Source organism: Hypomesus nipponensis, chromosome 14 (genome assembly GCF_054491055.1).
Source record: "Hypomesus nipponensis isolate SF chromosome 14, ASM5449105v1, whole genome shotgun sequence".
Taxonomy (NCBI): domain Eukaryota; kingdom Metazoa; phylum Chordata; class Actinopteri; order Osmeriformes; family Osmeridae; genus Hypomesus; species Hypomesus nipponensis.
This window is the reverse complement of record NC_140374.1, coordinates 9,003,703-9,075,791: the sequence shown is the minus strand read 5'-3', so window position 1 is coordinate 9,075,791 and position 72,089 is coordinate 9,003,703. Positions and strand designations below refer to the sequence as shown.

General features: G+C 38.1%; 6 long non-coding RNA genes across 6 annotated transcripts; all 6 read right to left on the bottom strand.

The window, feature by feature from the left end:
- Positions 1-1,941: 1,941 nt before the first annotated feature.
- On the bottom strand, positions 1,942-2,712 carry LOC146258511 (uncharacterized). Its single transcript, XR_014729651.1, has 3 exons — positions 2,637-2,712; positions 2,359-2,440; positions 1,942-2,264 (listed from the first exon to the last, which is right to left on the bottom strand). It is a non-coding gene; the product is annotated as an uncharacterized LOC146258511 (long non-coding RNA).
- A 9,644-nt stretch (positions 2,713-12,356) lies between these two features.
- Positions 12,357-15,483, bottom strand: LOC146258510 (uncharacterized). Its single transcript, XR_014729733.1, has 2 exons — positions 13,941-15,483; positions 12,357-13,035 (listed from the first exon to the last, which is right to left on the bottom strand). It is a non-coding gene; the product is annotated as an uncharacterized LOC146258510 (long non-coding RNA).
- A 6,630-nt stretch (positions 15,484-22,113) lies between these two features.
- Positions 22,114-22,884, bottom strand: LOC146258509 (uncharacterized). Its single transcript, XR_014729652.1, has 3 exons — positions 22,809-22,884; positions 22,531-22,612; positions 22,114-22,436 (listed from the first exon to the last, which is right to left on the bottom strand). It is a non-coding gene; the product is annotated as an uncharacterized LOC146258509 (long non-coding RNA).
- Positions 22,885-32,528: 9,644 nt separating this feature from the next.
- Positions 32,529-35,655, bottom strand: LOC146258508 (uncharacterized). The gene is made up of 2 exons (XR_014729732.1): positions 34,113-35,655; positions 32,529-33,207 (listed from the first exon to the last, which is right to left on the bottom strand). It is a non-coding gene; the product is annotated as an uncharacterized LOC146258508 (long non-coding RNA).
- Positions 35,656-42,448: 6,793 nt separating this feature from the next.
- On the bottom strand, positions 42,449-43,056 carry LOC146258507 (uncharacterized). Its single transcript, XR_014729656.1, has 3 exons — positions 42,981-43,056; positions 42,703-42,784; positions 42,449-42,608 (listed from the first exon to the last, which is right to left on the bottom strand). It is a non-coding gene; the product is annotated as an uncharacterized LOC146258507 (long non-coding RNA).
- Positions 43,057-52,700: 9,644 nt separating this feature from the next.
- LOC146258506 (uncharacterized) lies at positions 52,701-55,827 on the bottom strand. The gene is made up of 2 exons (XR_014729734.1): positions 54,285-55,827; positions 52,701-53,379 (listed from the first exon to the last, which is right to left on the bottom strand). It is a non-coding gene; the product is annotated as an uncharacterized LOC146258506 (long non-coding RNA).
- Between the last annotated feature and the right edge of the window lie 16,262 nt (positions 55,828-72,089).

Genomic DNA, 72,089 nt, shown 5'->3' with positions numbered 1-72,089 from the left:
GCAGAAAAGCAGCCAAACAGGAAGTGAAGCCATATCTCAGCAGTTCTTTGAAGCAGTGACACCAAAGTTGGTACGCCTACTCGGAACTTTATTCTAAGGATGTCCTCCAAAAATTGTGTCATGTGACTAAAAGGGGGCGTGGCCGGAAGCATAAACGTGTTTTGGCTAATAACTGTTGAAGTGTTTACCTTAATAAAGTAATTTCTTTGTCTCTTGATGTCTTGTGAGATATCTAACCTGGCCATTGATAACTTTTCATAATAACCGAATTGACGCGGCCGCCATTTTGGATTTCATGGAAAATATCAATATTCATCATATTTTTTACATGGTTTTTTGTCTCAAATCCTCTCAATCCTCTTAAACTTCAAATCCTTCTTCTTCCTCAATCTTTCAGCTACAGCCACCATTTAAACTTTAAAATGTTGACAAAACCCTAAACTATTTTTTCTGTAATTCAGCCTTTTGATATCTTTTCAACTTTTTTTAATATCACTGATAATGTTTCATTCGTTTTTCAAACCGTTTCTGAGATTTACATGGGTGTCTATGTGAGAGTCTAGAGTGCTGACTGAAACGCTTAGAGTGGAGGGGAGCTTCGAAATCAGTTTCAAAAATTATTTCTAGTTTGCCAGCATTGCCACAATTTTCACTCTTCATGCTCCATTTTTGGATCAATAGATAGCTAATTATGTGTTGGTCGTAGACAGTTGTCTGTGGAATCCAACAGACTTACACATTTTTTCAGAGCCCCACGAAAGCGAGACAAAGTCCAACTCTCGCCCCATAGAGACCAATGCAAATCTAGTGACACATTTCTCAGACAAAGCACAAGGACTACGATTTCTAAACTGCCAGTAGAGTCGTATTTCTGTCCGCACAGACATATAAAGGACATCTCTGGTTTCGGCAGAGTCTTGGGTCTCGGAAAATATCCTCATTTTTTTGATTGGACTTATAGTTTTGCGTCTAGGTTAACTTGTTTGAGGTGTGGATGCTAGGTAAACGTATATTATTCTCTCTGCCAAGCTTGTTAGCAATCATAGCTGCACCATCACCGTGGCAACCAAACAAACACGTTAGAGACCAATGTAAAATCTAGGGACACATTTCTCAGAAAAAGCACAAGGAAGACGATTTCTAAACTGCCAGTAGAGTCGTATTTCTGACCACACAGACATATAAAGGATATCTCTGGTTTCGGCAGAGTCTTGGGTCTCGGAAAATATCCTCATTTTTTTTATACGACTTATAGTTTTGCGTCTAGGTTAACTTGTTTGAGGTGTGGATGCTAGGTAAATGTAGGCTATATTATTCTCTCTGCCCAGCTTGTTAGCAATCATAGCTGCACCATCACCATGGCAACCAAACAAACACGTTTTTGAAACTGCTGGTAGAGTCATATTTCTGACCGCACAGACTTATAAAGGACATCTATGGTTTCGGCAGAGTCTTGGGTCTATAATTTCAGCTACTAAAACGAATATTCTACTTCTACCACTACAGTTTAACAGTTCAGCTTTCAGAGCCGATCAAAGGCGGCGGCAAAGCCGCCAAACAAGACGTGAGAGCATATCTCAGTAACCATTTGTCTGATTGTCACCAAATATGGGTTCCCACGAGGAGCAGAGGAGGCCTGCGGTGTTATACCAGTGTTATACTGCCAAAATAAGCTGTTGAACTGCAGCCCATATAGACCATTCATATCCTTCAGACCTTTATACTTAAAAGGCCTATAAAGTTAATACAATCAAACATTAATTTGACTACTAATTTGAATATCCTTTCATTATGTATTTATAGTGATATGACTGGTTTTATGACTGCTGGATGAAATAATTTCAGCTGAGTTCATTTTCTTTGAACATCATGAAATTGCAATTACCCATGCCCATGAGGTAAAGAGACATAGACCACTCTATAATCTGTAAAATCCATTTATAGTCTGATATACAGTTTTTTATACTATTCGTAACACACATCTTAACTATAAATACATTGATGATCATAATATTAATAATAGATTTATTTATATGACACAAACAAAACTATATAACATTAACATTCCAAAAAATCTTGAAAAACGATGATAATAATTGTTCTCTAGTCTGTAGATATGTACATTGCAGCAGCTGATATTGTCTGTTTCTGTGAACTGCGCTGCTTCCAGGTCTTCAGTAGGATTGTCAACAAAAAGATTTTTCACAGCTGTATAGTTGCACTCTGCACTCTCTCATCTTTAGCTGGGGCTGTTATGAGGTTTTCTGTTAAGAAATTAAGCAACAAATTATTATACACATTCTTGTTGAAGTTTGAAATTACCAAAGTAAATTTACTGTAAGAAAGCTTACTGTATACTTCAGTGTGTCTTTAACCATCTTTGCAGCGTTTCTTCCAAAACGGGTCAATTCTATGATAATATATTGTAGTATATAAAAAGCTGTGGGTTATAAAATAGAATAATCAATCTTACAGCAGTATTTTACGCTGTGATCTGGGTATTCTTGGCATGTGGCATATCATTTTCTGTTTATGTTGACAATCAGGCACACGTTTCATAGCTGGTCTTAGATGTTGGTGTTCATGTTCTTCATAATGACAACAATACAACTAAGTTGCACAAAGTTCATACTTACACTTGATAAGATGAGAGACAGTATTTTACGTTGTGATTACTGCAATCTTGGCATGTGGCATATTCACAATGTATTCTCTGATTGACGTTCATCTTCTCTTACTGTTGACAATAAGGCACACATTTCATAGCTGCTGTTAGATGTTGGTGTTCATGTTCTTCATAATATATAAGTGAATGTCTCATAGGTGGTTTTAATTTTGGAGACTGCTGCAGATTGTCCTATAGAATTGTGTCTAGTTTCATGTGTTTTTGACCCCCCTAGAATAGTGAGATCATTAGAATAAGTACATGTGTTTACATAATTATTTTGCAAATCACATAGTGTACTTATACTTACTTGTTTCTTTAGGATGTTATGAATGTATGGCTAATTTCAGAAGACCACGATTGATAAGGTTGTTGTTCACAAACAAAATCTGAAAGACAAAAGTAAAATGATTAGAAAAAATAACTTATAGTTAATGTATAAGTTATATACTCATAACTTGATTGTAGTTAATGACAACAATACAACTAAGTTGTACAAAGTTAATACTTACACTTGATAAGATGAGAGAATTGGTCCTGTGATGTTGGGATGCTGGCTGTTGTTATGCTCAAACAAAAATACATAAAAAAAAGTGTCTGGATGATTCGCAATGTATTGTCCTTTATCCAAGAGTACTTAAAATGGCAAAAGCACAACAATAAGAAAAATTGTAATAAAACAACGGTCCGTATGAGTGCTTTCAGTCTCATGATGGAACAGAAAGCAATTGTTGGATTAGTGTAGACAACTTTTCACAGGAAAAATCTAATTTGAGTTTGAGTTAAGTTTGTCAATCCAAAACATATATGACATCAAACAACTAATTAAAATCAAATTAAAATCTCTCATTAACAACTTAAGTAACACATGTTATTAACATACATCCTTAATAAAAGACTTACATATGAATAAATACACAAAAGGAAATAATTGTACAAATAAATACATGAAGTATAAATATGAAGATAAAAAAATAAATAGATACATACATATTGATCTTGCCAGCAATATCAACATTGCTAAAACACATTATTAAAATAAATGCTTAATCAAACAGTGGGACTACCTCTTACATATAGATAAAAACTAAATAGTTTAGATTTCATTGAAAAAACTGCCTTGTGCCAGTTGCCATAATAATTGCTCAAATAATGCTACATTCACAGCAGTTAAAATTGTGAAAGAGACAAACAGCTTTTTTATGGCTTCTACATATTCACAAGTCCAGAACAATTGATGATATAATTTTAAATACACTTTTGTGTGAATAAACAAACAAATTGTGGAATTACACCATTGTTAACTTCTATCAACAAAAAAAAACTCATGGTTGCAAGATGGTAAACCACAATAAAGCAATAAAGCAATAAATCAATAAAGCAATAAAGCAATAAATCAATAAAGCAATAAATTAATAGATCAATAAATTAATAAATAAATACATTAATTAATGGATCAATAAATTAATAAACGAATACATTAATAAATTAATTTGTGAATAAATTAGTAAATCAATCAATACATTAATAAACTAATGAATTAATAAATTAATACGTTATTACATTAATTAATTAATACATTAATACATTAATAAATACATATATTGCACTTGGCTACAGGTTTACACTCAATATATGCATAAATACTCACTTTGAATAAAATCTGACAAATTGATAATACAAATACATGAAGATCAACAAATAAATAGATAAATACATATCCCCAAGCCAGCAATCTCAACATAGGTAACACATTATTGAAATACAAATTTAATCAAACACTTCGAATTCATAGATTACAACAAAATAGTTTACATTTCATTGAGAAAACAGGCTTGTGTTGCCATACTAATTCCTGCTGCCAAAGCAAATGTAAACAAGGTTACATGATTTCACAGGACAGTTATAAATGTGACATTTAGAGACAGATTGCTTTGTTTTATGGCATTGACATATTCAGTATTGCACCATTGTAAACTGATATAAATAAATACAATACTCAAATGCAAAGCTATACACTCATACGCATGAATAAATAAGTAAACAGATTAATGGATAACATCATTTAGTTATTCAAAATCTATATTTATGAATTAATTGATCAATTCATGAAGATAAAGAATAACGGCTATTTACAAATACATAAATAATGTATTTTGTTACCTATGTTGAGATTGCTGGCTACCCGCAGAGAGCCGTCCAGTTATATGCTTCCTCCCTGCTTCCCCCACCCCCCACATTATAGGACGAGCATTACATATATCCATGTCAATATCATAGCTGAATGAGCAAATTTAGTTGATCGTAATAACGATGGCATCATGAAAGCTGTAGTATGTCTGCACCACTTCAACACTGATATCATCTCCATCTTTTACATACACATGATCAATTAATGTACCTTTCTCAGTTGTGGCTTTTTGTACACGCTGGCTGTAGCCATGTTGTCCCATTAAATTTACGATGGTAGACGATGTAAAAATGTCCTCATTGAAGTCTCCCATAACAACCTTTGTGCCACAATGTATCTCTAAATTAGAAATTATATTCAAGAGCTGCTGTCGAAATATATCAATGGTGTAAGAATTTGGTCTGTACAAAACAGCAGCAGTACAACCAATATGTGGTACAGCAAAGTATAAACACTCTAAATTACAAGTCTCTGGAACCAAAACATCTGCCATGCTTTTTTCAGAATAATATATTCCAACACCACCTCTTGTCTGTTGTTTTAATTTGGCAAAAATGGGCTGACTGTTATCATAACAATTACGTCTTGGATTGTTCTTAAACAAAAAACCTGGCAACTGTGGTGAATTGTCTGTATTTTCAGAACTTAACCATGTTTCTGTTAAACAAATGCAATCAACACTCATTAATCGCTTATGTGCTTGAAGATCCAGAAAGTGAGCATTTAAACTTTGAACATTGTGAAGTGCGAAAGTGAATTTAGACGGCTTTGTGACTCTGTCCTTTTCCAAAATAAATGCAGGCATGGTCTTAATCGCTTCTACAATTTTTTCATTGGAAAATATGGTAGACTCCTTGAAATCCTCAATAATTAGTCCGCTGATGCTTCTTACCCGACTCAATGCAACATATGCTTGTCCTGCAGCAAAGATTTTGGCAAGTGAAACAACAGCTTTGTCCACGGTCAGCCCTTGTACTTTGTGAACTGTGCAAGCCCATGCCAATCTAAGTGGAAACTGACGTCTAATGCCACCATCATTTGTCACATGATCTTCCTGCAGTTCTATTATTGTAGTATTTTGGGACAATGTCTGTTGTGTTTTTGAGCGTTGACATTTTCCAACCCTTGGATCATCAAACACCACATGAATAGCAGAGGGGAAGCCATCAGCACTATCTGAGCTAGTTGGTATCTGTGAAACCGTTCCAAATGCTCCATTAACAAGACCATCAGAGACATCAATATTCTTCTTAAGCATTACTCTAGCACCAATACCTAGTGAAATAGATTTGGACAAACATGAATTGTAAACCTTTTTATGATGTCCAACTTTCCTTTCCATCCTTCCAGTTTTGGGATTTCTGTTATAATCTTGAGCGTCTATAGTGATTGCTTCAGGGCAACACTCATGTAGTCTCTCAATATTGTATTGATCAACCTCATTGTTGGTAGCAAATATGTGAATTGAACTGGATATCTCTCCTGTTTCACACTGTTTGAGTATTTGAATATCGCTGGGAATTAGAGCCTCATTCTTTTTACGTACTCTTAAGCGGTTCAACATCTCAGCAAAGACTGCATCATTTTGTTGTCTGACAACTTTAGTCAACAATGCAATTTCAAACTGGGTATCCCACAAGTTAACTGTTTTCACATCAGAATACAGAGCGGTTCCTTTCACAGGTGGCAACTGATAAAAATCTCCAACTGCAATGATGCTGACTTTTCCAAACAGAGAATAGTCTCCAGTCTGTTTAATTTGACGTAATCTCCCATGAATATAGGCTAAAAGGCGATGGTCAACCATGGAGATTTCATCAATGATTAATATTTGTAAATTTCCCAATTTAGCTCGCAGAGAGTTAATTTTCTCATCACCAAGAGGTTGGTATGGCAGTCTTGTATTTGCACCGATTGAAAATGTGTTGTGAATGGTTGCAGCATTAATGTTATATGCAGCCACACCTGTTGGAGCTGTTAAAACCACTGTGATATCATCAGGATTTCCTGACACTTGAGACAAAAGTTTGGTTGATTCATATTGTATTGCTTTAATTAAATGACTTTTCCCTGTACCTGCTCCTCCAGTAACAAAAACTCTAAATGGTTCAGGGTTTTTACCACAAGTTCTGGCCAGACACCACTCACGAATCTTATAGAAAATGTTAGACTGCTCCTCATTTAGTGAACGCAATAATTGCAATGCATCTTCTCTTGAGATTGTTGTATTATTAGTTTCAATAGTACAAGCAGTTTCAGGTTTTCCTGTGAGATCAGGGATATTTTCAGCAGGATCGTGTTCATCAATGTCCACCTCATCTCTTAGCGCAAGACACTCAAGACGTTCTCTTTCTGACTCAGGACATATCTGAGCCCATGCATCATCCAGTTCACCAATTTCAGCCAACTGTTGTTGAGCTTCGTCTATTTTCTCACTTTCTTTTTCAAAAATGGCTTTGTTAGCTTTAACAATGGATTCTACTGTTTGTAAATCTCCACCACATGCTACAGCACCACGTCTGTAAAAGTCCTCAAACGACTGAAAGTGATGAGGTTTTAACTGACAGTCATCATAGTATGGCAAGAAAAGTTGTAAAAGGGAGTGAAAGTATTTCTCTGGATCTTTTTGGGGTGAAAAACGTGGATATCTGACCACCGCAGGTTGTGTTCGTGTCCTTTGTTTAACAAATCCAAAATTATTTCTCAGTTGAATTATTCCACTTTCTTTTGATGCTTTGTTTGTAGAGATCTCTGATTTGCATAATACTCTGTATTCTGAACCAAAGCTTGCCAGACATATGTTTACAAATTCATTTGTACACGGTCTGTTTTTATATCTGTCCACTAGACTTATCATCCACAAATGTGTGTCATTATCAGACTGATATTGAGCTTTCTTTTGGAGAATATTCAAAGGCAAACTCATTTTAATTGGATTAAGTCCAACAGGAATAAATTGTACCTTGCGAGAGCATTCCTTCAAGTGCATGTTTGTTAACCGATACACAGCCTCTTGTGCACAGATTTCTCTGTTGTGTAGATAAACACTCCCGAGCTGTTTCATTGCCTGTTTAGCATCCATGTTACCATTACAACTCTCTTTCTGAGCACGTTCAAGCAACAGTCCCATTTCTTTTTCTGCTTTCGTAATGTAACTTAGAATGTACACAACACAACTGAAAGCATCAGTAACAAACTGAATATCCATGTTTGCATTCCATGTGCGCAACAAGTGTGGATTATATTGATTGAGCCAAACGTCATTTGGATCCCTTTTAAGAACAACACTTTTTTTTTTTGTACATGTCTTGTATGCAAATTCAAATAATGTCTGGGTTATTCCAATTGCAGCAAATAGTTCATCTGTTGAATTGAAATTGATGTCACCATTTAAAACTGTTTGTTTAACTTTTTCCAGAATTTGGGTTGCAAGTTGGATGGAACTTTCATCTTTCACTTCTTCTGTATCTACTGATCTAGTTATAAATGTTTGAGAAGAAATTGGACGTGGAAAATTGAATCTGCACACAGTTTTCTTCTTTCTGCATGTCTTTGAATGTCTTGTACTGTGCTTTTGTACACTATCGACAATCTCAAAAAGTTCTGCATCATCTTGTGACGGTTTCACACATGTGATGTAGCGATCAATGAATTCAATAACCTCTTCATCTGTATTTTTATCAATCTGAGGAGCATCCTCAATCCAAAAGAGACAATGAACATGTGGAGACCCTCGCTGTTGAAATTCAACACGATAGAAGTAATCTTTTATTTTACCAATTGGTGCTGCTGGAGACATGATGACATCTTTCAAAAAGCAATGCCATCTGTGGTCAAACATTCTTGCTGCGGTGACAGGGTTTCGCTGCAAAAGTCCACATTTTTCTGACCAGTCAAGGTCTTCCACATTTATGTGCTTCCCCTCTTGTCGGATAATTGAATTGAGCATTTCTGGCCATCGCAAATCCGCAGATGAAAAACTACAGAAAAATGTTGGTATTGATAATTGTCGTATCATGGCAAAAAGATCTTTCTGAGCACATTGCCAAAATGGTGGTGTACCACGAATAGGTTTTAAAAACTTATATCCTTCATCAAAGTTTAATATGTTTCTTAAGGATGCTGGGTCTGTTAACATGTTAGGTGTCACATTTTGAGTCCTTTTGTTATCTGATCCTTTTCTCAGTGCTATCGAAACATTAGACACAATTTGATTAAGTTCTGATATATACTGTGCATAAAATATAAAATCTGTATTTTTGGCAAATCGTCCATCGGCATTAAGTATCCGTGCGTTCAAATATCGAGACAGTGATATTTTTTCCTTTCGATCATCATGAAATGTTGGACCTCCGTTAGGATACAAAACTGGAAAACACTTTGCTTCATTTGTTTTGTCCATTAACAATCTCACAGGACTATTACCTTCACCAGGAGCAAGACACATAATGCTATCAAAATGCTGATCCAACACTTCAGAGGCAATGTCAACAGGCTGTAATGATGTGTCTGAAAAGAGGCCACCTTGGTCTTTAATGTATGTCAAATCATCCTCTGTTTCTTGCTCTTCGTCAATATCATAAGTTTCATTCTGCTGTGTTAAATCATGCTCGGTCATGGCATCTGAATCATCTCCTGCATCTGTCTGATTCAAAGGATTTTCCCAGTCCTCATTAAATTGCACATCTTTGTACCACTTATTAAACTTAAGGAGGTACGTAAGAGCGTTTCTAATATGGTCTGTTTCAACATATTGGTACTCATAATGACCCTTGTATGTGAGTTTACGTTTCAGTTTAATTTTCATCATCTTGTCATCACACTGATTTCTTGGAAGAACATTTGTGACATCATTGGTATGTACTGGTACACATACAACAGGTCCATGACAACCGTTTTGTTTCCCACGAGGAAGGCAGAGCAGTTTCATGAAAGGAATATGTCTAGCAATGAGGTGATGCTCTAGAGAATTCAAACATTTTAGCTCAGGAGGTACAACATCTAGATGTAAGTTGTTCACAGTAGCTTCCTCTGGCATTCTACCTGCAAGCATTTTACGATGACATGTAAAACAAATCCACAGTGTTGATTTTGGACAATTAGTTCCACACTGGGCAACACAAGTGTGCAAATAGGAAAATGTAATGCACTGTTCAGCCAAATGAGCAGGGTAGTCACCTTTTTTCATATAACAATCTGTCTTACATTCTATGACTTGCTTTCTGAACAGAAGCCGATGACACACTGCACATACATATTCAGGGCCAAGACGGGTTTCATCATTGAAAGCATTAATAACACAATCAATCTGTTGCTGTTGAATTTTCCTTTCTGCATACGTTTTACATGATCTGTGCTTTACATCTGCTTGAAATAATTCGTTTTCATGATATTTCCTCTTAGAATATTCAGTCACAGATTTCTGAAACTCAGGATCAGTCTCATATTTCCTCTTAGAATATTCAGTCACAGATTTCTGAAACTCAGGATCAGTCTCATATTTCCTCTTAGAATATTCACGCACAGATTGCTGAAATTCAGGATCAGTCTCATATTTCCTCTTAGAATATTCAGTCACAGATTTCTGAAACTCAGGATCAGTCTCATATTTCCTCTTAGAATATTCACGCACAGATTGCTGAAATTCAGGATCAGTCTCATATTTCCTCTTAGAATATTCAGTCACAGATTTCTGAAACTCAGGATCAGTCTCATATTTTAACTTGGAGTATTCACGCACAGACTGTTGAAACTCGGGCTTTGTCTTATATTTTACCTTAGAGTATTCCTTTACAGCTTTCTGAAAACACTGGTTTGTGTCATATTTCTTTTTGCTTGCATTGCGTATATAACTCCTATAGTTTTCATCAAAATTGTATTTAAACCTTTCAGTCTCAACCTTTGTTTGTTGAAAAGTCTTGTCAGTATGATATTTTGTACTGGCAGCTTGCTTCATCATATTTTGAAATGTGACATCTGTCTTGTAGTTTTCTCTCTGTTTATCAGCTTTGACTGTTTTATATTTTTTTGTGCCTTCATTTACCTTTTGTTTTTGACGTAAATGCATTGAGCTATTCTGTTGTTTCTTGTCATTTTCACATATTTCTGCACAAACACGTACATCATATCTGCCCTTCACACATGTGACAACTTCGTAATGGTTTCCATTGCAGTGGTTCAAGTAAATGGCATTACAAGTTTGTACAAATGTCCCAATGTCACCAGGGATATGATAACTAGGATATGCATTCCATCTGTCACCATTGAAAGTCATGATGGTTGTCTGTAAAAAGTCCGCTGCAGCAAAAATGTCAATTTCTGTGGCCCAAGATCCTGAGTAATGCATACGTGATGTTGATAAGTACTGCTCTACTGATAGGTAGCCATCTCTCAAGTACTTGTCAAACCTTGTAGTATTTTGCTTTAGGTGTTCAACTACAAAACGTCGCATTTTCAAATGCTTATTTTCATTACCACATACTACATTTGCCAATGACCTGAAAAAGCAGTTTCCATCTGCTTGAATAGTTTTAGTCTTACAAGGACATCCCATGGCGCCAAATGCTATGGTTTCATTAAATTCCTCTGTGTTTTCATTGGTTAATTTCAAATGTGTACACAATGTAAGCTTGTCTGTTGTTGTAAGAGGATTAAAACATAAACCTGGATTTTTGGTGTCACCAATTATGATATCATCTGTATTCACTTCTTGTGTTCCAGTAGATGACATGTTCTGGTTCAGTTGAGGCGTGTCACAGGACACAGATTGACTAGATGAAGCACCAATAACCTCTGGAATACTTGCTTTAGGTTTACCTTTGGGTACCGAGCAGTACAGTTGAGGCGTCTCACAAAATACAGATTGACTAGATGAAGCACCAACAACCTCTGGAATACTTGCCTTACGTTTACCTTTCAGTATCGAGCTGAAGAGTTGAGGCGGGTCACATGGTACAGATTGATTAGATGAAGCACCAATAACCTCTGGAATACTTGCTTTAGGTTTACCTTTCAGTATCGAGCTGTACAGTTGAGGCGTCTCACAAAATACAGATTGACTAGATGAAGCACCAACAACCTCTGGAATACTTGCTTTACGTTTACCTTTAAGTACCGAGCTGTAGAGTAGAGGCGTGTCACTGGTTGATTTCCTAGATGAAGCACTACTTGTCAAAGTTACCTTAACACCAGTGACCTCAAATTGCGTTCTTCCAGCATTTAATGACGCAGCAAGGTTGATAACATGTGTGTACACCATTTGAAGGTCGTCATAGTAAGCCACAATACTTGTTCCTGTACCAAATTCCCACACGCCATGACCATTGCGCGAATGAGAGTCCACAACTGCAAACCAGGCACCTTGTCTTATAACGGCACAGATGTTTTCCTTCATATTAAGCAAACATGCATCACACTGGAGAAGCGCTCTCTGGAATGCTTCATCAAGAGACATGGAAACATTTTGCAGGGCCTGATCATACACCTCAATTCCAACATAACCACTGTATGACTCACCATACTTTATTGAAAAGTCTTTGTTACAGAATGTGTGCACTCTGGGTAATTCGGAAACAGCAATGTAGCCTCGGCCAGTTGGATCGTTGATCTTTCCATGACGTCTCATTGTGGTATACAGCTGATCTCCATGTAACAGTACAGCATCCAGATCGTCTGCTTTCCATGCTAATACATTCTTTAACTCACTCATCATTACTGCAGTTAAACTATTCACTCCACACTGCCTGTTTTTATTGTAACCAAAGCGCCTGTCACCCTGATGAAAGGAACCTCTTATGACCTGTGGAAAGTCAGATACATGAACAGAATTATTAACATCAATGTCAGAAATGTTGCCAGCACATTTGCCAGGGTTCAGATCAGGTTCAATGCCAGTTTCAATGCCAGTTTCAAATCCAAGTTTAAATCCAAGTTTAAATCCAAGTTGGCCACCAGAGTTTTTCATCTTTTTTTTCAGAGGAGAAACAACCTCGTCAGTCACGTCAATTAACACCTTTTGTTTAAGGGGAGGTTTAACCCCGTCACAGGGAGCCTTTGTTTCACGAGGAGGCATAACCTCAGTCAAGTCAGGAGAAGTCGGCGCAGTCAAGTCAGGAGAAGTTGGAGCAGCAATGGCCTTGCGCTTCTTCGCTGCCTGAGACCTTTTGCTACACCGAGGCATCTGCAACACACAGAGGAAAAACACATCTGAAACAGTTTCGTCTAGAACATCACAACTGCTTAACTATTTCCTTCATTATATACATTTCATATTAAAAGATTTTCTTTGGAAATAGTAGCAAACATCATTAACTAAATCCGAAAGACTAAAACAATTTAAATGACTTAGACATACAATATTTCACTTCATTCTTTACCACATCCTTTCCCTCTGCCCAATAAATTACATTATTGACCCATCATTGTCAACAAAATGCTCATAAAGCTAGCAAGCTTTTCAGTTACCTGTAAAATGCCTGGTTTACAATCAACCTATTAACACAAGCTGTATGCGCCACGCTGATAACTGATATCGACGACAAGCGTTAACATTCAAGTTACGTCCACCCCTTGAAAATTAAAAAAGTTAGGCTAAACTTGGCTTAGTGTCTTCGAGTTCCCATTATTAGGTTACAGTTAAATTGATGCAACAACAAATAACGTAACTTATACTCTCCGATATGTACTCTAGTGCTATCAACCTTAGTTTGTAGGTATACCAAATCAAAACCTCTTAATTTAATATTGGAATGTATTAATAAGATCGATTTCCAACTGTCAATACATTATAAATAGCTACAGCTTTGTCTTTTGCAGCGTCACTTTATAGTAAACTACATTCGTCTCTACCATGCTGATGTTAGCTAGCTAGCTAGCTAACTAGCATAGCCTAACTTGTGTGCTACTTCTACTGTACCTTCCCTATGGTACCTTCCTACACTGTTGCTAACATTGACCATCTTAGGCTAGCTTAATAAGAAGAAGTCATGTTTAGCGGACTTTAACATGTTATCATACACTATTCTACATATAACTACTTAGACTACCTCGTCAATTTTATTTTGTTGATATCAAAGCATTCCTTACCCTGTTCTCGAACTATTTAACTTCAGATTTACTGCAACCGTGTTTCTGTGTGGCTCGTTAACCGTTGTGTAATCCCGAAAAGAACCTCGCGCGTCAAGACGTGACGTTAACACTGGGAAATTTGACAAAATGGCTTCCACTTATTTATTTTTTTCTTCAATTTGACAAAATGGCTTCCATGCCGTTACTGCTACATTAGTTAAATTGTCTGAAGCTTATATTCTATCTAAAGCACTCTTTTGTCTACTAGACTTCAAGCTATCTTCTACAAGAAATTTTACGTTAATGTACCATAATTAGACTTTCCTGTGTAAATTTCCTGTATGATCAAAATAATACTGACATGCTTAACTGTTTCAGCCTTTATTGTATAGACCCCAAAGAGATATTAAATCATTTATAAAGTAAAAATAGAGAAATAAAACATACATGTAACCTTTCCCAAATAGAACATAGTTATGTCTTTAATATTGAATTACACATTTATGCAAAACAGTATATCTGTCACACATTATCATTTCCCTTTTTTTCCTAATCGGCAGAAAATTGAAGTCTGCATCATTAAACATTTAAACAATTTAAAAACATATTATCTAATTTATCAAAAAAAGGCTGATACCTTATGAAAATAAAACATTAATAATCAAATACATCACTTTTTTCTTCCAATTAACATTGTAAATTATACAGCATTTTTTATATACTTTTATATTATTATTTTACCATTACACAAGACAATTAAACATTTAAAAGTTTATCTAATTGAGGTACAGCTAACTATAATCATCATCATTATATATTATCCCCCCTAGCTAACCTACTTACTCAGAAGCATCAAATAAACTAAGCTTCAGCAAGTCACCATCTGACACCTCACTCACTGAAACACCCTGCACAGCCCTCTTTAAACTAGTTATGACATTTGCTCTGTTGTGCACAACTTCAAAAACGTCTCCAGTTATCAGATGCTGCTCAATGTCCTGGACATCTAACATGTCTCTGAGACACCCTTCGCTCTCTAAATAACACCTTAAAACTGAATTTGGAATGCTTAAGCTGAGCTCCCCCTTCTCACTGGCAAAAACAATCTCCCCACTCAGCTTCGAAACATAACTCCCCCCCCTGCGCAACATTTTGCATCTCTCACAGCGGTGGAAAGGGAGTTTACTATCAAAACTCAGCTGCTGAGTATGGCACTTAGGGCACTGGCGTTTCGCTTCAATGTGAGCCCCTTCAACTGTACTACAAAATGTAGTCATGGTCTCTGCTGCACTACCCTCTCCATCTACCTTGGCTGCAACTCCACTGATATCAGATATTAATTGAATTTCAGTAGACCTTGTGGTGGTCAGCAAAATGCTTCCCATGTACTCTCTAGTTGCCAAATTGGTGAATTTGTAAGACAAGCCCTCCTCAATGGAAACAATTTGATTGTCCCATACTTTTAAATGAATGCTGCCGGTGGCATCTCCCACTTCACACTCCTTCACCTCACTTTGGGCGTTGCGCACGGAGATCATTTCAGTGCCCATCTTCAAGAAGACCACCTAAGTTTTGAAATTTGGCACACTCATTGGGGACAGTCCCCTGGTCCAATTCACAAAGTTTCATGTCCCATGCTTCGGCACTCTAGCGCCACCAACGGGTCAAAGTTGGAGTTGTGTTTACACACGCAACTTTTGAACCGTATGTCCCATTTTCAAAAATGAGGTACCATTGGATTCCCTGGATCAAGCCGAGTGCAATGCACACCATGGCGTCAATTTCCGGTTATATAGATTTTCCTCTATTTCCGGTTTTATCAAAAACCTTTAAAAGCCTACTCCTCCTACAAATTTTGTCAAATCTTCTTCAAAATTCCCAGACATGATCTTCAGACCAAGCTTCACAAAAGTTATCGAAGGATATTTAATTTTCAAAACCGTTTGTCCGGTACAGCCAATCAAATTCTGCAGAAAAGCCGCCAAACAGGAAGTGAAGCCATATCTCAGCAGTTCTTTGAGGCAGTGACACCAAAGTTGGTAGGCCTACTCAGAACTTTATTCTAAGGATGTCCTCCAAAAATGGTGTCATGTGACTAAAAGTGGGCGTGGCCGGAAGCATAAACGTGTTTTGGCTAATAACTGTTGAAGTGTTTACCTTAATAAAGTAATTTATTTGTCTGTTGATGTTTTGTGAGATATCAAGCTTGACCATCGATAATATTTCATAACAACCGAATTGACGCGGCCGCCATTTTGGATTTCATGGAAAAGTGTAAAAACCTTTTACACGCCCCAAATTTTGTCCAATGTTTACTAAATTTGGCACAGATGATCTTCAGACCAAGCTTCACAAAGGTGTCTGATGGATTTTCCATTTTCGAAACCGTTTGTTCGGTAGAGCCGATCAAAGGCGGCGGCGAAGCCACAAAAGACACGTTAGAGCGTAACTCAGCAACCATTTTAGCGATTGTCACCGAACTTGGGTTCCATCGTTCCCAAGAGGAGCAGAGGAGGCCTGTGGTGATATACCAGAAAAAAACACTTTAAACACTCAGTACTTTGGAACGCAAACAGATATTTCAACCAAACTTGGTGTGTTGCATGAGTGCAACAGGTTGTTGTGACTTAATTGTTGCGCAAGTGCTATGGAGGCCATGTCCTGCTCTGGACTGCTTGGCCCCTCCATTGCTGCTTGCAGCTATATTTAGGGGCCAAGCAGCGAAGCTGCGAGGCACCTATTGTAATTGGTAGTATTATTAGGATTCCTCCGTAAGGAGGAAACCTATTGTTATTGGTGGTTTTATTATTTGTAATTCTTGTACCATGGGAGTCAATGGCAGCCCCTAGACCCCATCGACAACTTTTTGTGAAATTTGGCACACTCATTAAGGACAGTTTCTTCTATACCTACACCAAGTTTCATGTCTCCCATTAGACCACTCTAGCGCCACCAATGGGTCAAAGTTGGACTTGTGTTTACACACGCAACTTTTGAACCGTATGACTCATTTTCAAAAATGAGGTACCATTGGATTCCCTGGATCAAGCCGAGTTCAACGCACACCATGGCGTTAATTTCCGGTTATATAGATCTCCCGCCATTTCCGGTTTTATCAAAAACCTTTGAAAGCCTACTCCTCCTACAATTTTTGTCATATCTTCTTCAAAATCACCAGAGATGATCTTCAGACCAAGCCTCACAAAAGTTATCGAAGGAATTTTGATCCTCATAACCGTCTGTCCGGTACAGCCAATCAAATTCATCAGAAAAGCCGCCAAACAGGATGTGAAGTCATGTCTCAGCAAATCTTTGAGATATCAACACTAAACTTGGTAGATCGGAGGAAGACACTACAACATGTTACCATGTGCAAAGGCAAATTCATATCTCAAAAAATGATTGATATAAAGCAAATTGAACTTATCGCTAACGCTAAAATTATGCTTTACACATCAGCCATTCAAAAACTGATACTCTGATTCAATCACAAGTTCATATGAAAACTCTTGAGAATGTTCATAACACAAATCTGTGAAAAAGTTGACTGTAAGATGAAAGGTCGATTTTTGGTGAATATTTGAAACATGCTTGCTTGGCTAATTTCTAGGCAAATTTCCAATGAATGTCTCCCTTGCTCCTCCCCGCGCGTGCTCCAAAATCTCACACACACTCAGCCTTCCCTTGACACACGCGCGGCCAAGACGCACACGCAACATTTCAGGAGAGTGTGGGCTGACCAAGCCCCCACTCATTCCTTGGTCTTTAGCAAAGGCCCATGTGGCTCTTGATGGTATTGCATTTCCGATTTTGTATGCAATGGTAAAAAGGTCTCAAATCCTGAAACATTGATAGTGTAGGCCGAGAAACACTTTAACAAAAGCCCATGTGGATCTTGTTGGTATTGCATTTCCGATTTTGTATGCAATGGTAAAAAGTTATAAAAATCCTGAAACATTGATAGTATAGACCAAGAGTAACTACCACACCACAAATGGCCCACCATTACCCATAGGTGGCGCTACAGGCCACGCCAAAAAGCACAAATATACAAGGCTTTCTGGAATGGATAGGCTCACCAAGCCCCCTCCCTTCACTTATTGGCTTGAAAAAAAGGCCCATGTGGCTCTTGATGGTATTGCATTTCCGATTTTGTATGCAATGGTAAAAAGGTCTCAAAATCCTGAAACATAGATAGTATAGGCAAAGAAACAGTTTAACAAAAAGCCCATGTGGATCTTGTTGGTATTGCTTTTCCGATTTTGTATACAATGGTAAAAAGTTATAAAAATCCTGAAACATTGATAGTATAGACCAAGAGTAACTACCACACCACAAATGGCCCACTATTACCCATAGGTCTTCCCTTGACACACGCGCGGGCTTGGCAAGACGCACACGCAACATTTCAGGAGAGTGTTCCTTGGTCTTTTGCAAAGGCCATGTGGATCTTGATGGTATTGCATTTCAGATTTTGTTTGCCATGGTAAAAAGTTCTCCAAATCCTGAAACATTGATAGTAAAGGCCAAGAGTAACAACAACACTTTAACAAAAGCCCATGTGGATCTTGTTGGTATTGCATTTCCGATTTTGTATGCAATGGTAAAAAGTTAAAAACATCCTGAAACATTGATAGTATAGGCCAAGAGTAACTACCACACCACAAATGGCCCACCATTACCAATAGGTGTCGCTACAGGCCACGCCCTAAAGCACAAAGCACTTCACTTCTTGTGAAGATTAAAGCGCTTCACTTCTTGGCTTGAAATAAAGGCCCTTGTGGATGTTGATGTTATTGCATTTCAGATTTGGTATCCCATTGGAAATTCTGCAGCATTGATTTTTCTATACAGTTACAATTTGTCAAGAATATACATTTTTCAATGGTTCGCAATGCTTTACACGTAAGCCAGTCAAACAAGTTCATATGAAGACTCTTGAGAATGTTTAGTACACAAATCTGAGAAAAAGTTGACTCTAAGATGAAAGGTCGATTTTTGGTGAATCTTTGAAACATGCATGCTTGGCTAATTTCTAGGGAAATTTACAATGAAATGTGTCCCCTGCTCCTCCCCGCGCATGCTCCAAATTCTCAGACACTCATTCTTCCCTTGACGTGTGTGTCTTGCGGGCTTGGCAAGACACACACGCAACATATCAGGACTGTGTGGGCTGACCAAGCCCCCACTCATTCCTTGAATATCAGCATAGGCCCTTGAGGACCTTGGTGTCATTGCATTTCCTACTTTGTATGCAATAGTAAAAAGGTCTCCAAATCCTGACACATTGACAGTACAGGCCAAGAGTAACTACCACACTTTACCCAAAGCCCATGTGGATCCTGTTGGTATTGCATTTCCGATTTTATATGCAATGGTAAAACGTTTTTAAAATCCTGAAACATTAATAGTATAGGCCAAGAGTAACTACCACACCACAAATGGCCCACCATTACCCATAGGTGGCGCTACAGGCCACGCCTTAATGCATAAAGATACAAGGCTTTCTGGAATGGATAAGCTCACCAAGCCCCCTTCCTTCACTTACTGGCTTGAAATAAAGGCCCTTGTGGATCTTGATGGTATTGCATTTCAGATTTGGTATGCCATTGGTAATTCTGCAGCATACATTTTTCTATACAGTTACAATTTGTCAAAAATAAACATTTTTCAATGGTTCGCAGTGTTTGGAGGAATCCGCCATTACTGCTTGCAGTTATATTTAGGGGCCAAGCAGCGAAGCTGCGAGGCACCTATTGTAATTGGTAGTATTATTATTATTATTATTATTATTATTATTATTCTTAAGACTGGGTGTCTATGGCAGGCCCTAGAAGCGCTTGGTCGAAAGTTGTGAAATTTGGCACACTCATTAGGGACAGTCCCCCGGTCCAAGTCACAAAGTTTCATGTCCCATACTTTGGCACTCTAGCGCCACCAACGGGTCAAAGTTGGAGTTGTGTTTACACACGCAACTTTTGAACCGTATGTCCCATTTTCAAAAATGAGGTACCATTGGATTCCCTGGATCAAGCCGAGTGCAATGCACACCATGGCGTCAATTTCCGGTTATATAGATTTTCCGCTATTTCCGGTTTTATCAAAAACCTTTAAAAGCCTACTCCTCCTACAAATGTTGTCAAATCTTCTTCACAATTACCAGATATGATCTTCAGACCAAGCCTCACAAAAGTTATCGAAGGATATTTGATTTTCAAAACCGTTTGTCCGGTACAGCCAATCATATTCTGCAGAAAAGCAGCCAAACAGGAAGTGAAGCCATATCTCAGCAGTTCTTTGAAGCAGTGACACCAAAGTTGGTACGCCTACTCGGAACTTTATTCTAAGGATGTCCTCCAAAAATTGTGTCATGTGACTAAAAGGGGGCGTGGCCGGAAGCATAAACGTGTTTTGGCTAATAACTGTTGAAGTGTTTACCTTAATAAAGTAATTTCTTTGTCTCTTGATGTCTTGTGAGATATCTAACCTGGCCATTGATAACTTTTCATAATAACCGAATTGACGCGGCCGCCATTTTGGATTTCATGGAAAATATCAATATTCATCATATTTTTTACATGGTTTTTTGTCTCAAATCCTCTCAATCCTCTTAAACTTCAAATCCTTCTTCTTCCTCAATCTTTCAGCTACAGCCACCATTTAAACTTTAAAATGTTGACAAAACCCTAAACTATTTTTTCTGTAATTCAGCCTTTTGATATCTTTTCAACTTTTTTTAATATCACTGATAATGTTTCATTCGTTTTTCAAACCGTTTCTGAGATTTACATGGGTGTCTATGTGAGAGTCTAGAGTGCTGACTGAAACGCTTAGAGTGGAGGGGAGCTTCGAAATCAGTTTCAAAAATTATTTCTAGTTTGCCAGCATTGCCACAATTTTCACTCTTCATGCTCCATTTTTGGATCAATAGATAGCTAATTATGTGTTGGTCGTAGACAGTTGTCTGTGGAATCCAACAGACTTACACATTTTTTCAGAGCCCCACGAAAGCGAGACAAAGTCCAACTCTCGCCCCATAGAGACCAATGCAAATCTAGTGACACATTTCTCAGACAAAGCACAAGGACTACGATTTCTAAACTGCCAGTAGAGTCGTATTTCTGTCCGCACAGACATATAAAGGACATCTCTGGTTTCGGCAGAGTCTTGGGTCTCGGAAAATATCCTCATTTTTTTGATTGGACTTATAGTTTTGCGTCTAGGTTAACTTGTTTGAGGTGTGGATGCTAGGTAAACGTATATTATTCTCTCTGCCAAGCTTGTTAGCAATCATAGCTGCACCATCACCGTGGCAACCAAACAAACACGTTAGAGACCAATGTAAAATCTAGGGACACATTTCTCAGAAAAAGCACAAGGAAGACGATTTCTAAACTGCCAGTAGAGTCGTATTTCTGACCACACAGACATATAAAGGATATCTCTGGTTTCGGCAGAGTCTTGGGTCTCGGAAAATATCCTCATTTTTTTTATACGACTTATAGTTTTGCGTCTAGGTTAACTTGTTTGAGGTGTGGATGCTAGGTAAATGTAGGCTATATTATTCTCTCTGCCCAGCTTGTTAGCAATCATAGCTGCACCATCACCATGGCAACCAAACAAACACGTTTTTGAAACTGCTGGTAGAGTCATATTTCTGACCGCACAGACTTATAAAGGACATCTATGGTTTCGGCAGAGTCTTGGGTCTATAATTTCAGCTACTAAAACGAATATTCTACTTCTACCACTACAGTTTAACAGTTCAGCTTTCAGAGCCGATCAAAGGCGGCGGCAAAGCCGCCAAACAAGACGTGAGAGCATATCTCAGTAACCATTTGTCTGATTGTCACCAAATATGGGTTCCCACGAGGAGCAGAGGAGGCCTGCGGTGTTATACCAGTGTTATACTGCCAAAATAAGCTGTTGAACTGCAGCCCATATAGACCATTCATATCCTTCAGACCTTTATACTTAAAAGGCCTATAAAGTTAATACAATCAAACATTAATTTGACTACTAATTTGAATATCCTTTCATTATGTATTTATAGTGATATGACTGGTTTTATGACTGCTGGATGAAATAATTTCAGCTGAGTTCATTTTCTTTGAACATCATGAAATTGCAATTACCCATGCCCATGAGGTAAAGAGACATAGACCACTCTATAATCTGTAAAATCCATTTATAGTCTGATATACAGTTTTTTATACTATTCGTAACACACATCTTAACTATAAATACATTGATGATCATAATATTAATAATAGATTTATTTATATGACACAAACAAAACTATATAACATTAACATTCCAAAAAATCTTGAAAAACGATGATAATAATTGTTCTCTAGTCTGTAGATATGTACATTGCAGCAGCTGATATTGTCTGTTTCTGTGAACTGCGCTGCTTCCAGGTCTTCAGTAGGATTGTCAACAAAAAGATTTTTCACAGCTGTATAGTTGCACTCTGCACTCTCTCATCTTTAGCTGGGGCTGTTATGAGGTTTTCTGTTAAGAAATTAAGCAACAAATTATTATACACATTCTTGTTGAAGTTTGAAATTACCAAAGTAAATTTACTGTAAGAAAGCTTACTGTATACTTCAGTGTGTCTTTAACCATCTTTGCAGCGTTTCTTCCAAAACGGGTCAATTCTATGATAATATATTGTAGTATATAAAAAGCTGTGGGTTATAAAATAGAATAATCAATCTTACAGCAGTATTTTACGCTGTGATCTGGGTATTCTTGGCATGTGGCATATCATTTTCTGTTTATGTTGACAATCAGGCACACGTTTCATAGCTGGTCTTAGATGTTGGTGTTCATGTTCTTCATAATGACAACAATACAACTAAGTTGCACAAAGTTCATACTTACACTTGATAAGATGAGAGACAGTATTTTACGTTGTGATTACTGCAATCTTGGCATGTGGCATATTCACAATGTATTCTCTGATTGACGTTCATCTTCTCTTACTGTTGACAATAAGGCACACATTTCATAGCTGCTGTTAGATGTTGGTGTTCATGTTCTTCATAATATATAAGTGAATGTCTCATAGGTGGTTTTAATTTTGGAGACTGCTGCAGATTGTCCTATAGAATTGTGTCTAGTTTCATGTGTTTTTGACCCCCCTAGAATAGTGAGATCATTAGAATAAGTACATGTGTTTACATAATTATTTTGCAAATCACATAGTGTACTTATACTTACTTGTTTCTTTAGGATGTTATGAATGTATGGCTAATTTCAGAAGACCACGATTGATAAGGTTGTTGTTCACAAACAAAATCTGAAAGACAAAAGTAAAATGATTAGAAAAAATAACTTATAGTTAATGTATAAGTTATATACTCATAACTTGATTGTAGTTAATGACAACAATACAACTAAGTTGTACAAAGTTAATACTTACACTTGATAAGATGAGAGAATTGGTCCTGTGATGTTGGGATGCTGGCTGTTGTTATGCTCAAACAAAAATACATAAAAAAAAGTGTCTGGATGATTCGCAATGTATTGTCCTTTATCCAAGAGTACTTAAAATGGCAAAAGCACAACAATAAGAAAAATTGTAATAAAACAACGGTCCGTATGAGTGCTTTCAGTCTCATGATGGAACAGAAAGCAATTGTTGGATTAGTGTAGACAACTTTTCACAGGAAAAATCTAATTTGAGTTTGAGTTAAGTTTGTCAATCCAAAACATATATGACATCAAACAACTAATTAAAATCAAATTAAAATCTCTCATTAACAACTTAAGTAACACATGTTATTAACATACATCCTTAATAAAAGACTTACATATGAATAAATACACAAAAGGAAATAATTGTACAAATAAATACATGAAGTATAAATATGAAGATAAAAAAATAAATAGATACATACATATTGATCTTGCCAGCAATATCAACATTGCTAAAACACATTATTAAAATAAATGCTTAATCAAACAGTGGGACTACCTCTTACATATAGATAAAAACTAAATAGTTTAGATTTCATTGAAAAAACTGCCTTGTGCCAGTTGCCATAATAATTGCTCAAATAATGCTACATTCACAGCAGTTAAAATTGTGAAAGAGACAAACAGCTTTTTTATGGCTTCTACATATTCACAAGTCCAGAACAATTGATGATATAATTTTAAATACACTTTTGTGTGAATAAACAAACAAATTGTGGAATTACACCATTGTTAACTTCTATCAACAAAAAAAAACTCATGGTTGCAAGATGGTAAACCACAATAAAGCAATAAAGCAATAAATCAATAAAGCAATAAAGCAATAAATCAATAAAGCAATAAATTAATAGATCAATAAATTAATAAATAAATACATTAATTAATGGATCAATAAATTAATAAACGAATACATTAATAAATTAATTTGTGAATAAATTAGTAAATCAATCAATACATTAATAAACTAATGAATTAATAAATTAATACGTTATTACATTAATTAATTAATACATTAATACATTAATAAATACATATATTGCACTTGGCTACAGGTTTACACTCAATATATGCATAAATACTCACTTTGAATAAAATCTGACAAATTGATAATACAAATACATGAAGATCAACAAATAAATAGATAAATACATATCCCCAAGCCAGCAATCTCAACATAGGTAACACATTATTGAAATACAAATTTAATCAAACACTTCGAATTCATAGATTACAACAAAATAGTTTACATTTCATTGAGAAAACAGGCTTGTGTTGCCATACTAATTCCTGCTGCCAAAGCAAATGTAAACAAGGTTACATGATTTCACAGGACAGTTATAAATGTGACATTTAGAGACAGATTGCTTTGTTTTATGGCATTGACATATTCAGTATTGCACCATTGTAAACTGATATAAATAAATACAATACTCAAATGCAAAGCTATACACTCATACGCATGAATAAATAAGTAAACAGATTAATGGATAACATCATTTAGTTATTCAAAATCTATATTTATGAATTAATTGATCAATTCATGAAGATAAAGAATAACGGCTATTTACAAATACATAAATAATGTATTTTGTTACCTATGTTGAGATTGCTGGCTACCCGCAGAGAGCCGTCCAGTTATATGCTTCCTCCCTGCTTCCCCCACCCCCCACATTATAGGACGAGCATTACATATATCCATGTCAATATCATAGCTGAATGAGCAAATTTAGTTGATCGTAATAACGATGGCATCATGAAAGCTGTAGTATGTCTGCACCACTTCAACACTGATATCATCTCCATCTTTTACATACACATGATCAATTAATGTACCTTTCTCAGTTGTGGCTTTTTGTACACGCTGGCTGTAGCCATGTTGTCCCATTAAATTTACGATGGTAGACGATGTAAAAATGTCCTCATTGAAGTCTCCCATAACAACCTTTGTGCCACAATGTATCTCTAAATTAGAAATTATATTCAAGAGCTGCTGTCGAAATATATCAATGGTGTAAGAATTTGGTCTGTACAAAACAGCAGCAGTACAACCAATATGTGGTACAGCAAAGTATAAACACTCTAAATTACAAGTCTCTGGAACCAAAACATCTGCCATGCTTTTTTCAGAATAATATATTCCAACACCACCTCTTGTCTGTTGTTTTAATTTGGCAAAAATGGGCTGACTGTTATCATAACAATTACGTCTTGGATTGTTCTTAAACAAAAAACCTGGCAACTGTGGTGAATTGTCTGTATTTTCAGAACTTAACCATGTTTCTGTTAAACAAATGCAATCAACACTCATTAATCGCTTATGTGCTTGAAGATCCAGAAAGTGAGCATTTAAACTTTGAACATTGTGAAGTGCGAAAGTGAATTTAGACGGCTTTGTGACTCTGTCCTTTTCCAAAATAAATGCAGGCATGGTCTTAATCGCTTCTACAATTTTTTCATTGGAAAATATGGTAGACTCCTTGAAATCCTCAATAATTAGTCCGCTGATGCTTCTTACCCGACTCAATGCAACATATGCTTGTCCTGCAGCAAAGATTTTGGCAAGTGAAACAACAGCTTTGTCCACGGTCAGCCCTTGTACTTTGTGAACTGTGCAAGCCCATGCCAATCTAAGTGGAAACTGACGTCTAATGCCACCATCATTTGTCACATGATCTTCCTGCAGTTCTATTATTGTAGTATTTTGGGACAATGTCTGTTGTGTTTTTGAGCGTTGACATTTTCCAACCCTTGGATCATCAAACACCACATGAATAGCAGAGGGGAAGCCATCAGCACTATCTGAGCTAGTTGGTATCTGTGAAACCGTTCCAAATGCTCCATTAACAAGACCATCAGAGACATCAATATTCTTCTTAAGCATTACTCTAGCACCAATACCTAGTGAAATAGATTTGGACAAACATGAATTGTAAACCTTTTTATGATGTCCAACTTTCCTTTCCATCCTTCCAGTTTTGGGATTTCTGTTATAATCTTGAGCGTCTATAGTGATTGCTTCAGGGCAACACTCATGTAGTCTCTCAATATTGTATTGATCAACCTCATTGTTGGTAGCAAATATGTGAATTGAACTGGATATCTCTCCTGTTTCACACTGTTTGAGTATTTGAATATCGCTGGGAATTAGAGCCTCATTCTTTTTACGTACTCTTAAGCGGTTCAACATCTCAGCAAAGACTGCATCATTTTGTTGTCTGACAACTTTAGTCAACAATGCAATTTCAAACTGGGTATCCCACAAGTTAACTGTTTTCACATCAGAATACAGAGCGGTTCCTTTCACAGGTGGCAACTGATAAAAATCTCCAACTGCAATGATGCTGACTTTTCCAAACAGAGAATAGTCTCCAGTCTGTTTAATTTGACGTAATCTCCCATGAATATAGGCTAAAAGGCGATGGTCAACCATGGAGATTTCATCAATGATTAATATTTGTAAATTTCCCAATTTAGCTCGCAGAGAGTTAATTTTCTCATCACCAAGAGGTTGGTATGGCAGTCTTGTATTTGCACCGATTGAAAATGTGTTGTGAATGGTTGCAGCATTAATGTTATATGCAGCCACACCTGTTGGAGCTGTTAAAACCACTGTGATATCATCAGGATTTCCTGACACTTGAGACAAAAGTTTGGTTGATTCATATTGTATTGCTTTAATTAAATGACTTTTCCCTGTACCTGCTCCTCCAGTAACAAAAACTCTAAATGGTTCAGGGTTTTTACCACAAGTTCTGGCCAGACACCACTCACGAATCTTATAGAAAATGTTAGACTGCTCCTCATTTAGTGAACGCAATAATTGCAATGCATCTTCTCTTGAGATTGTTGTATTATTAGTTTCAATAGTACAAGCAGTTTCAGGTTTTCCTGTGAGATCAGGGATATTTTCAGCAGGATCGTGTTCATCAATGTCCACCTCATCTCTTAGCGCAAGACACTCAAGACGTTCTCTTTCTGACTCAGGACATATCTGAGCCCATGCATCATCCAGTTCACCAATTTCAGCCAACTGTTGTTGAGCTTCGTCTATTTTCTCACTTTCTTTTTCAAAAATGGCTTTGTTAGCTTTAACAATGGATTCTACTGTTTGTAAATCTCCACCACATGCTACAGCACCACGTCTGTAAAAGTCCTCAAACGACTGAAAGTGATGAGGTTTTAACTGACAGTCATCATAGTATGGCAAGAAAAGTTGTAAAAGGGAGTGAAAGTATTTCTCTGGATCTTTTTGGGGTGAAAAACGTGGATATCTGACCACCGCAGGTTGTGTTCGTGTCCTTTGTTTAACAAATCCAAAATTATTTCTCAGTTGAATTATTCCACTTTCTTTTGATGCTTTGTTTGTAGAGATCTCTGATTTGCATAATACTCTGTATTCTGAACCAAAGCTTGCCAGACATATGTTTACAAATTCATTTGTACACGGTCTGTTTTTATATCTGTCCACTAGACTTATCATCCACAAATGTGTGTCATTATCAGACTGATATTGAGCTTTCTTTTGGAGAATATTCAAAGGCAAACTCATTTTAATTGGATTAAGTCCAACAGGAATAAATTGTACCTTGCGAGAGCATTCCTTCAAGTGCATGTTTGTTAACCGATACACAGCCTCTTGTGCACAGATTTCTCTGTTGTGTAGATAAACACTCCCGAGCTGTTTCATTGCCTGTTTAGCATCCATGTTACCATTACAACTCTCTTTCTGAGCACGTTCAAGCAACAGTCCCATTTCTTTTTCTGCTTTCGTAATGTAACTTAGAATGTACACAACACAACTGAAAGCATCAGTAACAAACTGAATATCCATGTTTGCATTCCATGTGCGCAACAAGTGTGGATTATATTGATTGAGCCAAACGTCATTTGGATCCCTTTTAAGAACAACACTTTTTTTTTTTGTACATGTCTTGTATGCAAATTCAAATAATGTCTGGGTTATTCCAATTGCAGCAAATAGTTCATCTGTTGAATTGAAATTGATGTCACCATTTAAAACTGTTTGTTTAACTTTTTCCAGAATTTGGGTTGCAAGTTGGATGGAACTTTCATCTTTCACTTCTTCTGTATCTACTGATCTAGTTATAAATGTTTGAGAAGAAATTGGACGTGGAAAATTGAATCTGCACACAGTTTTCTTCTTTCTGCATGTCTTTGAATGTCTTGTACTGTGCTTTTGTACACTATCGACAATCTCAAAAAGTTCTGCATCATCTTGTGACGGTTTCACACATGTGATGTAGCGATCAATGAATTCAATAACCTCTTCATCTGTATTTTTATCAATCTGAGGAGCATCCTCAATCCAAAAGAGACAATGAACATGTGGAGACCCTCGCTGTTGAAATTCAACACGATAGAAGTAATCTTTTATTTTACCAATTGGTGCTGCTGGAGACATGATGACATCTTTCAAAAAGCAATGCCATCTGTGGTCAAACATTCTTGCTGCGGTGACAGGGTTTCGCTGCAAAAGTCCACATTTTTCTGACCAGTCAAGGTCTTCCACATTTATGTGCTTCCCCTCTTGTCGGATAATTGAATTGAGCATTTCTGGCCATCGCAAATCCGCAGATGAAAAACTACAGAAAAATGTTGGTATTGATAATTGTCGTATCATGGCAAAAAGATCTTTCTGAGCACATTGCCAAAATGGTGGTGTACCACGAATAGGTTTTAAAAACTTATATCCTTCATCAAAGTTTAATATGTTTCTTAAGGATGCTGGGTCTGTTAACATGTTAGGTGTCACATTTTGAGTCCTTTTGTTATCTGATCCTTTTCTCAGTGCTATCGAAACATTAGACACAATTTGATTAAGTTCTGATATATACTGTGCATAAAATATAAAATCTGTATTTTTGGCAAATCGTCCATCGGCATTAAGTATCCGTGCGTTCAAATATCGAGACAGTGATATTTTTTCCTTTCGATCATCATGAAATGTTGGACCTCCGTTAGGATACAAAACTGGAAAACACTTTGCTTCATTTGTTTTGTCCATTAACAATCTCACAGGACTATTACCTTCACCAGGAGCAAGACACATAATGCTATCAAAATGCTGATCCAACACTTCAGAGGCAATGTCAACAGGCTGTAATGATGTGTCTGAAAAGAGGCCACCTTGGTCTTTAATGTATGTCAAATCATCCTCTGTTTCTTGCTCTTCGTCAATATCATAAGTTTCATTCTGCTGTGTTAAATCATGCTCGGTCATGGCATCTGAATCATCTCCTGCATCTGTCTGATTCAAAGGATTTTCCCAGTCCTCATTAAATTGCACATCTTTGTACCACTTATTAAACTTAAGGAGGTACGTAAGAGCGTTTCTAATATGGTCTGTTTCAACATATTGGTACTCATAATGACCCTTGTATGTGAGTTTACGTTTCAGTTTAATTTTCATCATCTTGTCATCACACTGATTTCTTGGAAGAACATTTGTGACATCATTGGTATGTACTGGTACACATACAACAGGTCCATGACAACCGTTTTGTTTCCCACGAGGAAGGCAGAGCAGTTTCATGAAAGGAATATGTCTAGCAATGAGGTGATGCTCTAGAGAATTCAAACATTTTAGCTCAGGAGGTACAACATCTAGATGTAAGTTGTTCACAGTAGCTTCCTCTGGCATTCTACCTGCAAGCATTTTACGATGACATGTAAAACAAATCCACAGTGTTGATTTTGGACAATTAGTTCCACACTGGGCAACACAAGTGTGCAAATAGGAAAATGTAATGCACTGTTCAGCCAAATGAGCAGGGTAGTCACCTTTTTTCATATAACAATCTGTCTTACATTCTATGACTTGCTTTCTGAACAGAAGCCGATGACACACTGCACATACATATTCAGGGCCAAGACGGGTTTCATCATTGAAAGCATTAATAACACAATCAATCTGTTGCTGTTGAATTTTCCTTTCTGCATACGTTTTACATGATCTGTGCTTTACATCTGCTTGAAATAATTCGTTTTCATGATATTTCCTCTTAGAATATTCAGTCACAGATTTCTGAAACTCAGGATCAGTCTCATATTTCCTCTTAGAATATTCAGTCACAGATTTCTGAAACTCAGGATCAGTCTCATATTTCCTCTTAGAATATTCACGCACAGATTGCTGAAATTCAGGATCAGTCTCATATTTCCTCTTAGAATATTCAGTCACAGATTTCTGAAACTCAGGATCAGTCTCATATTTCCTCTTAGAATATTCACGCACAGATTGCTGAAATTCAGGATCAGTCTCATATTTCCTCTTAGAATATTCAGTCACAGATTTCTGAAACTCAGGATCAGTCTCATATTTTAACTTGGAGTATTCACGCACAGACTGTTGAAACTCGGGCTTTGTCTTATATTTTACCTTAGAGTATTCCTTTACAGCTTTCTGAAAACACTGGTTTGTGTCATATTTCTTTTTGCTTGCATTGCGTATATAACTCCTATAGTTTTCATCAAAATTGTATTTAAACCTTTCAGTCTCAACCTTTGTTTGTTGAAAAGTCTTGTCAGTATGATATTTTGTACTGGCAGCTTGCTTCATCATATTTTGAAATGTGACATCTGTCTTGTAGTTTTCTCTCTGTTTATCAGCTTTGACTGTTTTATATTTTTTTGTGCCTTCATTTACCTTTTGTTTTTGACGTAAATGCATTGAGCTATTCTGTTGTTTCTTGTCATTTTCACATATTTCTGCACAAACACGTACATCATATCTGCCCTTCACACATGTGACAACTTCGTAATGGTTTCCATTGCAGTGGTTCAAGTAAATGGCATTACAAGTTTGTACAAATGTCCCAATGTCACCAGGGATATGATAACTAGGATATGCATTCCATCTGTCACCATTGAAAGTCATGATGGTTGTCTGTAAAAAGTCCGCTGCAGCAAAAATGTCAATTTCTGTGGCCCAAGATCCTGAGTAATGCATACGTGATGTTGATAAGTACTGCTCTACTGATAGGTAGCCATCTCTCAAGTACTTGTCAAACCTTGTAGTATTTTGCTTTAGGTGTTCAACTACAAAACGTCGCATTTTCAAATGCTTATTTTCATTACCACATACTACATTTGCCAATGACCTGAAAAAGCAGTTTCCATCTGCTTGAATAGTTTTAGTCTTACAAGGACATCCCATGGCGCCAAATGCTATGGTTTCATTAAATTCCTCTGTGTTTTCATTGGTTAATTTCAAATGTGTACACAATGTAAGCTTGTCTGTTGTTGTAAGAGGATTAAAACATAAACCTGGATTTTTGGTGTCACCAATTATGATATCATCTGTATTCACTTCTTGTGTTCCAGTAGATGACATGTTCTGGTTCAGTTGAGGCGTGTCACAGGACACAGATTGACTAGATGAAGCACCAATAACCTCTGGAATACTTGCTTTAGGTTTACCTTTGGGTACCGAGCAGTACAGTTGAGGCGTCTCACAAAATACAGATTGACTAGATGAAGCACCAACAACCTCTGGAATACTTGCCTTACGTTTACCTTTCAGTATCGAGCTGAAGAGTTGAGGCGGGTCACATGGTACAGATTGATTAGATGAAGCACCAATAACCTCTGGAATACTTGCTTTAGGTTTACCTTTCAGTATCGAGCTGTACAGTTGAGGCGTCTCACAAAATACAGATTGACTAGATGAAGCACCAACAACCTCTGGAATACTTGCTTTACGTTTACCTTTAAGTACCGAGCTGTAGAGTAGAGGCGTGTCACTGGTTGATTTCCTAGATGAAGCACTACTTGTCAAAGTTACCTTAACACCAGTGACCTCAAATTGCGTTCTTCCAGCATTTAATGACGCAGCAAGGTTGATAACATGTGTGTACACCATTTGAAGGTCGTCATAGTAAGCCACAATACTTGTTCCTGTACCAAATTCCCACACGCCATGACCATTGCGCGAATGAGAGTCCACAACTGCAAACCAGGCACCTTGTCTTATAACGGCACAGATGTTTTCCTTCATATTAAGCAAACATGCATCACACTGGAGAAGCGCTCTCTGGAATGCTTCATCAAGAGACATGGAAACATTTTGCAGGGCCTGATCATACACCTCAATTCCAACATAACCACTGTATGACTCACCATACTTTATTGAAAAGTCTTTGTTACAGAATGTGTGCACTCTGGGTAATTCGGAAACAGCAATGTAGCCTCGGCCAGTTGGATCGTTGATCTTTCCATGACGTCTCATTGTGGTATACAGCTGATCTCCATGTAACAGTACAGCATCCAGATCGTCTGCTTTCCATGCTAATACATTCTTTAACTCACTCATCATTACTGCAGTTAAACTATTCACTCCACACTGCCTGTTTTTATTGTAACCAAAGCGCCTGTCACCCTGATGAAAGGAACCTCTTATGACCTGTGGAAAGTCAGATACATGAACAGAATTATTAACATCAATGTCAGAAATGTTGCCAGCACATTTGCCAGGGTTCAGATCAGGTTCAATGCCAGTTTCAATGCCAGTTTCAAATCCAAGTTTAAATCCAAGTTTAAATCCAAGTTGGCCACCAGAGTTTTTCATCTTTTTTTTCAGAGGAGAAACAACCTCGTCAGTCACGTCAATTAACACCTTTTGTTTAAGGGGAGGTTTAACCCCGTCACAGGGAGCCTTTGTTTCACGAGGAGGCATAACCTCAGTCAAGTCAGGAGAAGTCGGCGCAGTCAAGTCAGGAGAAGTTGGAGCAGCAATGGCCTTGCGCTTCTTCGCTGCCTGAGACCTTTTGCTACACCGAGGCATCTGCAACACACAGAGGAAAAACACATCTGAAACAGTTTCGTCTAGAACATCACAACTGCTTAACTATTTCCTTCATTATATACATTTCATATTAAAAGATTTTCTTTGGAAATAGTAGCAAACATCATTAACTAAATCCGAAAGACTAAAACAATTTAAATGACTTAGACATACAATATTTCACTTCATTCTTTACCACATCCTTTCCCTCTGCCCAATAAATTACATTATTGACCCATCATTGTCAACAAAATGCTCATAAAGCTAGCAAGCTTTTCAGTTACCTGTAAAATGCCTGGTTTACAATCAACCTATTAACACAAGCTGTATGCGCCACGCTGATAACTGATATCGACGACAAGCGTTAACATTCAAGTTACGTCCACCCCTTGAAAATTAAAAAAGTTAGGCTAAACTTGGCTTAGTGTCTTCGAGTTCCCATTATTAGGTTACAGTTAAATTGATGCAACAACAAATAACGTAACTTATACTCTCCGATATGTACTCTAGTGCTATCAACCTTAGTTTGTAGGTATACCAAATCAAAACCTCTTAATTTAATATTGGAATGTATTAATAAGATCGATTTCCAACTGTCAATACATTATAAATAGCTACAGCTTTGTCTTTTGCAGCGTCACTTTATAGTAAACTACATTCGTCTCTACCATGCTGATGTTAGCTAGCTAGCTAGCTAACTAGCATAGCCTAACTTGTGTGCTACTTCTACTGTACCTTCCCTATGGTACCTTCCTACACTGTTGCTAACATTGACCATCTTAGGCTAGCTTAATAAGAAGAAGTCATGTTTAGCGGACTTTAACATGTTATCATACACTATTCTACATATAACTACTTAGACTACCTCGTCAATTTTATTTTGTTGATATCAAAGCATTCCTTACCCTGTTCTCGAACTATTTAACTTCAGATTTACTGCAACCGTGTTTCTGTGTGGCTCGTTAACCGTTGTGTAATCCCGAAAAGAACCTCGCGCGTCAAGACGTGACGTTAACACTGGGAAATTTGACAAAATGGCTTCCACTTATTTATTTTTTTCTTCAATTTGACAAAATGGCTTCCATGCCGTTACTGCTACATTAGTTAAATTGTCTGAAGCTTATATTCTATCTAAAGCACTCTTTTGTCTACTAGACTTCAAGCTATCTTCTACAAGAAATTTTACGTTAATGTACCATAATTAGACTTTCCTGTGTAAATTTCCTGTATGATCAAAATAATACTGACATGCTTAACTGTTTCAGCCTTTATTGTATAGACCCCAAAGAGATATTAAATCATTTATAAAGTAAAAATAGAGAAATAAAACATACATGTAACCTTTCCCAAATAGAACATAGTTATGTCTTTAATATTGAATTACACATTTATGCAAAACAGTATATCTGTCACACATTATCATTTCCCTTTTTTTCCTAATCGGCAGAAAATTGAAGTCTGCATCATTAAACATTTAAACAATTTAAAAACATATTATCTAATTTATCAAAAAAAGGCTGATACCTTATGAAAATAAAACATTAATAATCAAATACATCACTTTTTTCTTCCAATTAACATTGTAAATTATACAGCATTTTTTATATACTTTTATATTATTATTTTACCATTACACAAGACAATTAAACATTTAAAAGTTTATCTAATTGAGGTACAGCTAACTATAATCATCATCATTATATATTATCCCCCCTAGCTAACCTACTTACTCAGAAGCATCAAATAAACTAAGCTTCAGCAAGTCACCATCTGACACCTCACTCACTGAAACACCCTGCACAGCCCTCTTTAAACTAGTTATGACATTTGCTCTGTTGTGCACAACTTCAAAAACGTCTCCAGTTATCAGATGCTGCTCAATGTCCTGGACATCTAACATGTCTCTGAGACACCCTTCGCTCTCTAAATAACACCTTAAAACTGAATTTGGAATGCTTAAGCTGAGCTCCCCCTTCTCACTGGCAAAAACAATCTCCCCACTCAGCTTCGAAACATAACTCCCCCCCCTGCGCAACATTTTGCATCTCTCACAGCGGTGGAAAGGGAGTTTACTATCAAAACTCAGCTGCTGAGTATGGCACTTAGGGCACTGGCGTTTCGCTTCAATGTGAGCCCCTTCAACTGTACTACAAAATGTAGTCATGGTCTCTGCTGCACTACCCTCTCCATCTACCTTGGCTGCAACTCCACTGATATCAGATATTAATTGAATTTCAGTAGACCTTGTGGTGGTCAGCAAAATGCTTCCCATGTACTCTCTAGTTGCCAAATTGGTGAATTTGTAAGACAAGCCCTCCTCAATGGAAACAATTTGATTGTCCCATACTTTTAAATGAATGCTGCCGGTGGCATCTCCCACTTCACACTCCTTCACCTCACTTTGGGCGTTGCGCACGGAGATCATTTCAGTGCCCATCTTCAAGAAGACCACCTAAGTTTTGAAATTTGGCACACTCATTGGGGACAGTCCCCTGGTCCAATTCACAAAGTTTCATGTCCCATGCTTCGGCACTCTAGCGCCACCAACGGGTCAAAGTTGGAGTTGTGTTTACACACGCAACTTTTGAACCGTATGTCCCATTTTCAAAAATGAGGTACCATTGGATTCCCTGGATCAAGCCGAGTGCAATGCACACCATGGCGTCAATTTCCGGTTATATAGATTTTCCTCTATTTCCGGTTTTATCAAAAACCTTTAAAAGCCTACTCCTCCTACAAATTTTGTCAAATCTTCTTCAAAATTCCCAGACATGATCTTCAGACCAAGCTTCACAAAAGTTATCGAAGGATATTTAATTTTCAAAACCGTTTGTCCGGTACAGCCAATCAAATTCTGCAGAAAAGCCGCCAAACAGGAAGTGAAGCCATATCTCAGCAGTTCTTTGAGGCAGTGACACCAAAGTTGGTAGGCCTACTCAGAACTTTATTCTAAGGATGTCCTCCAAAAATGGTGTCATGTGACTAAAAGTGGGCGTGGCCGGAAGCATAAACGTGTTTTGGCTAATAACTGTTGAAGTGTTTACCTTAATAAAGTAATTTATTTGTCTGTTGATGTTTTGTGAGATATCAAGCTTGACCATCGATAATATTTCATAACAACCGAATTGACGCGGCCGCCATTTTGGATTTCATGGAAAAGTGTAAAAACCTTTTACACGCCCCAAATTTTGTCCAATGTTTACTAAATTTGGCACAGATGATCTTCAGACCAAGCTTCACAAAGGTGTCTGATGGATTTTCCATTTTCGAAACCGTTTGTTCGGTAGAGCCGATCAAAGGCGGCGGCGAAGCCACAAAAGACACGTTAGAGCGTAACTCAGCAACCATTTTAGCGATTGTCACCGAACTTGGGTTCCATCGTTCCCAAGAGGAGCAGAGGAGGCCTGTGGTGATATACCAGAAAAAAACACTTTAAACACTCAGTACTTTGGAACGCAAACAGATATTTCAACCAAACTTGGTGTGTTGCATGAGTGCAACAGGTTGTTGTGACTTAATTGTTGCGCAAGTGCTATGGAGGCCATGTCCTGCTCTGGACTGCTTGGCCCCTCCATTGCTGCTTGCAGCTATATTTAGGGGCCAAGCAGCGAAGCTGCGAGGCACCTATTGTAATTGGTAGTATTATTAGGATTCCTCCGTAAGGAGGAAACCTATTGTTATTGGTGGTTTTATTATTTGTAATTCTTGTACCATGGGAGTCAATGGCAGCCCCTAGACCCCATCGACAACTTTTTGTGAAATTTGGCACACTCATTAAGGACAGTTTCTTCTATACCTACACCAAGTTTCATGTCTCCCATTAGACCACTCTAGCGCCACCAATGGGTCAAAGTTGGACTTGTGTTTACACACGCAACTTTTGAACCGTATGACTCATTTTCAAAAATGAGGTACCATTGGATTCCCTGGATCAAGCCGAGTTCAACGCACACCATGGCGTTAATTTCCGGTTATATAGATCTCCCGCCATTTCCGGTTTTATCAAAAACCTTTGAAAGCCTACTCCTCCTACAATTTTTGTCATATCTTCTTCAAAATCACCAGAGATGATCTTCAGACCAAGCCTCACAAAAGTTATCGAAGGAATTTTGATCCTCATAACCGTCTGTCCGGTACAGCCAATCAAATTCATCAGAAAAGCCGCCAAACAGGATGTGAAGTCATGTCTCAGCAAATCTTTGAGATATCAACACTAAACTTGGTAGATCGGAGGAAGACACTACAACATGTTACCATGTGCAAAGGCAAATTCATATCTCAAAAAATGATTGATATAAAGCAAATTGAACTTATCGCTAACGCTAAAATTATGCTTTACACATCAGCCATTCAAAAACTGATACTCTGATTCAATCACAAGTTCATATGAAAACTCTTGAGAATGTTCATAACACAAATCTGTGAAAAAGTTGACTGTAAGATGAAAGGTCGATTTTTGGTGAATATTTGAAACATGCTTGCTTGGCTAATTTCTAGGCAAATTTCCAATGAATGTCTCCCTTGCTCCTCCCCGCGCGTGCTCCAAAATCTCACACACACTCAGCCTTCCCTTGACACACGCGCGGCCAAGACGCACACGCAACATTTCAGGAGAGTGTGGGCTGACCAAGCCCCCACTCATTCCTTGGTCTTTAGCAAAGGCCCATGTGGCTCTTGATGGTATTGCATTTCCGATTTTGTATGCAATGGTAAAAAGGTCTCAAATCCTGAAACATTGATAGTGTAGGCCGAGAAACACTTTAACAAAAGCCCATGTGGATCTTGTTGGTATTGCATTTCCGATTTTGTATGCAATGGTAAAAAGTTATAAAAATCCTGAAACATTGATAGTATAGACCAAGAGTAACTACCACACCACAAATGGCCCACCATTACCCATAGGTGGCGCTACAGGCCACGCCAAAAAGCACAAATATACAAGGCTTTCTGGAATGGATAGGCTCACCAAGCCCCCTCCCTTCACTTATTGGCTTGAAAAAAAGGCCCATGTGGCTCTTGATGGTATTGCATTTCCGATTTTGTATGCAATGGTAAAAAGGTCTCAAAATCCTGAAACATAGATAGTATAGGCAAAGAAACAGTTTAACAAAAAGCCCATGTGGATCTTGTTGGTATTGCTTTTCCGATTTTGTATACAATGGTAAAAAGTTATAAAAATCCTGAAACATTGATAGTATAGACCAAGAGTAACTACCACACCACAAATGGCCCACTATTACCCATAGGTCTTCCCTTGACACACGCGCGGGCTTGGCAAGACGCACACGCAACATTTCAGGAGAGTGTTCCTTGGTCTTTTGCAAAGGCCATGTGGATCTTGATGGTATTGCATTTCAGATTTTGTTTGCCATGGTAAAAAGTTCTCCAAATCCTGAAACATTGATAGTAAAGGCCAAGAGTAACAACAACACTTTAACAAAAGCCCATGTGGATCTTGTTGGTATTGCATTTCCGATTTTGTATGCAATGGTAAAAAGTTAAAAACATCCTGAAACATTGATAGTATAGGCCAAGAGTAACTACCACACCACAAATGGCCCACCATTACCAATAGGTGTCGCTACAGGCCACGCCCTAAAGCACAAAGCACTTCACTTCTTGTGAAGATTAAAGCGCTTCACTTCTTGGCTTGAAATAAAGGCCCTTGTGGATGTTGATGTTATTGCATTTCAGATTTGGTATCCCATTGGAAATTCTGCAGCATTGATTTTTCTATACAGTTACAATTTGTCAAGAATATACATTTTTCAATGGTTCGCAATGCTTTACACGTAAGCCAGTCAAACAAGTTCATATGAAGACTCTTGAGAATGTTTAGTACACAAATCTGAGAAAAAGTTGACTCTAAGATGAAAGGTCGATTTTTGGTGAATCTTTGAAACATGCATGCTTGGCTAATTTCTAGGGAAATTTACAATGAAATGTGTCCCCTGCTCCTCCCCGCGCATGCTCCAAATTCTCAGACACTCATTCTTCCCTTGACGTGTGTGTCTTGCGGGCTTGGCAAGACACACACGCAACATATCAGGACTGTGTGGGCTGACCAAGCCCCCACTCATTCCTTGAATATCAGCATAGGCCCTTGAGGACCTTGGTGTCATTGCATTTCCTACTTTGTATGCAATAGTAAAAAGGTCTCCAAATCCTGACACATTGACAGTACAGGCCAAGAGTAACTACCACACTTTACCCAAAGCCCATGTGGATCCTGTTGGTATTGCATTTCCGATTTTATATGCAATGGTAAAACGTTTTTAAAATCCTGAAACATTAATAGTATAGGCCAAGAGTAACTACCACACCACAAATGGCCCACCATTACCCATAGGTGGCGCTACAGGCCACGCCTTAATGCATAAAGATACAAGGCTTTCTGGAATGGATAAGCTCACCAAGCCCCCTTCCTTCACTTACTGGCTTGAAATAAAGGCCCTTGTGGATCTTGATGGTATTGCATTTCAGATTTGGTATGCCATTGGTAATTCTGCAGCATACATTTTTCTATACAGTTACAATTTGTCAAAAATAAACATTTTTCAATGGTTCGCAGTGTTTGGAGGAATCCGCCATTACTGCTTGCAGTTATATTTAGGGGCCAAGCAGCGAAGCTGCGAGGCACCTATTGTAATTGGTAGTATTATTATTATTATTATTATTATTATTATTATTCTTAAGACTGGGTGTCTATGGCAGGCCCTAGAAGCGCTTGGTCGAAAGTTGTGAAATTTGGCACACTCATTAGGGACAGTCCCCCGGTCCAAGTCACAAAGTTTCATGTCCCATACTTTGGCACTCTAGCGCCACCAACGGGTCAAAGTTGGAGTTGTGTTTACACACGCAACTTTTGAACCGTATGTCCCATTTTCAAAAATGAGGTACCATTGGATTCCCTGGATCAAGCCGAGTGCAATGCACACCATGGCGTCAATTTCCGGTTATATAGATTTTCCGCTATTTCCGGTTTTATCAAAAACCTTTAAAAGCCTACTCCTCCTACAAATGTTGTCAAATCTTCTTCACAATTACCAGATATGATCTTCAGACCAAGCCTCACAAAAGTTATCGAAGGATATTTGATTTTCAAAACCGTTTGTCCGGTACAGCCAATCATATTCTGCAGAAAAGCAGCCAAACAGGAAGTGAAGCCATATCTCAGCAGTTCTTTGAAGCAGTGACACCAAAGTTGGTACGCCTACTCGGAACTTTATTCTAAGGATGTCCTCCAAAAATTGTGTCATGTGACTAAAAGGGGGCGTGGCCGGAAGCATAAACGTGTTTTGGCTAATAACTGTTGAAGTGTTTACCTTAATAAAGTAATTTCTTTGTCTCTTGATGTCTTGTGAGATATCTAACCTGGCCATTGATAACTTTTCATAATAACCGAATTGACGCGGCCGCCATTTTGGATTTCATGGAAAATATCAATATTCATCATATTTTTTACATGGTTTTTTGTCTCAAATCCTCTCAATCCTCTTAAACTTCAAATCCTTCTTCTTCCTCAATCTTTCAGCTACAGCCACCATTTAAACTTTAAAATGTTGACAAAACCCTAAACTATTTTTTCTGTAATTCAGCCTTTTGATATCTTTTCAACTTTTTTTAATATCACTGATAATGTTTCATTCGTTTTTCAAACCGTTTCTGAGATTTACATGGGTGTCTATGTGAGAGTCTAGAGTGCTGACTGAAACGCTTAGAGTGGAGGGGAGCTTCGAAATCAGTTTCAAAAATTATTTCTAGTTTGCCAGCATTGCCACAATTTTCACTCTTCATGCTCCATTTTTGGATCAATAGATAGCTAATTATGTGTTGGTCGTAGACAGTTGTCTGTGGAATCCAACAGACTTACACATTTTTTCAGAGCCCCACGAAAGCGAGACAAAGTCCAACTCTCGCCCCATAGAGACCAATGCAAATCTAGTGACACATTTCTCAGACAAAGCACAAGGACTACGATTTCTAAACTGCCAGTAGAGTCGTATTTCTGTCCGCACAGACATATAAAGGACATCTCTGGTTTCGGCAGAGTCTTGGGTCTCGGAAAATATCCTCATTTTTTTGATTGGACTTATAGTTTTGCGTCTAGGTTAACTTGTTTGAGGTGTGGATGCTAGGTAAACGTATATTATTCTCTCTGCCAAGCTTGTTAGCAATCATAGCTGCACCATCACCGTGGCAACCAAACAAACACGTTAGAGACCAATGTAAAATCTAGGGACACATTTCTCAGAAAAAGCACAAGGAAGACGATTTCTAAACTGCCAGTAGAGTCGTATTTCTGACCACACAGACATATAAAGGATATCTCTGGTTTCGGCAGAGTCTTGGGTCTCGGAAAATATCCTCATTTTTTTTATACGACTTATAGTTTTGCGTCTAGGTTAACTTGTTTGAGGTGTGGATGCTAGGTAAATGTAGGCTATATTATTCTCTCTGCCCAGCTTGTTAGCAATCATAGCTGCACCATCACCATGGCAACCAAACAAACACGTTTTTGAAACTGCTGGTAGAGTCATATTTCTGACCGCACAGACTTATAAAGGACATCTATGGTTTCGGCAGAGTCTTGGGTCTATAATTTCAGCTACTAAAACGAATATTCTACTTCTACCACTACAGTTTAACAGTTCAGCTTTCAGAGCCGATCAAAGGCGGCGGCAAAGCCGCCAAACAAGACGTGAGAGCATATCTCAGTAACCATTTGTCTGATTGTCACCAAATATGGGTTCCCACGAGGAGCAGAGGAGGCCTGCGGTGTTATACCAGTGTTATACTGCCAAAATAAGCTGTTGAACTGCAGCCCATATAGACCATTCATATCCTTCAGACCTTTATACTTAAAAGGCCTATAAAGTTAATACAATCAAACATTAATTTGACTACTAATTTGAATATCCTTTCATTATGTATTTATAGTGATATGACTGGTTTTATGACTGCTGGATGAAATAATTTCAGCTGAGTTCATTTTCTTTGAACATCATGAAATTGCAATTACCCATGCCCATGAGGTAAAGAGACATAGACCACTCTATAATCTGTAAAATCCATTTATAGTCTGATATACAGTTTTTTATACTATTCGTAACACACATCTTAAGTATAAATACATTGATGATCATAATATTAATAATAGATTTATTTATATGACACAAACAAAACTATATAACATTAACATTCCAAAAAATCTTGAAAAACGATGATAATAATTGTTCTCTAGTCTGTAGATATGTACATTGCAGCAGCTGATATTGTCTGTTTCTGTGAACTGCGCTGCTTCCAGGTCTTCAGTAGGATTGTCAACAAAAAGATTTTTCACAGCTGTATAGTTGCACTCTGCACTCTCTCATCTTTAGCTGGGGCTGTTATGAGGTTTTCTGTTAAGAAATTAAGCAACAAATTATTATACACATTCTTGTTGAAGTTTGAAATTACCAAAGTAAATTTACTGTAAGAAAGCTTACTGTATACTTCAGTGTGTCTTTAACCATCTTTGCAGCGTTTCTTCCAAAACGGGTCAATTCTATGATAATATATTGTAGTATATAAAAAGCTGTGGGTTATAAAATAGAATAATCAATCTTACAGCAGTATTTTACGCTGTGATCTGGGTATTCTTGGCATGTGGCATATCATTTTCTGTTTATGTTGACAATCAGGCACACGTTTCATAGCTGGTCTTAGATGTTGGTGTTCATGTTCTTCATAATGACAACAATACAACTAAGTTGCACAAAGTTCATACTTACACTTGATAAGATGAGAGACAGTATTTTACGTTGTGATTACTGCAATCTTGGCATGTGGCATATTCACAATGTATTCTCTGATTGACGTTCATCTTCTCTTACTGTTGACAATAAGGCACACATTTCATAGCTGCTGTTAGATGTTGGTGTTCATGTTCTTCATAATATATAAGTGAATGTCTCATAGGTGGTTTTAATTTTGGAGACTGCTGCAGATTGTCCTATAGAATTGTGTCTAGTTTCATGTGTTTTTGACCCCCCTAGAATAGTGAGATCATTAGAATAAGTACATGTGTTTACATAATTATTTTGCAAATCACATAGTGTACTTATACTTACTTGTTTCTTTAGGATGTTATGAATGTATGGCTAATTTCAGAAGACCACGATTGATAAGGTTGTTGTTCACAAACAAAATCTGAAAGACAAAAGTAAAATGATTAGAAAAAATAACTTATAGTTAATGTATAAGTTATATACTCATAACTTGATTGTAGTTAATGACAACAATACAACTAAGTTGTACAAAGTTAATACTTACACTTGATAAGATGAGAGAATTGGTCCTGTGATGTTGGGATGCTGGCTGTTGTTATGCTCAAACAAAAATACATAAAAAAAAGTGTCTGGATGATTCGCAATGTATTGTCCTTTATCCAAGAGTACTTAAAATGGCAAAAGCACAACAATAAGAAAAATTGTAATAAAACAACGGTCCGTATGAGTGCTTTCAGTCTCATGATGGAACAGAAAGCAATTGTTGGATTAGTGTAGACAACTTTTCACAGGAAAAATCTAATTTGAGTTTGAGTTAAGTTTGTCAATCCAAAACATATATGACATCAAACAACTAATTAAAATCAAATTAAAATCTCTCATTAACAACTTAAGTAACACATGTTATTAACATACATCCTTAATAAAAGACTTACATATGAATAAATACACAAAAGGAAATAATTGTACAAATAAATACATGAAGTATAAATATGAAGATAAAAAAATAAATAGATACATACATATTGATCTTGCCAGCAATATCAACATTGCTAAAACACATTATTAAAATAAATGCTTAATCAAACAGTGGGACTACCTCTTACATATAGATAAAAACTAAATAGTTTAGATTTCATTGAAAAAACTGCCTTGTGCCAGTTGCCATAATAATTGCTCAAATAATGCTACATTCACAGCAGTTAAAATTGTGAAAGAGACAAACAGCTTTTTTATGGCTTCTACATATTCACAAGTCCAGAACAATTGATGATATAATTTTAAATACACTTTTGTGTGAATAAACAAACAAATTGTGGAATTACACCATTGTTAACTTCTATCAACAAAAAAAAACTCATGGTTGCAAGATGGTAAACCACAATAAAGCAATAAAGCAATAAATCAATAAAGCAATAAAGCAATAAATCAATAAAGCAATAAATTAATAGATCAATAAATTAATAAATAAATACATTAATTAATGGATCAATAAATTAATAAACGAATACATTAATAAATTAATTTGTGAATAAATTAGTAAATCAATCAATACATTAATAAACTAATGAATTAATAAATTAATACGTTATTACATTAATTAATTAATACATTAATACATTAATAAATACATATATTGCACTTGGCTACAGGTTTACACTCAATATATGCATAAATACTCACTTTGAATAAAATCTGACAAATTGATAATACAAATACATGAAGATCAACAAATAAATAGATAAATACATATCCCCAAGCCAGCAATCTCAACATAGGTAACACATTATTGAAATACAAATTTAATCAAACACTTCGAATTCATAGATTACAACAAAATAGTTTACATTTCATTGAGAAAACAGGCTTGTGTTGCCATACTAATTCCTGCTGCCAAAGCAAATGTAAACAAGGTTACATGATTTCACAGGACAGTTATAAATGTGACATTTAGAGACAGATTGCTTTGTTTTATGGCATTGACATATTCAGTATTGCACCATTGTAAACTGATATAAATAAATACAATACTCAAATGCAAAGCTATACACTCATACGCATGAATAAATAAGTAAACAGATTAATGGATAACATCATTTAGTTATTCAAAATCTATATTTATGAATTAATTGATCAATTCATGAAGATAAAGAATAACGGCTATTTACAAATACATAAATAATGTATTTTGTTACCTATGTTGAGATTGCTGGCTACCCGCAGAGAGCCGTCCAGTTATATGCTTCCTCCCTGCTTCCCCCACCCCCCACATTATAGGACGAGCATTACATATATCCATGTCAATATCATAGCTGAATGAGCAAATTTAGTTGATCGTAATAACGATGGCATCATGAAAGCTGTAGTATGTCTGCACCACTTCAACACTGATATCATCTCCATCTTTTACATACACATGATCAATTAATGTACCTTTCTCAGTTGTGGCTTTTTGTACACGCTGGCTGTAGCCATGTTGTCCCATTAAATTTACGATGGTAGACGATGTAAAAATGTCCTCATTGAAGTCTCCCATAACAACCTTTGTGCCACAATGTATCTCTAAATTAGAAATTATATTCAAGAGCTGCTGTCGAAATATATCAATGGTGTAAGAATTTGGTCTGTACAAAACAGCAGCAGTACAACCAATATGTGGTACAGCAAAGTATAAACACTCTAAATTACAAGTCTCTGGAACCAAAACATCTGCCATGCTTTTTTCAGAATAATATATTCCAACACCACCTCTTGTCTGTTGTTTTAATTTGGCAAAAATGGGCTGACTGTTATCATAACAATTACGTCTTGGATTGTTCTTAAACAAAAAACCTGGCAACTGTGGTGAATTGTCTGTATTTTCAGAACTTAACCATGTTTCTGTTAAACAAATGCAATCAACACTCATTAATCGCTTATGTGCTTGAAGATCCAGAAAGTGAGCATTTAAACTTTGAACATTGTGAAGTGCGAAAGTGAATTTAGACGGCTTTGTGACTCTGTCCTTTTCCAAAATAAATGCAGGCATGGTCTTAATCGCTTCTACAATTTTTTCATTGGAAAATATGGTAGACTCCTTGAAATCCTCAATAATTAGTCCGCTGATGCTTCTTACCCGACTCAATGCAACATATGCTTGTCCTGCAGCAAAGATTTTGGCAAGTGAAACAACAGCTTTGTCCACGGTCAGCCCTTGTACTTTGTGAACTGTGCAAGCCCATGCCAATCTAAGTGGAAACTGACGTCTAATGCCACCATCATTTGTCACATGATCTTCCTGCAGTTCTATTATTGTAGTATTTTGGGACAATGTCTGTTGTGTTTTTGAGCGTTGACATTTTCCAACCCTTGGATCATCAAACACCACATGAATAGCAGAGGGGAAGCCATCAGCACTATCTGAGCTAGTTGGTATCTGTGAAACCGTTCCAAATGCTCCATTAACAAGACCATCAGAGACATCAATATTCTTCTTAAGCATTACTCTAGCACCAATACCTAGTGAAATAGATTTGGACAAACATGAATTGTAAACCTTTTTATGATGTCCAACTTTCCTTTCCATCCTTCCAGTTTTGGGATTTCTGTTATAATCTTGAGCGTCTATAGTGATTGCTTCAGGGCAACACTCATGTAGTCTCTCAATATTGTATTGATCAACCTCATTGTTGGTAGCAAATATGTGAATTGAACTGGATATCTCTCCTGTTTCACACTGTTTGAGTATTTGAATATCGCTGGGAATTAGAGCCTCATTCTTTTTACGTACTCTTAAGCGGTTCAACATCTCAGCAAAGACTGCATCATTTTGTTGTCTGACAACTTTAGTCAACAATGCAATTTCAAACTGGGTATCCCACAAGTTAACTGTTTTCACATCAGAATACAGAGCGGTTCCTTTCACAGGTGGCAACTGATAAAAATCTCCAACTGCAATGATGCTGACTTTTCCAAACAGAGAATAGTCTCCAGTCTGTTTAATTTGACGTAATCTCCCATGAATATAGGCTAAAAGGCGATGGTCAACCATGGAGATTTCATCAATGATTAATATTTGTAAATTTCCCAATTTAGCTCGCAGAGAGTTAATTTTCTCATCACCAAGAGGTTGGTATGGCAGTCTTGTATTTGCACCGATTGAAAATGTGTTGTGAATGGTTGCAGCATTAATGTTATATGCAGCCACACCTGTTGGAGCTGTTAAAACCACTGTGATATCATCAGGATTTCCTGACACTTGAGACAAAAGTTTGGTTGATTCATATTGTATTGCTTTAATTAAATGACTTTTCCCTGTACCTGCTCCTCCAGTAACAAAAACTCTAAATGGTTCAGGGTTTTTACCACAAGTTCTGGCCAGACACCACTCACGAATCTTATAGAAAATGTTAGACTGCTCCTCATTTAGTGAACGCAATAATTGCAATGCATCTTCTCTTGAGATTGTTGTATTATTAGTTTCAATAGTACAAGCAGTTTCAGGTTTTCCTGTGAGATCAGGGATATTTTCAGCAGGATCGTGTTCATCAATGTCCACCTCATCTCTTAGCGCAAGACACTCAAGACGTTCTCTTTCTGACTCAGGACATATCTGAGCCCATGCATCATCCAGTTCACCAATTTCAGCCAACTGTTGTTGAGCTTCGTCTATTTTCTCACTTTCTTTTTCAAAAATGGCTTTGTTAGCTTTAACAATGGATTCTACTGTTTGTAAATCTCCACCACATGCTACAGCACCACGTCTGTAAAAGTCCTCAAACGACTGAAAGTGATGAGGTTTTAACTGACAGTCATCATAGTATGGCAAGAAAAGTTGTAAAAGGGAGTGAAAGTATTTCTCTGGATCTTTTTGGGGTGAAAAACGTGGATATCTGACCACCGCAGGTTGTGTTCGTGTCCTTTGTTTAACAAATCCAAAATTATTTCTCAGTTGAATTATTCCACTTTCTTTTGATGCTTTGTTTGTAGAGATCTCTGATTTGCATAATACTCTGTATTCTGAACCAAAGCTTGCCAGACATATGTTTACAAATTCATTTGTACACGGTCTGTTTTTATATCTGTCCACTAGACTTATCATCCACAAATGTGTGTCATTATCAGACTGATATTGAGCTTTCTTTTGGAGAATATTCAAAGGCAAACTCATTTTAATTGGATTAAGTCCAACAGGAATAAATTGTACCTTGCGAGAGCATTCCTTCAAGTGCATGTTTGTTAACCGATACACAGCCTCTTGTGCACAGATTTCTCTGTTGTGTAGATAAACACTCCCGAGCTGTTTCATTGCCTGTTTAGCATCCATGTTACCATTACAACTCTCTTTCTGAGCACGTTCAAGCAACAGTCCCATTTCTTTTTCTGCTTTCGTAATGTAACTTAGAATGTACACAACACAACTGAAAGCATCAGTAACAAACTGAATATCCATGTTTGCATTCCATGTGCGCAACAAGTGTGGATTATATTGATTGAGCCAAACGTCATTTGGATCCCTTTTAAGAACAACACTTTTTTTTTTTGTACATGTCTTGTATGCAAATTCAAATAATGTCTGGGTTATTCCAATTGCAGCAAATAGTTCATCTGTTGAATTGAAATTGATGTCACCATTTAAAACTGTTTGTTTAACTTTTTCCAGAATTTGGGTTGCAAGTTGGATGGAACTTTCATCTTTCACTTCTTCTGTATCTACTGATCTAGTTATAAATGTTTGAGAAGAAATTGGACGTGGAAAATTGAATCTGCACACAGTTTTCTTCTTTCTGCATGTCTTTGAATGTCTTGTACTGTGCTTTTGTACACTATCGACAATCTCAAAAAGTTCTGCATCATCTTGTGACGGTTTCACACATGTGATGTAGCGATCAATGAATTCAATAACCTCTTCATCTGTATTTTTATCAATCTGAGGAGCATCCTCAATCCAAAAGAGACAATGAACATGTGGAGACCCTCGCTGTTGAAATTCAACACGATAGAAGTAATCTTTTATTTTACCAATTGGTGCTGCTGGAGACATGATGACATCTTTCAAAAAGCAATGCCATCTGTGGTCAAACATTCTTGCTGCGGTGACAGGGTTTCGCTGCAAAAGTCCACATTTTTCTGACCAGTCAAGGTCTTCCACATTTATGTGCTTCCCCTCTTGTCGGATAATTGAATTGAGCATTTCTGGCCATCGCAAATCCGCAGATGAAAAACTACAGAAAAATGTTGGTATTGATAATTGTCGTATCATGGCAAAAAGATCTTTCTGAGCACATTGCCAAAATGGTGGTGTACCACGAATAGGTTTTAAAAACTTATATCCTTCATCAAAGTTTAATATGTTTCTTAAGGATGCTGGGTCTGTTAACATGTTAGGTGTCACATTTTGAGTCCTTTTGTTATCTGATCCTTTTCTCAGTGCTATCGAAACATTAGACACAATTTGATTAAGTTCTGATATATACTGTGCATAAAATATAAAATCTGTATTTTTGGCAAATCGTCCATCGGCATTAAGTATCCGTGCGTTCAAATATCGAGACAGTGATATTTTTTCCTTTCGATCATCATGAAATGTTGGACCTCCGTTAGGATACAAAACTGGAAAACACTTTGCTTCATTTGTTTTGTCCATTAACAATCTCACAGGACTATTACCTTCACCAGGAGCAAGACACATAATGCTATCAAAATGCTGATCCAACACTTCAGAGGCAATGTCAACAGGCTGTAATGATGTGTCTGAAAAGAGGCCACCTTGGTCTTTAATGTATGTCAAATCATCCTCTGTTTCTTGCTCTTCGTCAATATCATAAGTTTCATTCTGCTGTGTTAAATCATGCTCGGTCATGGCATCTGAATCATCTCCTGCATCTGTCTGATTCAAAGGATTTTCCCAGTCCTCATTAAATTGCACATCTTTGTACCACTTATTAAACTTAAGGAGGTACGTAAGAGCGTTTCTAATATGGTCTGTTTCAACATATTGGTACTCATAATGACCCTTGTATGTGAGTTTACGTTTCAGTTTAATTTTCATCATCTTGTCATCACACTGATTTCTTGGAAGAACATTTGTGACATCATTGGTATGTACTGGTACACATACAACAGGTCCATGACAACCGTTTTGTTTCCCACGAGGAAGGCAGAGCAGTTTCATGAAAGGAATATGTCTAGCAATGAGGTGATGCTCTAGAGAATTCAAACATTTTAGCTCAGGAGGTACAACATCTAGATGTAAGTTGTTCACAGTAGCTTCCTCTGGCATTCTACCTGCAAGCATTTTACGATGACATGTAAAACAAATCCACAGTGTTGATTTTGGACAATTAGTTCCACACTGGGCAACACAAGTGTGCAAATAGGAAAATGTAATGCACTGTTCAGCCAAATGAGCAGGGTAGTCACCTTTTTTCATATAACAATCTGTCTTACATTCTATGACTTGCTTTCTGAACAGAAGCCGATGACACACTGCACATACATATTCAGGGCCAAGACGGGTTTCATCATTGAAAGCATTAATAACACAATCAATCTGTTGCTGTTGAATTTTCCTTTCTGCATACGTTTTACATGATCTGTGCTTTACATCTGCTTGAAATAATTCGTTTTCATGATATTTCCTCTTAGAATATTCAGTCACAGATTTCTGAAACTCAGGATCAGTCTCATATTTCCTCTTAGAATATTCAGTCACAGATTTCTGAAACTCAGGATCAGTCTCATATTTCCTCTTAGAATATTCACGCACAGATTGCTGAAATTCAGGATCAGTCTCATATTTCCTCTTAGAATATTCAGTCACAGATTTCTGAAACTCAGGATCAGTCTCATATTTCCTCTTAGAATATTCACGCACAGATTGCTGAAATTCAGGATCAGTCTCATATTTCCTCTTAGAATATTCAGTCACAGATTTCTGAAACTCAGGATCAGTCTCATATTTTAACTTGGAGTATTCACGCACAGACTGTTGAAACTCGGGCTTTGTCTTATATTTTACCTTAGAGTATTCCTTTACAGCTTTCTGAAAACACTGGTTTGTGTCATATTTCTTTTTGCTTGCATTGCGTATATAACTCCTATAGTTTTCATCAAAATTGTATTTAAACCTTTCAGTCTCAACCTTTGTTTGTTGAAAAGTCTTGTCAGTATGATATTTTGTACTGGCAGCTTGCTTCATCATATTTTGAAATGTGACATCTGTCTTGTAGTTTTCTCTCTGTTTATCAGCTTTGACTGTTTTATATTTTTTTGTGCCTTCATTTACCTTTTGTTTTTGACGTAAATGCATTGAGCTATTCTGTTGTTTCTTGTCATTTTCACATATTTCTGCACAAACACGTACATCATATCTGCCCTTCACACATGTCACAACTTCGTAATGGTTTCCATTGCAGTGGTTCAAGTAAATGGCATTACAAGTTTGTACAAATGTCCCAATGTCACCAGGGATATGATAACTAGGATATGCATTCCATCTGTCACCATTGAAAGTCATGATGGTTGTCTGTAAAAAGTCCGCTGCAGCAAAAATGTCAATTTCTGTGGCCCAAGATCCTGAGTAATGCATACGTGATGTTGATAAGTACTGCTCTACTGATAGGTAGCCATCTCTCAAGTACTTGTCAAACCTTGTAGTATTTTGCTTTAGGTGTTCAACTACAAAACGTCGCATTTTCAAATGCTTATTTTCATTACCACATACTACATTTGCCAATGACCTGAAAAAGCAGTTTCCATCTGCTTGAATAGTTTTAGTCTTACAAGGACATCCCATGGCGCCAAATGCTATGGTTTCATTAAATTCCTCTGTGTTTTCATTGGTTAATTTCAAATGTGTACACAATGTAAGCTTGTCTGTTGTTGTAAGAGGATTAAAACATAAACCTGGATTTTTGGTGTCACCAATTATGATATCATCTGTATTCACTTCTTGTGTTCCAGTAGATGACATGTTCTGGTTCAGTTGAGGCGTGTCACAGGACACAGATTGACTAGATGAAGCACCAATAACCTCTGGAATACTTGCTTTAGGTTTACCTTTGGGTACCGAGCAGTACAGTTGAGGCGTCTCACAAAATACAGATTGACTAGATGAAGCACCAACAACCTCTGGAATACTTGCCTTACGTTTACCTTTCAGTATCGAGCTGAAGAGTTGAGGCGGGTCACATGGTACAGATTGATTAGATGAAGCACCAATAACCTCTGGAATACTTGCTTTAGGTTTACCTTTCAGTATCGAGCTGTACAGTTGAGGCGTCTCACAAAATACAGATTGACTAGATGAAGCACCAACAACCTCTGGAATACTTGCTTTACGTTTACCTTTAAGTACCGAGCTGTAGAGTAGAGGCGTGTCACTGGTTGATTTCCTAGATGAAGCACTACTTGTCAAAGTTACCTTAACACCAGTGACCTCAAATTGCGTTCTTCCAGCATTTAATGACGCAGCAAGGTTGATAACATGTGTGTACACCATTTGAAGGTCGTCATAGTAAGCCACAATACTTGTTCCTGTACCAAATTCCCACACGCCATGACCATTGCGCGAATGAGAGTCCACAACTGCAAACCAGGCACCTTGTCTTATAACGGCACAGATGTTTTCCTTCATATTAAGCAAACATGCATCACACTGGAGAAGCGCTCTCTGGAATGCTTCATCAAGAGACATGGAAACATTTTGCAGGGCCTGATCATACACCTCAATTCCAACATAACCACTGTATGACTCACCATACTTTATTGAAAAGTCTTTGTTACAGAATGTGTGCACTCTGGGTAATTCGGAAACAGCAATGTAGCCTCGGCCAGTTGGATCGTTGATCTTTCCATGACGTCTCATTGTGGTATACAGCTGATCTCCATGTAACAGTACAGCATCCAGATCGTCTGCTTTCCATGCTAATACATTCTTTAACTCACTCATCATTACTGCAGTTAAACTATTCACTCCACACTGCCTGTTTTTATTGTAACCAAAGCGCCTGTCACCCTGATGAAAGGAACCTCTTATGACCTGTGGAAAGTCAGATACATGAACAGAATTATTAACATCAATGTCAGAAATGTTGCCAGCACATTTGCCAGGGTTCAGATCAGGTTCAATGCCAGTTTCAATGCCAGTTTCAAATCCAAGTTTAAATCCAAGTTTAAATCCAAGTTGGCCACCAGAGTTTTTCATCTTTTTTTTCAGAGGAGAAACAACCTCGTCAGTCACGTCAATTAACACCTTTTGTTTAAGGGGAGGTTTAACCCCGTCACAGGGAGCCTTTGTTTCACGAGGAGGCATAACCTCAGTCAAGTCAGGAGAAGTCGGCGCAGTCAAGTCAGGAGAAGTTGGAGCAGCAATGGCCTTGCGCTTCTTCGCTGCCTGAGACCTTTTGCTACACCGAGGCATCTGCAACACACAGAGGAAAAACACATCTGAAACAGTTTCGTCTAGAACATCACAACTGCTTAACTATTTCCTTCATTATATACATTTCATATTAAAAGATTTTCTTTGGAAATAGTAGCAAACATCATTAACTAAATCCGAAAGACTAAAACAATTTAAATGACTTAGACATACAATATTTCACTTCATTCTTTACCACATCCTTTCCCTCTGCCCAATAAATTACATTATTGACCCATCATTGTCAACAAAATGCTCATAAAGCTAGCAAGCTTTTCAGTTACCTGTAAAATGCCTGGTTTACAATCAACCTATTAACACAAGCTGTATGCGCCACGCTGATAACTGATATCGACGACAAGCGTTAACATTCAAGTTACGTCCACCCCTTGAAAATTAAAAAAGTTAGGCTAAACTTGGCTTAGTGTCTTCGAGTTCCCATTATTAGGTTACAGTTAAATTGATGCAACAACAAATAACGTAACTTATACTCTCCGATATGTACTCTAGTGCTATCAACCTTAGTTTGTAGGTATACCAAATCAAAACCTCTTAATTTAATATTGGAATGTATTAATAAGATCGATTTCCAACTGTCAATACATTATAAATAGCTACAGCTTTGTCTTTTGCAGCGTCACTTTATAGTAAACTACATTCGTCTCTACCATGCTGATGTTAGCTAGCTAGCTAGCTAACTAGCATAGCCTAACTTGTGTGCTACTTCTACTGTACCTTCCCTATGGTACCTTCCTACACTGTTGCTAACATTGACCATCTTAGGCTAGCTTAATAAGAAGAAGTCATGTTTAGCGGACTTTAACATGTTATCATACACTATTCTACATATAACTACTTAGACTACCTCGTCAATTTTATTTTGTTGATATCAAAGCATTCCTTACCCTGTTCTCGAACTATTTAACTTCAGATTTACTGCAACCGTGTTTCTGTGTGGCTCGTTAACCGTTGTGTAATCCCGAAAAGAACCTCGCGCGTCAAGACGTGACGTTAACACTGGGAAATTTGACAAAATGGCTTCCACTTATTTATTTTTTTCTTCAATTTGACAAAATGGCTTCCATGCCGTTACTGCTACATTAGTTAAATTGTCTGAAGCTTATATTCTATCTAAAGCACTCTTTTGTCTACTAGACTTCAAGCTATCTTCTACAAGAAATTTTACGTTAATGTACCATAATTAGACTTTCCTGTGTAAATTTCCTGTATGATCAAAATAATACTGACATGCTTAACTGTTTCAGCCTTTATTGTATAGACCCCAAAGAGATATTAAATCATTTATAAAGTAAAAATAGAGAAATAAAACATACATGTAACCTTTCCCAAATAGAACATAGTTATGTCTTTAATATTGAATTACACATTTATGCAAAACAGTATATCTGTCACACATTATCATTTCCCTTTTTTTCCTAATCGGCAGAAAATTGAAGTCTGCATCATTAAACATTTAAACAATTTAAAAACATATTATCTAATTTATCAAAAAAAGGCTGATACCTTATGAAAATAAAACATTAATAATCAAATACATCACTTTTTTCTTCCAATTAACATTGTAAATTATACAGCATTTTTTATATACTTTTATATTATTATTTTACCATTACACAAGACAATTAAACATTTAAAAGTTTATCTAATTGAGGTACAGCTAACTATAATCATCATCATTATATATTATCCCCCCTAGCTAACCTACTTACTCAGAAGCATCAAATAAACTAAGCTTCAGCAAGTCACCATCTGACACCTCACTCACTGAAACACCCTGCACAGCCCTCTTTAAACTAGTTATGACATTTGCTCTGTTGTGCACAACTTCAAAAACGTCTCCAGTTATCAGATGCTGCTCAATGTCCTGGACATCTAACATGTCTCTGAGACACCCTTCGCTCTCTAAATAACACCTTAAAACTGAATTTGGAATGCTTAAGCTGAGCTCCCCCTTCTCACTGGCAAAAACAATCTCCCCACTCAGCTTCGAAACATAACTCCCCCCCCTGCGCAACATTTTGCATCTCTCACAGCGGTGGAAAGGGAGTTTACTATCAAAACTCAGCTGCTGAGTATGGCACTTAGGGCACTGGCGTTTCGCTTCAATGTGAGCCCCTTCAACTGTACTACAAAATGTAGTCATGGTCTCTGCTGCACTACCCTCTCCATCTACCTTGGCTGCAACTCCACTGATATCAGATATTAATTGAATTTCAGTAGACCTTGTGGTGGTCAGCAAAATGCTTCCCATGTACTCTCTAGTTGCCAAATTGGTGAATTTGTAAGACAAGCCCTCCTCAATGGAAACAATTTGATTGTCCCATACTTTTAAATGAATGCTGCCGGTGGCATCTCCCACTTCACACTCCTTCACCTCACTTTGGGCGTTGCGCACGGAGATCATTTCAGTGCCCATCTTCAAGAAGACCACCTAAGTTTTGAAATTTGGCACACTCATTGGGGACAGTCCCCTGGTCCAATTCACAAAGTTTCATGTCCCATGCTTCGGCACTCTAGCGCCACCAACGGGTCAAAGTTGGAGTTGTGTTTACACACGCAACTTTTGAACCGTATGTCCCATTTTCAAAAATGAGGTACCATTGGATTCCCTGGATCAAGCCGAGTGCAATGCACACCATGGCGTCAATTTCCGGTTATATAGATTTTCCTCTATTTCCGGTTTTATCAAAAACCTTTAAAAGCCTACTCCTCCTACAAATTTTGTCAAATCTTCTTCAAAATTCCCAGACATGATCTTCAGACCAAGCTTCACAAAAGTTATCGAAGGATATTTAATTTTCAAAACCGTTTGTCCGGTACAGCCAATCAAATTCTGCAGAAAAGCCGCCAAACAGGAAGTGAAGCCATATCTCAGCAGTTCTTTGAGGCAGTGACACCAAAGTTGGTAGGCCTACTCAGAACTTTATTCTAAGGATGTCCTCCAAAAATGGTGTCATGTGACTAAAAGTGGGCGTGGCCGGAAGCATAAACGTGTTTTGGCTAATAACTGTTGAAGTGTTTACCTTAATAAAGTAATTTATTTGTCTGTTGATGTTTTGTGAGATATCAAGCTTGACCATCGATAATATTTCATAACAACCGAATTGACGCGGCCGCCATTTTGGATTTCATGGAAAAGTGTAAAAACCTTTTACACGCCCCAAATTTTGTCCAATGTTTACTAAATTTGGCACAGATGATCTTCAGACCAAGCTTCACAAAGGTGTCTGATGGATTTTCCATTTTCGAAACCGTTTGTTCGGTAGAGCCGATCAAAGGCGGCGGCGAAGCCACAAAAGACACGTTAGAGCGTAACTCAGCAACCATTTTAGCGATTGTCACCGAACTTGGGTTCCATCGTTCCCAAGAGGAGCAGAGGAGGCCTGTGGTGATATACCAGAAAAAAACACTTTAAACACTCAGTACTTTGGAACGCAAACAGATATTTCAACCAAACTTGGTGTGTTGCATGAGTGCAACAGGTTATTGTGACTTAATTGTTGCGCAAGTGCTATGGAGGCCATGTCCTGCTCTGGACTGCTTGGCCCCTCCATTGCTGCTTGCAGCTATATTTATTATTATTATTATTATTATTATTATTATTATTCTTAAGACTGGGTGTCTATGGCAGGCCCTAGAAGCGCTTGGTCGAAAGTTGTGAAATTTGGCACACTCATTGGGGACAGTCCCCTGGTCCAATTCACAAAGTTTCATGTCCCATACTTTGGCACTCTAGCGCCACCAACGGGTCAAAGTTGGAGTTGTGTTTACACACGCAACTTTTGAACCATATGTCCCATTTTCAAAAATGAGGTACCATTGGATTCCCTGGATCAAGCCGAGTGCAATGCACACCATGGCGTCAATTTCCGGTTATATAGATTTTCCGCTATTTCCGGTTTTATCAAAAACCTTTAAAAGCCTACTCCTCCTACAAATTTTGTCAAATCTTCTTCAAAATTACCAGATATGATCTTCAGACCAAGCCTCACAAAAGTTATCGAAGGATATTTGATTTTCAAAACCGTTTGTCCGGTACAGCCAATCAAATTCTGCAGAAAAGCCGCCAAACAGGAAGTGAAGCGATATCTCAGCAGTTCTTTGAGGCAGTGACACCAAAGTTGGTACGCTTACTCTGAACTTTATTCTAAGGATGTCCTCCAAAAATGGTGTCATGTGACTAAAAGGGGGCGTGGCCGGAAGCATAAACGTGTTTTGGCTAATAACTGTTGAAGTATTTACCTTAATAAAGTAATTTCTTTGTCTCTTGATGTCTTGTGAGATATCAAGCTTGACCATCGATAATATTTCATAACAACCGAATTGACGCGGCCGCCATTTTGGATTTCATGGAAAAGTGTAAAAACCTTTTACACGCCCCAAATTTTGTCCAATGTTTACTAAATTTGGCACAGATGATCTTCAGACCAAGCTTCACAAAGGTGTCTGATGGATTTTCAAATTTTCGAAACCGTTTGTTCGGTAGAGCCGATCAAAGGCGGCGGCGAAGCCACAAAAGACACGTTAGAGCGTAACTCAGCAACCATTTTAGCGATTGTCACCGAACTTGGGTTCCATCGTTCCCAAGAGGATCAGAGGAGGCCTGTGGTGTTACACCGGAAAAAAACACTTTAAACACTCAGTACTTTGGAACGCAAACAGATATTTCAACCAAACTTGGTGTGTTGCATGAGTGCAACAGGTTATTGTGACTCAATTGTTGCGCAAGTGCTATGGAGGCCATGTCCTGCTCTGGACTGCTTGGCCCCTCCATTGCTGCTTGCAGCTATATTTATTATTATTATTCTTAAGACTGGGTGTCTATGGCAGGCCCTAGAAGCGCTTGGTCGAAAGTTGTGAAATTTGGCACACTCATTAGGGACAGTCCCCTGGTCCAAGTCACAAAGTTTCATGTCCCATACTTTGGCACTCTAGCGCCACCAACGGGTCAAAGTTGGAGTTGTGTTTACACACGCAACTTTTGAACCGTATGTCCCATTTTCAAAAATGAGGTACCATTGGATTCCCTGGATCAAGCCGAGTGCAATGCACACCATGGCGTCAATTTCCGGTTATATAGATTTTCCGCTATTTCCGGTTTTATCAAAAACCTTTAAAAGCCTACTCCTCCTACAAATTTTGTCAAATCTTCTTCAAAATTACCAGATATGATCTTCAGACCAAGCCTCACAAAAGTTATCGAAGGATATTTGATTTTCAAAACCGTTTGTCCGGTACAGCCAATCAAATTCTGCAGAAAAGCCGCCAAACAGGAAGTGAAGCCATATCTCAGCAGTTCTTTGAAGCAGTGACACCAAAGTTGGTACGCCTACTCGGAACTTTATTCTAAGGATGTTCTCCAAAAATGGTGTCATGTGACTAAAAGGGGGCGTGGCCGGAAGCATAAACGTGTTTTGGCTAATAACTGTTGAAGTGTTTACCTTAATAAAGTAATTTTTTGTCTCTTGATGTCTTGTGAGATATCAAGCCTGGCCATTGATAACTTTTCATAATAACCGAATTGACGCGGCCGCCATTTTGGATTTCATGGAAAATATCAATATTCATCATATTTTTAACATGGTTTTTTTTTCTCAAATCCTCTCAATCCTCTTAAACTTCTTCAACGTTCTTCTTCCTCAATCTTTCAGCTACAGCCACCATTTAAACTTTAAAATGTTGACAAAACCCTAAACAATTTTTTCTGTAATTCAGCCTTTTGATATATTTTCAACTTTTTTTAATATCACTGATTATGTTTCATTAGTTTTTCAAACCGTTTCTGAGATTTACATGGGTGTCTATGTGAGAGTCTAGACTGCTGACTGAAACGCTTAGAGTGGAGGGGAGCTTCGAAATCAGTTTCAAAAAGTATTTCTAGTTTGCCAGCATTGCCACAATTTTCACTCTTCATGCTTCATTTTTGGATCAATAGATAGCTAATTATGTGTTGGTCGTAGACAGTTGTCTGTGGAATCCAACAGACTTACACATTTTTTCAGAGCCCCACAAAAGCGAGACAAAGTCCAACTCTCGCCCCATAGAGACCAATGCAAATCTAGTGACACATTTCTCAGACAAAGCACAAGGATGACGATTTCTAAACTGCCAGTAGAGTCGTAATTCTGTCCGCACAGACATATAAAGGACATCTCTGGTTTCGGCAGAGTCTTGGGTCTCGGAAAATATCCTCATTTTTTTGATTGGACTTATAGTTTTGCGTCTAGGTTAACTTGTTTGAGGTGTGGATGCTAGGTAAACGTATATTATTCTCTCTGCCAAGCTTGTTAGCAATCATAGCTGCACCATCACCGTGGCAACCAAACAAACACGTTTTTGAAACTGCTGGTAGAGTCCTATTTCTGACCGCACAGACATATAGGATATCTATGGTATGGTATAAGATTACCGCAAGAGCTGGATTTACTGCTTCATTTTGAAAACTAAGTCGATCATACGAGGTAAGACAAGTTTCTTCACATGTGTTATCAATATCAATATTGTCAACATTGTTCAAATTAAAAGTCAAAGTTTTTAGTTACGAAGCATTTATTTGTAGAACTACAGTAGGACTGGAGTGACGTGAGCAAAAAGAAAAACGATTTAGCTAATTTTGGGAAACCTGGATAATAAACATTAGCTAGGACCACCATGTACACTTTATGCTAAATATTTATACCTTTTTGGGGCAATTTAGTCGATTGTGGAATATAGTAAAACCTTGGTAGTTACGCGGAGGAGTAACTACACTGCTAGTTAGTTTTTCGACGTCACCCAATCGGTGCTTGTTGACAGGCAAGCAGCAAATCTCTTCTTATATCAACGTTTTGTGTGTGTGTGTGAAGTAAATAGTTACTAGCAATACTATGTCATATTTTAGCTAAAGATCAGTAACTTTTTGGGCCAATGTTGTTGCTTCCGTACATTTGCCTGAGGTTGGGATAGGTAGGTTCAGAACTGCCTGGAAACTTGTGTGCTACTGTACAGTAGTTGGATAAGTTTAGCTTGTTGATTTTCTCATGTCATGAAACATCCTTCTATATTTTTGCAGATAGCTATACCCATCCATCATACAGACATGATTTTAGGATGTTTGTATCTTACTATTCGCAAGGAAGGTGTGAAAGGGCTGTCCACAGTTCAACATTATGGTTTATCGGATTTGGGAAGAACACACTGCAGGCTACCAATTTGATTTTTTTCTGTTGTAGAGGTGAAGGAAGACTATCGCTGCAAGAGGAGGAGGCAGCTGACTGTTGATTACCAGCACAAAGGAGGAGGATCTACTGAACCAGGAACTGCTGGAGGAAGACCAGGACGAGATGGAAAAATGAGATTGAACCTGATACCCAGCCAGGAACATCATCTGGGTATGTATCAATGTATATTATTTGTTTCTGTTTCCCATAAGACTAATACTCATAATAATCAGATTATTATGCTAAAACCTGTAGTCCCTCCTTTGTCGTCACTTCACACAACCCATATTCCCTAGAATGGAAAACATCCTGTAACACAGTGGTTCTCAAACCGGTCCTCAGGTACCACCTGTCCTGCATATGAGATGTTTTCCTGCTCCAACACACCTGATTCAAATAAATGGGTCGTTATCTAGCTCTGTAGAAGCCTGGTAACAAACATGCATTTGAATCAGGTGTGTTGGAGCAGGGAAACATCTAAAACATGCAGAACAGGTGGTATTTGAGGACAGGTTTGAGAACCACTGCCTGGCTATGCTAATCGTAAAAATAGGACTGAAAATAAAACAAAAGTAGTTTCTTGCGCGCCGAAATGTAATGGCAAACGACTTTGCTTGCTTTGCAATAGGAACTGTTTTCAGTTTTGGCAGTCATCTGAGTGTGACCAGTATCGCGACAAGGCGTAGATGAAAAAGGATGTGTTTATTGGTGTTGTCTTCCCCCTGCCTTTTTATCTCCCTGTCTTCTCCCTCTCTTCTCTCAACAGGGATTGCAGTTGAGTTTATGCATTTAAATATATATTCTGCTTCGCAGTTATTTATAAAAAAAATGATTTACAGTAGATAGTTAGAAAGTTTGCTGTTGTATGTTTTGCTGAGATATCATTCCCCTCACAGTTTAATGTTCAAAACAAATAAAGTGTGTGTTTTATTGAACACATAAAATGCATATTTCAGTGGTGGTGTCCGTTATTTTCAGGTGCAATTTATTGTATGCAAAGGTATTTGAGAAGTGGTCATGTGAAATGAATCTTGACATTCTAAATGCTTTAGCCTGTTTTCTCATTTATCACTAGAATGGTCATAACTTTTAAACAATACATTTATATCTGTCTGCTATTCTATATTGCCCACACAATTATGTAAGTGTCATACACTCAGGCAGCGGGGAAGCCGCCAAACGAGACGCAAGAGCCTATCTCAGCAACCATTTGTGCGATTGTCACCAAACTTGGGTTCCATCGTTCCCACGAGGAGCAGAGGAGGCCTGCAGTGTTATACCAGAAAAATAACTTTGAACTCTCAGTACTCTTGAACGCAAACATATATTTCAACCAAACTTGGTGTGTTGCATGAGTGCAACAGGAATTGTGACTTAATTGTTGCGCAAGTGCTATGGAGGCCTTGTCCTGCTCTGGACTGCTTGGCCCCTCCATTGCTGCTTGCAGCTATATTTATTAGGATTCCTCCGTAAGGAGGAAACCTATTGTTATTGGTGGTTTTATTATTTGTAATTCTTGTACCATGGGAGTCAATGGCAGCCCCTAGACCCCATCGACAACTTTTTGTGAAATTTGGCACACTCATTAAGGACAGTTTCTTCTATACCTACACCAAGTTTCATGTCTCCCATTAGACCACTCTAGCGCCACCAATGGGTCAAAGTTGGACTTGTGTTTACACACGCAACTTTTGAACCGTATGACTCATTTTCAAAAATGAGGTACCATTGGATTCCCTGGATCAAGCCGAGTTCAACGCACACCATGGCGTTAATTTCCGGTTATATAGATTTCCCGCCATTTCCGGTTTTATCAAAAACCTTTGAAAGCCTACTCCTCCTACAATTTTTGTCATATCTTCTTCAAAATCACCAGAGATGATCTTCAGACCAAGCCTCACAAAAGTTATCAAAGGAATTTTGATCCTCATAACCGTCTGTCCGGTACAGCCAATCAAATTCATCAGAAAAGCCGCAAAACAGGATGTGAAGTCATGTCTCAGCAAATCTTTGAGATATCAACACTAAACTTGGTAGATCGGAGGAAGACACTACAACATGTTACCATGTGCAAAGGCAAATTCATATCTCAAAAAATGATTGATATTAAGCAAATTGAACTTATCGCTAACGCTAAAATTATGCTTTACACATCAGCCATTCAAAAACTGATACTCTGATTCAATCACAAGTTCATATGAAAACTCTTGAGAATGTTCATAACACAAATCTGTGAAAAAGTTGACTGTAAGATGAAAGGTCGATTTTTGGTGAATATTTGAAACATGCTTGCTTGGCTAATTTCTAGGCAAATTTCCAATGAATGTCTCCCTTGCTCCTCCCCGCGCGTGCTCCAAAATCTCACACACACTCAGCCTTCCCTTGACACACGCGCGGCCAAGACGCACACGCAACATTTCAGGAGAGTGTGGGCTGACCAAGCCCCCACTCATTCCTTGGTCTTTAGCAAAGGCCCATGTGGCTCTTGATGGTATTGCATTTCCGATTTTGTATGCAATGGTAAAAAGGTCTCAAATCCTGAAACATTGATAGTGTAGGCCGAGAAACACTTTAACAAAAGCCCATGTGGATCTTGTTGGTATTGCATTTCCGATTTTGTATGCAATGGTAAAAAGTTATAAAAATCCTGAAACATTGATAGTATAGACCAAGAGTAACTACCACACCACAAATGGCCCACCATTACCCATAGGTGGCGCTACAGGCCACGCCAAAAAGCACAAATATACAAGGCTTTCTGGAATGGATAGGCTCACCAAGCCCCCTACCTTCACTTATTGGCTTGAAAAAAAGGCCCATGTGGCTCTTGATGGTATTGCATTTCCGATTTTGTATGCAATGGTAAAAAGGTCTCAAAATCCTGAAACATAGATAGTATAGGCAAAGAAACACTTTAACAAAAAGCCCATGTGGATCTTGTTGGTATTGCTTTTCCGATTTTGTATACAATGGTAAAAAGTTATAAAAATCCTGAAACATTGATAGTATAGACCAAGAGTAACTACCACACCACAAATGGCCCACTATTACCCATAGGTCTTCCCTTGACACACGCGCGGGCTTGGCAAGACGCACACGCAACATTTCAGGAGAGTGTTCCTTGGTCTTTTGCAAAGGCCATGTGGATCTTGATGGTATTGCATTTCAGATTTTGTTTGCCATGGTAAAAAGTTATCCAAATCCTGAAACATTGATAGTAAAGGCCAAGAGTAACAACAACACTTTAACAAAAGCCCATGTGGATCTTGTCGGTATTGCATTTCCGATTTTGTATGCAATGGTAAAAAGTTAAAAACATCCTGAAACATTGATAGTATAGGCCAAGAGTAACTACCACACCACAAATGGCCCACCATTACCAATAGGTGTCGCTACAGGCCACGCCCTAAAGCACAAAGCACTTCACTTCTTGTGAAGATTAAAGCGCTTCACTTCTTGGCTTGAAATAAAGGCCCTTGTGGATGTTGATGTTATTGCATTTCAGATTTGGTATCCCATTGGAAATTCTGCAGCATTGATTTTTCTATACAGTTACAATTTGTCAAGAATATACATTTTTCAATGGTTCGCAATGCTTTACACGTAAGCCAGTCAAACAAGTTCATATGAAGACTCTTGAGAATGTTTAGTACACAAATCTGAGAAAAAGTTGACTCTAAGATGAAAGGTCGATTTTTGGTGAATCTTTGAAACATGCATGCTTGGCTAATTTCTAGGGAAATTTACAATGAAATGTGTCCCCTGCTCCTCCCCGCGCATGCTCCAAATTCTCAGACACTCATTCTTCCCTTGACACGCGCGGGCTTGGCAAGACACACACGCAACATATCAGGACTGTGTGGGCTGACCAAGCCCCCACTCATTCCTTGAATATCAGCATAGGCCCTTGAGGACCTTGGTGTCATTGCATTTCCTACTTTGTATGCAATAGTAAAAAGGTCTCCAAATCCTGACACATTGACAGTACAGGCCAAGAGTAACTACCACACTTTACCCAAAGCCCATGTGGATCCTGTTGGTATTGCATTTCCGATTTTATATGCAATGGTAAAAAGTTTTTAAAATCCTGAAACATTAATAGTATAGGCCAAGAGTAACTACCACACCACAAATGGTCCACCATTACCCATAGGTGGCGCTACAGGCCACGCCTTAATGCATAAAGATACAAGGCTTTCTGGAATGGATAAGCTCACCAAGCCCCCTTCCTTCACTTACTGGCTTGAAATAAAGGCCCTTGTGGATCTTGATGGTATTGCATTTCAGATTTGGTATGCCATTGGTAATTCTGCAGCATACATTTTTCTATACAGTTACAATTTGTCAAAAATAAACATTTTTCAATGGTTCGCAGTGTTTGGAGGAATCCGCCATTACTGCTTGCAGTTATATTTATTATTATTATTCTTAAGACTGGGTGTCTATGGCAGGCCCTAGAAGCGCTTGGTCGAAAGTTTTGAAATTTGGCACACTCATTGGGGACAGTCCCCTGGTCCAATTCACAAAGTTTCATGTCCTATACTTTGGCACTCTAGCGCCACCAACGGTTCAAAGTTGGAGTTGTGTTTACACACGCAACTTTTGAACCGTATGACCCATCTTCAAAAATGAGGTACCATTGGATTCCCTGCATCAAGCCGAGTGCAATGCACACCATGGCGTCAATTTCCGGTTATATAGATTTTCCGCTATTTCCGGTTTTATCAAAAACCTTTAAAAGCCTACTCCTCCTACAAATGTTGTCAAATCTTCTTCACAATTACCAGATATGATCTTCAGACCAAGCCTCACAAAAGTTACCGAAGGATATTTGATTTTCAAAACCGTTTGTCCGGTACAGCCAATCATATTCTGCAGAAAAGCAGCCAAACAGGAAGTGAAGCCATATCTCAGCAGTTCTTTGAAGCAGTGACACCAAAGTTGGTACGCCTACTCGGAACTTTATTCTAAGGATGTCCTCCAAAAATTGTGTCATGTGACTAAAAGGGGGCGTGGCCGGAAGCATAAACGTGTTTTGGCTAATAACTGTTGAAGTGTTTACCTTAATAAAGTAATTTATTTGTCTCTTGATGTCTTGTGAGATATCTAGCCTGGCCATTGATAACTTTTCATAATAACCCAATTGACGCGGCCGCCATTTTGGATTTCATGGAAAATATCAATATTCATCATATTTTTTACATGGTTTTTTGTCTCAAATCCTCTCAATCCTCTTAAACTTCAAATCCTTCTTCTTCCTCAATCTTTCAGCTACAGCCACCATTTAAACTTTAAAATGTAGACAAAACCCTAAACTATTTTTTCTGTAATTCAGCCTTTTGATATCTTTTCAACTTTTTTAAATATCACTGATAATGTTTCATTAGTTTTTCAAACCGTTTCTGAGATTTACATGGGTGTCTATGTGAGAGTCTAGAGTGCTGACTGAAACGCTTAGAGTGGAGGGGAGCTTCGAAATCAGTTTCAAAAATTATTTCTAGTTTGCCAGCATTGCCACAATTTTCACTCTTCATGCTCCATTTTTGGATCAATAGATAGCTAATTATGTGTTGGTCGTAGACAGTTGTCTGTGGAATCCAACAGACTTACACATTTTTTCAGAGCCCCACAAAAGCGAGACAAAGTCCAACTCTCGCCCCATAGAGACCAATGCAAATCTAGTGACACATTTCTCAGACAAAGCACAAGGACTACGATTTCTAAACTGCCAGTAGAGTCGTATTTCTGTCCGCACAGACATATAAAGGACATCTCTGGTTTCGGCAGAGTCTTGGGTCTCGGAAAATATCCTCATTTTTTTGATTGGACTTATAGTTTTGCGTCTAGGTTAACTTGTTTGAGGTGTGGATGCTAGGTAAACGTATATTATTCTCTCTGCCAAGCTTGTTAGCAATCATAGCTGCACCATCACCGTGGCAACCAAACAAACACGTTTTTGAAACTGCTGGTAGAGTCCTATTTCTGACCGCACAGACATATAAAGGATATCTATGGTATGGTATAAGATCACCGCAAGAGTTGGATTTACTGCTTCATTTTGAAAACTGAGTCGATCATACGAGGTAAGACAAGTTTCTTTACATGTGTTATCAATATTGTCAACATTTTTCAAATTAAAAGTCAAATGTTTTAGTTACGAAGCATTTATTTGTAGAACTAGGACTGGAGTGACGTGAGCAAAAAGAAGAACGATTTAGCTAATTTTGGGAAACCTGGATAATAAACATTAGCTAGGACCACCATGTACACTTTAAGCTAAATATTTATAACTTTTTGGGCAATTTAGCCGATTGTGGAATATAGTAAAACCTTGATAGTTACGCGGAGGAGTAACTACGCTGCTAGTTAGGTTTTCGACTTCACCCAATCGGTGCTTGTTGACAGGCAAGCAGCAAATCTCTTCTTATATCAACTTTTTTTGTGTGTGTGAAGTAAATAGTTACTAGCAATACTATGTCATATTTTAGCTAAAGATCAATAACTTTTTGGGCCAATGTTGTTGCTTCCGTACATTTGCCTGAGGTTGGGATAGGTAGGTTCAGAACTGCCTGGAAACTGGTGTGCTACTGCAGTTGGATAAGTTAAGCTTGTTGATTTTCTCATGTCATGAAACATCCTTCTATATTTTTGCAGATAGATATACCCAGAGCCATAGAAAAAGAGAGTTGCGACACGCTCTGATCTCGCCGACACGTGATCACGTGGTTCATGTAGCTCGCTGTAGTTCCAAAAAGCCCCACTGTTGTCAACTTTTTTGAATGGTTTTCAATGGAGCTGGCCAACGGAAGTCGCTTTCTCAGGCAAATTACGAATGAAACAGGCTCGCATGAAGAAATCCGATATTCTGGCTATCTTCAACTGACTCGTATCTACATAACGCAGTCCTCTCTGACGTTTTTGGTGTAAAATGGAGTGAACTACAACATTGTGAAAACTCACTGCCAGTGAAATGCAGGAAAAAAGCTAGAGCTTTTTTGTGACGGGATTCCGGTAGCTCGCTGTTGTTAAAAAACCCCCCACTGCTGTCAACCTGTTTGAATGGTTTTCGGCGGGACAGACAGCAGCACCATCTCATTTCACGGATATTTTCGGTATATTAACACAATGTCAATTGGTTACTGGTGTGTTGTATCATGTATGTCTGCTACTTTATTAACATGTATGTATAACATTAATTTATAATACATAATGCAATATTGTGAAGCAGAGCTAGAAATGGCTTTGCTAGCTACCATACTTTACGAACTATACATACCAAACAGTAGCCTTATGAGGACTAAATTGTTCCACTTAACGTTTAACATTCGACTGATGAAGTAACTGGTATTTTTTAAATTCATCATTCCGCTTACAATTTACCACATTAACAACACTTATATCTGTAGTACTTGATGCAAGTTGAATCAAACCATGATCACCAGCAACTGTTCAATAGATAAAAATAGAACAGAATATACAAGGCAACCAACTGCAATTCAATAAAACATTTTATTGTTTACTGTACAAAATGTCCAGTGTTCTTCCACTCCGTTTGTTTGTAGTGATCCAGTGATCTAAATGTCTGCTGTTCACAAACCTCAGCCTAGGCACACACACAATTATTATAGTGGTTGAAATGCAGTATAAAATGTCCAATGATTGAGCTCCTGCACTTCATTTGATCCTAGAAAAAGTGTTGCTTAGCTCTACATTAGATACTAGCCCTAGTCTAGCTCTAACTGCAATTAGAATCTAACAAGTCATAATCTTACGATAAATTGTATCCAAAGCTGGCTATATGAAATACTACTAATAACAATTGATATGTGTTGGTTGAAATATATAACAAATGCAGGATTTTCATCAATTTACCAGCTAACTTGCTTCGGATCCTTTAATCTGCCATTCATTGTTGCTAGCTCTACTAACTAGGCTAATATGAGAAGACTAACTTTGTATGCCAATGAACACCAATAACTAGAACTAATTTCACAGACTATAACCAAACCAACGGACTTCTGGTTATAATACACGTGCTCTCTAGCTATAGCTTCAGTAAAAGTGTTGCTTAGCTCTACGTTAGATAGCTAGCTAGCTACTAGAATTACAGTTTAGCTCTAACTGCATTTAGAATCTAACACGCTATAATCTTACTATAAATTTGATCTAAAGCTGGTTATATGAAATACTACTAATAACAATGGATATGTGGTGGTTGAAATATAAAAAAATGCAGGATTTTCATCAATTTACCAGCAAACTTGCTTCGGAGACACTGAAAATGAATGGGGTTCAACGGTGGAAAATACAATGTTTGGAACTATAAGTCGCGTGAGACACGCTTTACTTCCGCATTCCTCAATAACAATGGGAGTCTATGGAAGTGTCGCAACTCTCTTTTTCTATGGCTCTGGCTATACCCATCCATCATACAGACGTGATTTTAGGATGTTTGTATCTTACTATTCGCAAGGAAGGTGTGAAAGGGCTGTCCACAGTTCAACCTTATGGTTTATCGGATTTGGGAAGAACACACTGCAGGCTACTAATTTGATTTTTTTTCTGTTGTAGAGGTGAAGGAAGACTATCCCTGCAAGAGGAGGAGGCAGCTGACTGTTGATTACCACACAGGAGGAGGACCTACTGAACCAGGAACTGCTGGAGGAAGACCAGGACGAGGAGGAGATGGAAAAATGAGATTGAACCTGATACCCAGCCAGGAACATCATCTGGGTATGTATCAATGTATATTATTTGTTTCTGTTTCCCATAAGACTAATACTCATAATAATCAGATTATTATGCTAAAACCTGTAGTCCCTCCTTTGTCGTCACTTCACACAACCCATATTCCCTAGAATGGAAAAAATCCTGTAACACAGTGGTTCTCAAATCGGTCCTCAGGTACCACCTGTCCTGCATATGAGATGTTTTCCTGCTCCATCACACCTGATTGAAATAAATGGGTTGTTATCTAGCTCTGTAGAAGCCTGGTAACAAATATGCATTTGAATCAGGTGTGTTGGAGCAGGGAAACATCTAAAACATGCAGAACAGGTGGTATTTGAGGACAGATTTGAGAACCACTGCCTGGCTATGCTATGGCTATGATCGTAAAAATAGGACTGAAAATAAAACAAATGTAGTTTCTTTGCGCCGAAATGTAATGGCAAACGACTTTGCTTGCTTTGCAATAGGAACTGTTTTCAGTTTTGGCAGTCATCTGAGTGTGACCAGTATCGCGACAAGGCGTAGATGGAAAAGGATGTGTTTATTGGTGTTGTCTTCCCCCTGCCTCTTTATCTCCCTGTCTTCTCCCTCTCCTTTCTCAACAGGGATTGCAGTTGAGTTTATGCATTTATATATCTTCTGCTTTGCAGTTATTTATAAAAAAATAATATTTACAGTAGAAAGTTTGTTGTTTTGCTGAGATATCATTCCCCTCACAGTTTAATGTTCAAAACAAATAGTGTGTGTTTTATTGAACACATAAAATGCATATTTCAGTGGTGGTGTCCGTTATTTTCAGATGCAATTTATTGAATGCAAAGGTATTTGAGAAGTGGTGATGTGAAATGAATCTTGACATTCTAAATGCTTTAGCCTGTTTTCTCATTCATCACTAGAATGGTCATAACTTTTAAACAATACATTTATTTCAGTCAAGACAATCACGTATTAGATTTGAGCATTTATTGTTACATGACATGGACATGTAGATTTACTTTGGCGGAGTGGATGATCTAAGGAAAGCACTCCCTGCCTCCTCGATGCAACACATACATACATGACATATGAGGCAGGGAGCAATAGAGATATAATCCCCCTGTTGGACAGATACAGACAGCATGGGGGAGAAGGGGACGGTGGAGGGTGGCAGCAGCACTGATCATACAACGACCGGGGTGAGTGTGTGCATATCCGCGCGTCTTTTAAAGACGCCTTATCGGATGTGGCCCAATGGATATGCGCTGCTACATGGGTGTGGTAGTGGGTGGAGTAAGGAAGGTGGAGTAAGACGCCTTACGTCCCCTATAACTGGCTGACGCGCGCTGCCCGATTGCCCTGCCAGAACTAGCTGCGCTTATTTCAGTCAAGACAATCACGTATTAGATTTGAGCATTTATTGTTACATGACATGGACATGTAGATTTACTTTGGCGGAGTGGATGATCTAAGGGAAGCACTCCCTGCCTCCTCGATGCAACACATACATACATGACATATGAGGCAGGGAGCAATAGAGATATAATCCCCCAACACACGCCACCACTCCGCCATGCAGACTATGTGTAGAGCGGAGCGCCGCTGCTCCTGAGCCACAGGAGGACCCCCTTACATCCCACTACGTACGTACTAGTGGCGAAAACAAGCGTTTTCTGGATGCGGGGGTCATGCTAGCATTAACGATGACTAAGACTATGTGTGCATATCCATCGTGTTACATACCATCTGATGTGCGGTTTACCGAGCCGTCCCACGCGCACATCCCGTCCAGACCCAGTGCTGGACGGAAGGTGAACCCGCGACAAGCCAAATACACCGACCATCTCCCCGGTACCCTTCTAATCCGACATCGGGCAGATAGCTACCTCCAGAGAGCTGCCCCTCTTTGCGCCCGTCAGCGAACTCATCAGGATGTACACAAAGGCAGCATGTACGCCGGAACACGAAGATATGCTTATCTAGTGAGAATAACTAGTGTCAGCAGAGCACCTGCCGTTCCCTGGCCGGTATCCAGGGTGTCTCCGCAGATATCTTGACTCGGACGCTGGATTCTGATCGATTGCTACCGAATCAGAGCACGTCTGCGGATCACCAGTGCTGAGACAAGATCTACGGAGACATTCTACAATGCTTGTGATCCGGTAACCTCTCATCCATACAGGGCAGAGTTACAGCTGTCTCTAGAGACCCATTCCTCTAGCGCCCGTCGGCAACCCCAAAGATGTACGCGAGGCGCATGGTGTACCATCAATGTCCCTATGTGAGAATGAGAAACAAATGTGTCGGCAGAGCACCCGCCGTTCCCTGGAGTCCAGGGCATCTCCAGAGATATCTCGATTCAGACTATGGATTCTGATTGATAGCTACCAGATCAGAGCACGTCTGCGGATCACCACGCCTAAACCGAGATCTAAAGAGATATTCTACTGTTATGGGTTAACAAGCCGACCCAGCCACCATCTGTAATGCAGGCTTGTGTATTGACACACAGCAATAAGTCCTTTGACCACATGGCCGCAAGCTTGTTCACGTCAAGCTCATAGATCTCTGGACTCTAACGATGTCCAGGGCATTGGGGCGTACATGGTGCTCGTAAGCCGAGGACGACCAGTCCCCATCATTCCGGCGTGGCTAGGCACTTGAAGATGCCCAGGTGGCAGCCCCAATCCGGAAGCTTTGCGATGTATACCAATCCTGGGACAGCCCACAGCGAATCGTTGAGCAAACCAGGATTTCGTCATGGCCTTGCCGGCATTGGTGACA